At 43.2% G+C, this 71883-nt stretch overlaps 1 protein-coding gene and 1 pseudogene across 2 annotated transcripts; one reads left to right on the top strand and one right to left on the bottom strand.

The window, feature by feature from the left end:
* Nucleotides 1-11182: 11182 nt before the first annotated feature.
* EOMES (eomesodermin) lies at nucleotides 11183-16432 on the bottom strand. Of its 2 annotated transcripts, none has more exons than XM_055321539.1 (6): nucleotides 15543-16432; nucleotides 14420-14574; nucleotides 13634-13755; nucleotides 13025-13183; nucleotides 12871-12932; nucleotides 11183-11921 (listed from the first exon to the last, which is right to left on the bottom strand). In XM_055321539.1, exons 1-6 carry the CDS (start codon nucleotides 16430-16432, stop codon nucleotides 11183-11185), a joined length of 2127 nt encoding a protein of 708 aa, XP_055177514.1. The 2 variants fall into 2 exon arrangements, with proteins under 2 accessions (XP_055177514.1, XP_055177515.1); XM_055321540.1 differs by having other exon boundaries at nucleotides 11183-11864.
* Nucleotides 16433-21756: 5324 nt separating this feature from the next.
* On the top strand, nucleotides 21757-63499 carry LOC129507321 (malate dehydrogenase, mitochondrial-like; annotated as a pseudogene).
* The last annotated feature ends 8384 nt before the right edge of the window (nucleotides 63500-71883 follow it).

Here is a 71883-nt window from a genome sequence, read left to right as displayed (position 1 = left end):
GATTTAAATCTACCACATTGTTATTTGTTTTCTGTTTGCCCATTTCTATTCTTTGTTTCCCTTTTCTTCTTTTTGTTCCTTCTTTGGGTTAATGAAATATTTTTTATGATTCCATTTTATTTCCTTTTTGGCTTATTCGTTGTCATTCTTTTTGTGTTATTTTAATGGTTACTTTAGGATTTTTAGCAAACATCTTTAACTTATCACAGTTTACCTTCAAGTCATACTATATCACTTGTACAGAATAAAAACTCATGATAATAAACTTCCATTTCTCTCCTCCTAGCCATTGTGCTATAATCATATATTTTACTTCTATGTATGTTATAAATACAGCAATATCTTATTTTCATTTTGAACAGTTGGCTTTTTGTTTTAAGATTTTATTTATTTATTCATGAGAGACATAGGCAGAGGGAGAAGCAGGCTCCATGCAGGGAGCCCAATGTGGGACTTGATCCTAGGTCTCCAGGAACATGCCCTGGGCTGAAGGCAGGCACGAAACCGCTGACCCACCCAGGCTGCCCTAAACAGTTGATTTTCTTTTAAAGAGACTTTGAAAATAAGAAAACAGTCTTTTATATTTAGCGAGGTAGTTACCATTCCCAAGGCTCTTAATTCCTTTATGTAGATCCCAGATTTCCATTTGATATCATTTCCTTCTACCTGAAGCATTTCTTTTAACATTTCTTAAAGTGTAGGTCTGCTGGTGATGAATTCTCTCAGCTGCCAAGTGTCTGAAAAAGTTTTCATGTCATCTTTGTTTTTTTTTTGTTTTCATCTTTGTTTTTGAAAGATATTTTCATTGCATATAGAATTCTAAATTGATGGCTTTATTCTTTCTGTACTCTAAAGATGTTTCACTGTCATCTACTATACTTATTTTCTGCTATCATTCTAATCTTTGTTCCTTTGTACATAATGTGTCCCCCTCCATCCGCCCCCCCCCCCCGTCTGCTTTTGCATTTTCCTTATCACCAGTTTTAAGCAATTTGATTAACATGAGCCTTTTTGTTGTTTTGTTGTTTTGTTCATGCTTCTTGTGATTGGCTTTATTGAGCTATTTGGATTGGTGAATTTATAATTTTCATTGCATTTGAAAGTTTTTGACCATTATTTCTTTAAATATTTTTTCCATGCCATTCTCTTTTGTGAACTCCAGTTGCATGTAAATGAGGTTATTTGAAATTTTCCACAGCTCACTGAAGCTCTATTCCTTTTTTTTTTTTTTTGGTATTTTTAAAAATTTCAGTTTTATTGGGGTATAACTGACATATAAAATTGTAAGATATTAAAGTATACATTGTGGTGATTTGATGTGCATGTATGTTGTGAAAGAACTCCCTCACTGAGTTAGTTAACATACCCTTCATCTCACATATTTATTTACATGTGTGAGAACATTTAAATTCTACTCTCTTAGCAAATTTAAATCACACAATATAGTGTTATCAATTATAGTCACCATGTTTTACATTTGATGCTCAGTTCTGAGCATCAATTATTATTTATCTTACAACTGAAAGTTAGTATCCTTTCATAAACTTCTTTCTATTTCCCCTACTTGTCAGCCTCTGGCAACCACTTTCTTACTCTCTGATTCTGAGATTGACTGTTCTTTTCTTTTCTTTTCCTTTCTCTTTTCTTTTCTTTCTTTCTTCCTTCTTTCCTTCCTTCCTTCCTTCCTTCCTTCCTTCCTTCCTTCCTTCCCTCCCTCTCTCTCTCCCTCCCTCCATCCCTCCCTTCTTCCCTTTCTTTCTTTCTTTTTGGATTCCACATTTAAGTGATATCATACAGTATTTATCTTTCTCTGTTTGACTTATTTCATTTAACATATCTTCCAGGTCTATCCATGTCACAAATGGCAGGATTTCCTTCTTTCTCACAGCAGAATAATATTCCATTGTGTGTGTGTGCATGTGTGTGATATCTTCTTTATTCATTTTTCTGTTAATGGACACTTAGGTTGTTTCCATATCTTGTCTATTGCGAATAATGCTGCAATGAACATGAAGGCATAGATATCACTTTGATATCTTATTTTCAGATTACTCCCCAAAATAGGATTGCTAAATCATACGGTAGTTCTACTTTTTAAAAGACTTTATTTATTTTGAGGGAGAGAGAGAGCATATGCATGAGTATAAATAGAGGGAGGGACAGAGAGAGAGAGAGAGAGAGTCTGAAGCAGACGACTCCACACCATTAGAGTTTTCAAATAAGATGTCAATCCTGAAATATAATGGAGTTTTCATGTAAGAATCCAGATTTCCAGCTATTATTGAAACATCTTCTGGAACCATCTCAAATCAACTGTAGTGTATTTAGAAGTCTAACTCTTAGCAATCAAGGCATTGGGGATGAGTTGCTGGGGTAAGCCCTGGGCTGCACATCTTCATTGCCCCCAGTTTCACTCTGTTCTCCATTCCTCCCTGTATCCAGGAGGTTGACTTCTATGACAGCATCAAAAGATTTCCTGGTTCTCTGGCTTCTCAGTGGGTTTGGCCTATCAGGGACACTGGCAAGGGAGGGGGGGGCAGGGGCGGGGAGAAGGCAGGATGAGAGTCTGGTTTCCTCTTTGCTAGCTTACTACAGATTGGCCAAGTCCTTCTTAGAAAGGCTGCAGCTTTTAATGGCCTTATCCACACTCTTCTCTCTCTCTGGGTTCTAATGGCCCTGCCTAAGTACAAGGAGGCTTGGAAATATAGAGAAACTAATGGAATACTTAGTGGATATTAGTGCCCTGAAATAGAGACTCTGCAGGAACATTTATTCCTCAGTGCCAAACTAAATTCTTTTTGCTGAAAGGGAAAGAGTAGTGGGAAGGAGTTATTAAGGCACCCATCTCTGGATTAAGATTTAATTGTATTCCTAGAGATTCTCTTCTCTTTATGTTCTGTCTTTCAGAAAAGTGTTTCATCAATATGAGTAGGATCATCTCCCCACCCCCCTCAGTCTAGTCTATTTACAAAATCTGTTTTGACAGCTCTGAGTAGAAAAGTCCCTAAAGGAAATATTAGATATAACCATATCATTCTATTCTAATCATATTTTATATTCTATAATATCAGCTTAAAGATATTCTGCTCTGGAGCACAAATATACATTCCCACATACAAGCATGCACAAGCATTTCTGTACACTACCTCAATTCATGTTTCTCTGTGCTTTTCTGCAGCCGCTATGTGGTCTTTAACTGCAGCCTTCTAAATACTTAGTGATGAGCACAGTCTAATTAGCTGATTCATTAGATCAATAATCACCTTTTCTTTTTTTTTTTACAGGAAAAAGGTGGAATCCTGCAAGAAGTAAAATGCTGAAGAATGTTTTTGGATTTTAGATTTATAAGATAAAGATAAAACTTGCCTGCTAATATTAAGAATATCAGAAAATACCAGCAATTATGTAGGATATAGGACATATATTCTGTGGATTCTATGCATTCACTACCCCAGAGCTGAGGATAGATCAAAGTTCAGGAAACAATAGACATCACTTCATGACAGGCTTAGCTGTTTTTTTTTTTTTTAAGATTTATTTATTTGAAAGAAGAGAGAGAGAGACAGCATGGGTGGGAAGGGGAGATGGAGAAGGAGAGAGAAAATCTCAAGCATACTCTGCAGTGAAAATGGAGCCTGACTCAGGGCTTGATCCGAGAACCCTGAGAAGGGTCATGGATGACATCATCACCTCCCTAGAACAATCATCAAGTTATTTGATAGTCCTTTTTATCACTATGATCCACATATGATGCTTTACCTTATCAATTCCTGAAATATACCTGTAAGTGGATTAGGAAATTGATAATTTTCCCTGGGAGTACAAAAGCAAATGGAAACATATTTTATCACTTTGTTATATGCTGGTTTTATGTGATTTCTTAGCAATTTGTGTGTAGCAAACTGTTGCAATAAATGTGTATCATCTGCTAAATCTCGCCAAGTCATGCACTTTGTCTATTTTCTCACTCAATTTTCTATGGCCTATGTTCCCCAGAAGGCCACAGCTGTTTCCTTGTGGTGATATATAACAGGCAGAGACCTTGGCTTTTTGGTTTACTCTGTCACATTCAAAGTGTCATTGAGAATCATTATCCTGAAGAGATACTTGCACCCGCACCCCCACATTCACTGCAATATCATTCATAATAGCTAAAGTATGGAAATAACCTAAGTGTACATTGATAGATGCATAATAAAAAACTGGCATATAATATATACTATATAATGGATTATTTAAAAAGGAGGAAAATCCTTCCTTCTGTGACGACATGGATCAACCTAGAGGATGTTCTCCTAAGTGAAATAAGTCAAACACAAACACTGAATGATATCACTTATATGTGGAATCAAAACAAGCCAAACTAATAGAAATAGAGAATAAGGGGCACCTGGGTGGCTCAGTAGTTTAAGAATCTGCCTTCGGCTGGGGTCATGATCCTGGGGAGGATCAAGCCCCACATCGGGCTTCCTGCTCAGTGGAGAGTCTGCTTCTCCCTCTGTCCCTCCCCCCATGCATTCTCTCTCTCAATCTCTCTTTCTCAAATAAATCAGTAAGATCTTTTAAAAAGAAAATAAATAGAGAATAAAATGATGCTTGCCAGGCGTTGGCAGCAGGGACAAAAGGAAAATCAAGAGATGTTGGTCAAAAGGTGGAAGACTATGAAGAGTCCAGTTATAAGATGAGTAAATTCTGAGGATCAAGCATAGGGCAGCATGGTGACCATAGTTGGCAATGCTGTATTACATACTTGAAAGTTGCTAAGAGAGTAGATCTTAAATGTTCTCACACACACAAACAAGTGGTTATTATGCGATGTGATGGAAGCGTTAACTAACCTTATTGTGGTAATCATTTCACAATATATACATGTATTAAATTATCAGATTGTACCCCTTAAACTTAAAAAATATCATATCTCAATTATATCCCAAAATATGGGGAAAATAAGTCTTAAAAAAGTGTCATCGAATTAAAGTTTCTTGTGTATATGTCATTGGTAATAACAGATGTACTGAAATTTATTTCCTTTGTGAAACCCTTAATGAAATAATGGATCTAGTGGACAATCATCAATGGACAACGGCATGCCTCAAGGAGAGACAAGCCACACATCATGAGCCTTTTGATGGAATATTACCTTTATGAAATATTGTCAAACAATAGAACTTGGGGTGGCCTGGGTGGCTCAATGGTTTAGGTCCGCCTTCCGCCCCGGGTGTGATCCTGGAGACTCAGGATCAAGTCTCACGTGGGGCTCCCTACATGGAGCCTGCTTCTCCCTCTGCCTGTGTGTCTCCCTCTGGCTCTCTCTGTGTGTCTCTCATGAAAAAAATAAATAAAATCTCTTTTTTTAAAGTTCTGTTAAAAAAAAATAGAACTTGAATCAGATCAAGTCTTCATGTGTAATTACCACTTTACTGGAAACCCAAGGGCCAAAGGATCATGTTTTCACAATGGGGATGCAATTAGCAAAATCCAGAACCTAGAAAATCAAAATGAATGACTTCTGCAATACATTTTAAGGAGAAATAAAAGAGGAGAGCAAGGGGAAGACGACTCAATTGAGAGAATGAAGTGACGCATCAATCAGATGTGTGGGACTTATTTGGATCCTGACTCAAACAAACCAACTACAAAAAACAAACGAACTGGAACAACAACAAAAACTGAGACAATAAGGGAAACATGCTTGGATATTTCATGATACTAAGAAAAGATTGTTAATTCTGCGAGTGTGATCAATTTATATATAATATATATATATATATAATATATGAATCTTTGTGTTTTAGGGCTAAGTATGGAAATAATCATGGATTAGATGTCAGGATTTTTGGGATTTGTGAATAAGGTGGGGATTATTGGAGCAAACAAGAGCAGCCATGAGTTGGAAGACAGATATCTGTATCTGGAAGAAGATAAATGAGGGCCCATTGCTCTTTACTTTGGTGTATGTTTGAAATTTTCTGTAATTTTTTTAATTAATGAAGAATCATTTGCCAATGCATTTGAGTTTACCATCACATATCATGTATAAAGCCGGTCATTAATAATACCTACTAATACTTGGAGCTACGCAAGTTTAGCAATCAGTCCATTTACCATCTCATTTCCTCCTCCTGGGTACTACTGAGAGAGATCCATGTTGTTCAAATCCCCACTTTGCAGAAATGGATGAAACTCAGGGAAGCCCAGGGCAATTGCTGCCAGGAAGCCACAGTCCAGAACTAGAGTCTTAGAAATTCCACGTTGTAGGCTCCTCCTCCCCCCACACCAAGGAGTTTTAAAGGGAAAGAGTGGGAGCGGGATAAAGAAAATAATTGTCTATTATTCTCCAGGACCTGACAGAACAGCGACTTCGGGAAGCCCGGCCGGGTGGGCAGGTACTCGCGGTGGCCACCAGATGGCGAAGGCTGCTCGCCGCGCGGGGGAGAACCGCGCTCGCCCCTCGGCGCGGAAACTGCGGCGCGACGCGAGGGCCAAGGGCAAGGCGCTCCGCCTGCGCGCGGAAAGCAGAGTCGCACCTCAAGTTAGAGAAGTTGCTGTGCGAGTCCTGCTGCCTCCACAAGCTTATAGAAGCAAGTTTAGGGCTTTTTAAGGAGACCTGGAGGTGGGGGATTAAAGTGGAGGGTGCACGCCCTGCTGCCGAAACCAAGCAGTGACTCGCGCGTGGGGGTTGGACGAGGATCCCTCGGGAGCCCGCGCCCTGGGGGGACCATCTCTAAGGCTCTGCTCCGTACGTGGCGCAGCTAAATCCTCCCCCTGGGGACCTCGATGCTCCTCTTCTGCGAAGCGCAAAGGGCTCCTAGGGCCGAGGGAGAAAAGAATAAGGGATAAAGAGACCTTTAGGAGAGAAGGTTTATTTTTCCTTTCAGCCATAATAAGGGAAAAGTCGGTGGCCCTCAAGGTCAGCGTCCTCATCATGTTAAAAAAAAAAAAAAAATGTCCGTAGTAACTTCAGGCGTCATTCCGGTCCGGGAAGGCGGGGACCCCGAGGGTGTGCGCTGAGCCCAGGCCTCCGCGGGTCGCAGGATAGGTGACCTCCGCCCCGGCGAGGAAAGGTGCAGGTGGACAGATTGCGCGGGGTCGAGACCACCCGGGCCGGAGCTCGAACACCCGAAAGCCTGCATTTGAAGGATGGGAGACGGAGGGGTGGGGATGTCACAGAACCGGACTCAATCGGGCTCATTGCAGTCTTGCAAATGGTCTTTAAAAAGCGCCTCCTGGTGACGCCGACATCCCCGCGAGGTGGAAAGCCAAACTTGTGCAGTGGGCGCGCAACGTAGTGGGGGACATCGCGGCGCGAACGCGAAAAAAAAAAAAAAAAAGGATGCAGCCAGCATCCAGGCGAGTGGGAAATGAGTGATTTTAATTTCTGTCCCCCACTGGAGGATCAATTTCGATTAAAATCAAGGGACCTGCGGGAATGGTTTTTACTCCGGTGCGTTTCCTTTACACCTGCAAAATTTTTTTTAAAAACTGCATCATCAGCACCTTCCAGAGAGAGAGAGAGAGAGAGAGAGAGAGAGAGAGAGAGACTTGTTTGGTTCAGAAAGAAGGAAGAGACTGCAGAGGAAAGGGAAGCCTGCGAGTCTGCCTTTACACCAGTTTAAAGCTAATCAAAGGTGTCTGGAGCAGAGGGAGGCTAGGACCAAAAGCTGATCCCTAGCTTGAAATTTTCCATCACGGAGTTGGGAGATGCTTTGCTGCAGACTCCGAGCGGGCTCCAAACCCCGGCCCCCGTTCCCAGTTCGGCGCACTAGTCAGCAGCTTCCCCCATCGCTTCCTTCTTTTCCTACTCTTCCTGCCTTTCCCAGTGGGCGGCTCAGCACCCCACTGCCCGGAAGCCCACCCCAGGCCCCAGCGATTCGCAGCGTCGGCACCCAGAGGGAGGAACCTGGGACCAAGGGTAGCGACCTTGGGGCGGGGTGGGGAGCGCAGGGAGGCTCCATCCCCGAGTTCTTCCCAAACCAGAAAAGACTTCCAGGGGCTACCCGGGAGCCTTTTTTTTTTTTTTTTTTTTAACTAACAACAACAAAAAAAGGCTATGTAAAGGACAGCGTGGACGATGGCAACACCATTTCCAACTCAGAGTCGGGTCCTTTTTGCACTTCGTTCTCCTCTGGGCTCTCTCATTGCAGTTTATTCGCTTTTGTTTGGAGCAGGAACCGAGGTCGAGCGAACCCCGGCGGAGCAGCGGACCCCAAGCCGGGGTCTCCTTCTTGCGCCCGGGAGCGCCGCCCCGCGCGGGTGCAAACGCGGGGACCCCGGCAGGGAATGTAAACAAGCGGGGCGCCGAGCCCTTGATCTTTATTTAAATAGAGGCTTGTTTATCGGTGTCATCCTAGGAGGATTAATTAGATACATCTCTTCACAATTTGGTGTCTGACACTCCATCTTAGGAATGCCTTATCACAAGGTGTTAATTGGGGCCACTCAGCCACTTACGTTTCTATTAAACACTGTGAGGGACTTTTCACAAGTACCAGGTTCTTTTTACTGTACGGTGCAAAAATATACAGGACTCGAAATAGACTGGGGCCAGCGTCAGCTTTATCCCCGCGGCGATGAGCATTTTCGGGCTTTCTAGAGGGCGGAGCACCGCTCCGAAATTCCGTCGCAGCTCCCAGGACCTTATTTTGGTCCCTTGGGGGCGAGCGGGGCGCTGTCCAGGTTGGGGGGCGCTGCAAGCCCTCCCGCCCGAGGCTGAATCTGTCAAACATAACAAATACACAAAACCAGATTCCGAGCTTTCGCTTCTAGCGTCGTGAAATTCCGGGCGGCTTTGGCAAAGCGTTCTGGACAGACACGGTCACAGACCCGGGGCAAGAGTCCGGGCCCCCGAGGTCGCGGGCGGCGGGGGAAGAATCGGGCGGGCGCAGGGAGGGTGCGGGGAATGGGAAGCTGGGGAGAGGCTCCTGGCGGCCTTAATTGGGCGCGGAAGAGGAGGAGGTCCCGGCTGATTGCTCGCCTCCCAGCAGCTAATCCTCTTAGCAGCTGCATTTCCGCGCCACGCAGTTTAGCAAAATGACCCTCCCGGCAGACCTTTACCCCGGGAGGGTCAGGAAGGGGCTGGAAGGGTTTGCAAGCTGGGCCAGAAGCCGTCTGCTGATAAGCCTGGCGGGACGTCTGGCTGGGGGACAAAGGGCCCTCCGCCCCACTCCTGGGTTTAACTTTTCGGCGGGCCCAGGGCTCAGCCGGGGGATGCGGTGGCCTTCGCCCTCCTGGGGATTGAGAGCCAAATAAACGGAGCTAGACTCCGGGCGAAGCGCTCCCCGGACGCTGTTTGCAGAGCGGAGCTGCACGGGACCACCGGAATCCTCACTTGTAAGTGTCGCGCCCGCCCCTGGCCCGCGGCGTCCCGGCGTCCCGGCCGGGTTTGCCCGCAGCGCCCGGCGGCCAGCAGCTGCCGAGGGAGCGGCCCGCGACGCCCGCGGGGCGCCCGGGGGCGCCCGGGGGCTCCGCTACCGAGAAGCCGCAGGTTGCAGCCGACACTGGAGTTGTGGGCGGCCCGCTTCCCGCCGCGCTTCAGGGACCGGTAACCCGTGGGCGCTCAAAGGGCCACGGGGTTTCCCGGGGAGCCCACGTGGGTCCGGGGATGGGTGGCCCCAGGAGAGCCTAGGAAAAAGCCCGGAGAACCAAGTGGTCACGGGCCGAGGCAGGGCCCGGAGTCCAAGGGCCGGGAGCTGAGCTTTTCCAGGCCAGGTTAAGCCCAGCAATGGGCAATCCTGCATGTCTGCAACCTCTCCTCTCCCCTCACCCCTGCCGGCAGGCCCAATACCCATTGTCCAGACTTCCCAGTGGGGTGAGGAAATAAACCCATTCATCTTCAAGAAAAAAAAAAAAAGAAGATAAACAAAAGCAACCCCACCCCCTTTGTGACTACAGTGTCCACTTACAGATTCTAGAGCCTGGGGGAGAAGGGGTGGGGGTGGGGGTAGGGGACTTAGTGTTCATGCTGGAGGGGGTGGAGGAGGAAGCAAAATGATTTTTAAAACAAAGATTAAAACTCTTAATACAGAAGACAGCTCTGCCCGTTCCCTTAATGAACCACATTTATTAAAAATGACTAAGACTGTACATAAAAATCCAAGGTATCTAAAAAGCCTATAGGAGCTGTGGCATCCGGTTTTAGTTTCTTCACATTATGGAGCTGGGTAGAGGGGATGGCAAAGAAAGAGGGTGAAGTAGGAGTTTTCATTAAACACGTTTCAAGTTAGTACAGAGTAGCTGAATACATTCTTAACTATCTAAGAAGTAAACAGAATATTCCCCAATATCCCAGATGATGAGAGAACCTATCCCCCTGGCCCTGCAACTGCTGTCGGGTGATTTGTGAATTCTTTACAAAGCCAAAGCACCAATTTTACATAATCTCAGACACATAAGGAGGCTATTTGTACAATATATCCCACATTATTCTACAGTGGATCTAAGCACACACAAAACTGTACACTTTAAAATTCTTCTTTTTTTTTTTCTTTTTTGGCGACTCCCTCGCCTGCCCTCTCCTGAGTCCTACTAGCCACCCCAGCATGTTAGCAGAGGACTAGCAAGTGAAGCAGTCCTGAACTAGGGGCAAACATGGCTTGCCGCAAAAGCCTAGGAGGAAGTCAGTCAGGTAAAGCCAGCACCTTCACATAAGGTTTTTCTCACCTCCCAGGCCTAGCATCTTTTGCCCCTAGCAGAAAGTAACAGCAAAAAGTCCCCCGTTGAAGCTTAAGGCCCAGCCCTCTCTTCCAGAAGCAAAACACCTTGCCACTCTGGGATTCTCCTTGCTTACAGAGTTACAAATAGAAACGAGAACCGAAGCTTTTGACCCATTGGCTAGCGCTCAGCACTCAAATCTTCACAGCCCGATTCTCGGAATGTTTAGTGCCTCCAATAAATAAATCCAGAACCTCAAATAACCTTCGAATTTTAAAAACGCTTTAAAGTCCTTCATTAATTTTATTTAAAAAATAAAAAAAAAATGGCGAGGCTCATTTCAGTTACCTGCAGCAATCAAAAAGCTTTGGTACCTTCTTTTAGAGGATTGCACAAAACGGGATGCATCAAGGTGGAATGCAAACGTCTTTTTGGCAAACCTAGGCAAAGAAGACAACAACAACAAAAAAAAAAACACCACCAAGTCCATCTGCAAAAAGTGAGCTCATTTTGACGAAGTTAAAATAACTCTCTAGGGAGTTGTGTAAAAAGCATAATACCCCCCCATGCCTTTTGAGGTGTCTTTACTGTACTCTTCAGCGTTAATGTCCTCACACTTTATGGAGGGTGAATTTTCATTACTAGAGGTGCTAGGAGACAGGCGTCGTCGCTTACAAGCACTGGTGTATACCCCCGAATCATTGGAATCGAGAGACTTGATGGAAGGGGGTGTCTCTATCCAAGAAGAGCTAATTTCTTCTTTGACTTTCTCCTTGGAGAGCTGATCTTCAGAGAACACAGGGGGGCTTGTTCTGGAGGTCCATGGGAGTCCAGCCGCCATTTTCCTCTGATAAGAACCCCGACCACCCCAGCCTGCCATGGCAGGGAAGGTTGGGTCAGGGTAATACCCCAGGGCGTGGGACGTCTGGAGGGGCAAGGATTTAATACCATAGGGGAGCAAGGTGCTGGAAGTATATTCAGACTCATAGGAACCGATGTCTAGTTTGTTGGTCCCAGGTTGTTGGACAGGCGTGACAAGCCACCGCTGGGGAGGGTTGGCCACCTCTTCGCTCTGTTGGGGTGAAAGGAGGCCGTTGGTCTGTGGCACGGTTCTCTCGCCATTATAATATCGGGCTTGAGGTAAAGTGTTGACAAAGGGCTCCGGGAAGAAGGATTGAACGCCGTACCGACCTCCAGGGACAATCTGATGGGATCTAGGAGAATCCGTGGGAGATGGAGTTAACCTGTCATTTTCTGAAGCGGTGTACATGCTACAATATAAAGAGAAACACTTAAAAAAAAAAAACCCTAATGTTGTCCCCAAATAACCACCTCCCAGAAATCAAAAAAGCTCACATAGTAGGCTGTACTGGGAGCACTGGTCTGCTGGAGTGGAGGGATGGAGGTAGGAGATGCACTGGTCTACTTCAGCTGGACCGTTGGCTCATACAAAACAAGTTTCCTCCCAAGCTCTAGGTATTTAAACTATAGAAAAATCTGCCTTTCCAGGTCCTAGAACTTGGAGAACAGTGCAATTCTCCTTTGTCAGTGTCACAGAAGGAATGCTGGCTATGGTGTTAGAAATCCCACATGTAAATGGTCTGGTGGGGCCTTACTGTTTAATGTTGTAAAAATGACATCCTCTTAGTTTTAGGTTTTTCTTATGTAAAATAATAATAATAATAATAATAATAATAAGAGAAAGAGTAATAATACCCAATCCTAAGAGGCTAAAAAAGTGGGATCAAATGAATGGCATATAAATGCAGATTATGAAAATTTCAAATCGCCACTCAAATGTTAAAAAAAAATTCCTCCTCATTTTAGAGCCCTTAACATTGCTTTAGAAAATGAACAAAAGGGACGCCTGGATGGCTCAGCAGTTGACCGGCTGCCTTTGGCTCAGGGAGTGATCCCAAAGTCCCACATCAGGCTCCCTGCCTGGAGCCTGCTTTTTCCTCTGCCTATGTCTCTGCCTCTCTCTCTCTCTGCATGTCTCTCATGAATAAATAAATAAAATCTTTATTTAAAAAATGAACAAAATCATTCCATGAAAATTCCAAAGCAAGATTAGCCATGGGGGGGGGATGCAAAAATAAAAATAGGTGAAAATCCCAAACAAATGTGAAATCTCTTCCTAGAACGTTCTCTGGGAAGTGTCTGGTTATATATGTCCTGTTCAAAGATGACTGTGCAAATATGAATAAAAGCTGCACTTACGAATCGTAGTTGTCTCTGAAGCCTTTTGCAAAGGGGTTATGATCAATCTTTAGTTGAGTTATCTAGACAGGGGAGAAAAATAGTCAGTCGTTGAGTGCTTTGTCACACTGGACCTAGCTGTAGAGATTCTTGGGACGTTTAGGAGGACACTCACATCGGTGTTTTGGTAGGCAGTCACCGCAATGAACTGCGTTTCGGAGAAGGTAAAGGTCTGAGTCTTTGAGGGCTCATTCAGATCCTCCACACCATCCTCTGTCACTTCAACAATGTGCAGTCGGGGTTGGTACTTGTGTAAAGACTGTAACACTATCATCTGGAAGTGGTACAGAGAAAGAGTTGCCAAATCCAAAGAGTCTCTTAGATGTAAATCTTAACAAACTACACGTCTTGGAATGGGACTCCTGCTTGCTCCCCCACCGACAGTTCTCTTGTTCTATAGCCACTTTTTAAGATCTTATCATTGCTGCTTTTGAAACTTAAACCCCTAGCTAGCTGGGTATGCGTGTTTGAAAAACACTCTTTTCTCTTAGTTTACTAAGTCTCCCGAAAGACTTTAGTATTTCTTCTCCTAACACTCCTAACAGTCAACTCACTGTTAACCGAAATCTAGTAAAAATGAGAAAGGTCAAAAGGGAAAAAAAAGGTCAGAACTAGGTAAGCAAACAGGTGACACCTGCAAATATTACAAATACAGTGAAGAGTATGGAAACTTGTTAGGAAAGACATCTATGGCCAAAAGACACCCCGTCCTCTGTCACTCTACCTGGGTGTTGTTGTTATTTGCGCCTTTGTTATTGGTGAGTTTTAATTTCCCAAAGGAAATCTCCTGTCTCATCCAGTGGGAACCAGTATTAGGAGACTCTGGGTGAACATACATTTTGTTGCCTAAGAGAAAATGAAACAAAACACAAAACCCAAGCAGATAGGGCTGATTACAAATGGACATAGGGGAGGGATGTCTGTTACTTCTGGGCAAAGATCTGAGAGACAGTCTTCTGGCACAAGGCTCCCCAGGACTCTGTTCTCCACTCTCCAACTAGACTCCACTGACAGCCCTCCCAGGGCCCCGGTGCTTCCTGCCTTCCCTTGACAAGGCAGTCTTCTTAATGCTACCTCCAAATAAAAAACGGGAGCCACCAGGAGATGTCCCTTGAAGGTCAATTTGGGCCCTTCTAAAGCTGGAAGGGCAACATCTCTGATGGAAAGTGGCTGGGTTCTCATGTGGACTCAACCTTGAGCAAGGCCTTCTCAAGTGAAGGTTAGAGTATCAGGAGCCCTTTCCACTAGAGCATTTCATAGGAATTGGTGGTGGGGGGGGGGGGACTAGGGTCATGGTTAAAAGTATCCAAGTTTATACTGGTAGGCAAGAAATGTGACTTGGCAGTTCTCTCCCACTCTCCCCGCCCGTTTCAAACAATCAATATCAAGCAAACTCAGACTAACACCTCTAGGCCCCAGACCAGGGTGGAACGTGTTGGATTTAAATGAATTTTTTGAGTCAGGGGTTCCCCGCCCGCTCCTCCCCTGCCTGGGCCTCCTCTCTCCTCACCCTGCATGTTACTGTCCGCCTTGCCGCAGGTCACCCACTTGCCCCCCTGGAATCGCCAGTGGTTGGGGTCCGCCAGCACCACCTCTACAAACACGTTGTAGTGGGCAGTGGGATTGAGTCCGTTTATGTTGAAGCTCAAGAAAGGAAACATGCGCCTGTGCAAGGGAACAGAACCAGGATCAGCGATTTGAGTCCCGATGCCTGAAAGCAGGCCAGGTCTGCCCGCATCTGGGGTGGGTAGGCGGGAGTAGGACATTGAACAGCCTACAGGAAGAACCGAATACCGGTACAGAAAGGGGCCCTAACTCTGCGAAATACGCCAGTTGTCAACTCTTGGAACGTGTCTGTTTTCTGAAACCGTTTGCCCCAAAGTCAGTATTTCCCACATTGAGGTGCTGCCACACCCTCTCCCCACTCAAGTCCTTAATTTTTCTACCAGGATGTTAAAAATCATTCATTTTTCTACGTTTAAGGGCCAGAGAGCAACATTCAGCTGTTCCTGCTAAAATTTTTAAATTGTACTCGCCAGGTTAAAAGCTCCCCTCGAGCGCCCCTCTCCCGGCACCCACCGCTAGCAGTCGGACGGGGGTCAGAACTTTCTCACGTCCCGAACCCCGCCAGGTCCGGCTCCAGGGCCTGCCGAACGCACTGCGGGACCAACTAAGCCTCTGATGCCGCCTCCCCCAGGCGCCCCACGGCGACTCTGGCGCCGAAAACTGCGGGAGCCCACCTACTGCGCTCAGGAAGCCAAGCTTTGCGCCTTTCCCCCGCCGCGGCTCCTCGCGGGTATGCGGGGACCGGCTCGGTCTGCCGAGCGGGCGGTTCTAGTAAACCCAGCCTTGTGGACAAGCCCCGATTTCCATTTCCGCCTCCTCGCCAGTCCAGACGAGGGTGACGGGAGGGGAAGGGAAGGGGGGGAGGGGGCAGCTGTAACGTTAGCGCCGCGCGCAAACCGGTGCGCGGACCCGGAGGGACACCCGACTGGAGGTGCGCGCGGGAAAGCGCCCTCCGAGCGTAGCGCTGGGCGAGCGGGCACAGCTCCCTCACCCCCGGCCTTCCCCAGGACCACGCAGTCAGTCACTCAATTGCCATTCACCTCGGGGCCCCTCCGCGCTGCTCTCACCTGCCCTGTTTCGTAATGATCATCTCGGTTTGGTGGCGGTGGAATTTGAGCCACAGAGGCCGGTTGCACAGGTAGACGTGGGCACGGAAGCCGGAGCCAGGAACCCCCAGCCCCCCCAGTCCTCCGCAGGACCCCGCGGCGGCCGCCCCAGGGTACGGCCCGTAGAGCGGGGCACCCTGGCTGTACTGATAGGCCCCCGGGCCGCCTGCCCCGCCGCCGCCGCCTCCCGCGCCGCTACTCGCGCCGGCTCCCGGGCCGAACTGCGCCCTCCCAGGTGGGCACACCGCCGCGGGGAAGCCGCCGGGGGGCAGCATGGAGCCGTAGGGGTAGCGCGCCCCGTTGGGAGCAGGGTACACAGATCCGTGGGGCGCCCCGGCCGCCGCCTGGTAGGGGAAGAGCGAGCAGGGCGCGGCCAGCTCGGAGCCCTGAGGCCCGGGGGACTGGAGGTAGTAGCGCTCCGAGCTCAGGCTGTCCATGGAGTACCGCGCGGTGGCGGCGGCGGCGGCGGCGGCGGCGGCGGCGGCGGCTGCGGCTGCGGCGGCCGAGGGCAGCTCCTCCTCCCCGCAGGGGGAGCCCTTGCGGCCGTCCGGGGGCCCGGGCTTGGCCACTGCCGCGGCGCTGGCGAAGGCGTCCCCGGCGTCGGCGTCACTGAGCATGGCCGCGGGGGCCCCCGCGCTGGCGGCCGTGGGCTCCCCGCTCCCCGTCTCGCACGCGAGGCTGCCAGGGAACTTCTTGGGCGCTTTGTCTAAGTCCAGCCTCTGAGGCGAGGGGGCCGCGCCAGGGAGGTGGCCTGCGCTCCCGCTGCCCCCGCCTCGCGCACTCTCCAGCGGGTAGAAGTGCGCGCCGGGCAGGTTCACCGAGCTCACCAAGAGCTGCTCCCCTAACTGCATGCTTTGCAAAGCGCAGACGGCAGCTGGCTGCTTCCTCTCCTCCCGCGGCCTTAATATAAAGGCAGGATGGGGGAGCCAGCGCCCTCTTCCGAGGGGAAGGTAACTTCCCCTTCCTCCGGTGCCGGGGCTACCCACCTGGCCGCACGCGGGCCGCTAAGGCGCGCGCTCGCGCGCCCCGAACACAGCGCCCTTTCCGCCGGGAAAGCGCCCTGGGTTTGAAGGCAGGAGGTGGAGATTGACCGAAAAAGCACTCTCCTTTTCCTTCCCCGTCCTTCTCGCCTCTCTGGACCCCCGTCCTCCTCCGCACTCACCCCCCAGGAATAAGAAGATTTAGATCTCTGTCCCTATCCACCCACCAGCGCTGCTATAGCCTTTCTGCCCTTCTCCACTGCCCAAGTGCGGGTCAAGTTGACCACTTGGAAACCTGCAGCCTGTCATTGGCTGCTTTATATACGTGCGGCCAGGGAGGGGCTTCGCGGCCCCACAACCCCGGGGGCTCTCCCATTGGCTGACGGAGGTGACACTAATTCAATTAGGCATTTACTAATTGGATCATGTCGATTGCGACTTTCTTTTCCTTTAGTCTTTTTTTTTTTTTTTGAGACTGTCCTACTGTGAGAATCAATCGTGGTGTCCGTATTTTGGTGTTTAGGGGAACAGGGTTTGGGGTCTCCTTAGCGGGGTCCGCTGCTGGCACAGAAGTCATCTCAGCACTCGGAGAGGAGGATGCCGGGGCGGGAGCAGGTTTTAGAGGCTGGCACGAGAAAGGCTCTGCAAGCCGAAAGCTTGCAGGAGGCACCGGTCCCAGAGGGTGGGGATCTGGGCACGCGAGGTTTCTCTCCACATCAGGAGTTGTACTTCAGGTACACTTTCCTCCCGATGGTGGAAGGCTCCCAGGCCTTCAGCACACAAGAAACCCATTTTGTTCGGTCCCACTCTTTTTACTTATCGGGAAGGGTTCGTGAAGAAGAACCTCGCCCTCGGCTTTTGGGGTTCCGGGGTCGGTGAGAGCACAACGTCATCCTTGAGGACCCAGCTTATGAATCAGAAGCCCGGGTGGGGTGGGATACTGGAGACACCCTCATCCTCACGCCCACACGCCTGCTTTCAGGAGGCAATCGCATTTGCTCCCCACAATTTAAAATCCACCGCAGCTCAGTTTCCCTGAACCTCGGATTCCCTCCACACACCATCTTCAGCTGGGCCTGGCACCAAGAGACAAAGGTTCCCCAGCAGCAGTGCGGTTGAGATTCCCTGCGCCTCTCCTCTGCGGCGCAACACAGAAGGTAGAATAATTAGTGAAATAATCAGTTTGATATTGAATCAAGCCCTTTTGCCCCAGCTGCCTGTTTCTCCCTTGCGCTTCCGCAGACAGTAGAGTCAAGAGTGGTGCCGTCTTATTTTATTGTTTTATTACCGAAAAGGGGGCAGGCACGTCTCATTGCGGGTAAGGAGAAGCATGAATATTCGCTGTTAATAAGCAATTACAGACGCGGCTTGTAAGCGCTCCGGGAGCGCATTTTCCGGCTGAGATGTTGGGACTCTGCTTCCCCAACCGAACGCGATCACACGGGAAACTCGTAGCCCACAACAGATGAGGCGGCCGCAGGATTTGCTGAGCGGGCACACGCCAGTGCAGAACGGCTCGAAGCCTTCCGACCTGGGCTCAGACCGCAGCAGCGCCAGCCGACATCGGCACGTCTGGGGTAGAAACCGAGACGGTCCGTAACACACTCGGACGCTCCAGGGAATTTACCAGTTTTTCGGGGGGGGGGGGTGAAAACCGGGGGTGTGAGGTTGTCGGGGTCAGGCCACAGTCAGTGGAGAGCGAGCACAGGAAGCGAGTGGGCCGGGCTGCGGCCCCGCAGGTCCTGGGCAGAGCGGCCCGGGAGCGCGTCCCTGGAAAGTGGCCCAGCGCTCCTAGCATTTCGTCCTGCCAGTAGAGTTCGGGTTTGACGTGGCTCTCCGCTCTGCTCACCCAGCCTTCCACTCCCACCTTGCGCCTTTTGTTTTACTTCGACCCATGGAAGTCTGGGAGAATTGAATTTTTCAAGTACTTTGTGCGTTTGAAGACTTCGTCATTGCCAAAGTGATGGGGAGTCCGTGGGGGGTCGCGAGAACCGGAGAGGAAGGGGCTGCGCGGTTCGGGCAGCTCGGAGACGTAGTCCGGGTTTGGGGAACCTGGTTACACGACTCGTACACGGGCTTCTCCACGTTAGGCTGGACCTGAACCGCACGCGGGACGTGTGAGGGAAAAGTAGGGGTGAGATCGAATCTCACAGTATTTGGAGACAGGGTGGCTGAGGGTAGTAGATACCAGTTTTGCGCTTTATCACAGAGAGAAAGCGGGCTTCCGTGTCCCTTCAGACCGCTTTCGAGGCGGCCAGGGAAGCGCTGCGCGTGGCAAAGTGCCATCGCAGGCAACAGGCATCGTTCCGACCCACTCTGGCGCAAATAACGCGGGCCAGCTGTCCCCCGCGCCACATCAGAAAGGGTTGATTTTATTCCAGCCCCAGAGCAAGCTCTGAAAGCGCGTGGGTTCATTCTGAGTGCTACCTAATTATTAAATATATACACTGTATGTGTGATCAAGATTAACGTGTACTCTTGGCGCGGGAAACTGCAGTTTATATCTCCTCATCTCCCCGATATATCTATTATTTTACCCAAACTTTAACACATTTGACAGATGGAGAAATAAAGAGGAATTCAAAGAGAATCAAAATCCAAGCTGCACAAAACTGCTCTGAAACCTGGGATTTGGGGAACATGGAAAACATATCCATGATTTATATTGCATTTGTAAGTTACAAATTACTTTTTGACATCATAAAAAAGCACTGTTTCAACTAAAGATGATTTTCCCCCCTGACAACATAAAGAAATCTCATTGTATTGTATGGTTTTTCCTGTATTGACTAATTGCATTATCATTATCGTCACATATGGAATATACTAATCTAAATGCCTGAAGAGTTATAGATGAGCAAATCTGTGATTTCCTACTTGGAATGGATTTTCTTTTGCTGGCTCAATTTTACTTATAATCAGAGAAAGAGACATAAAAAATATTTTCATGTATCCCAGCCAAACTTTAAAATCCATGCACTCTTTTCCAGAAATGGGAACAGAAAAGAAAGCTAAAGCAGTGGCTTCAGTGAGCATGTCAGGCAGCACCCTCCTAAGATTGGGTGGGCAAATAACAGCGCCTTCCAGCCTGTTTGCTGTTTGATTTCAATTACACCCCAAGCTTCATGAAATCCAAATGAGACATTTATTGAAAGGTGCCTGGTTTTATGTGGCTCAACTGACAGTGTATTGGAATACATTGAACAAAAACATCAACATTGGGGAGGAAACGTGGAGACCCCTTGGAACCCCAGACCCAAATGCCGGCTGGATTAACTCAAATCTTGCACCTTTCAGCCTGAGCTGGAGCAAGCAGCACCCTTTGAAGGCTACCGGAAAGCCCAGGCCAAGCCTGTGTGTGAGCCTATGGAAGATCTTTATGCTCTACTGGTTTAAGCTTCATGCCACCATCTCATCCTGAGAACACAAAGTTATTGCCAACCCGGGGCCAGGTGACCTCTTTACCCATCTCTCCCCACTTAAAGGTAACCACTATCGGTACATTCTTTTAAGAGCAACACTGAGAAGCATTTTGCTAGAACAGGAGTATTACACATCAAATACATATGCATATATATGTTACAGTACATAAGTTACAGGGGTGAGTTATAGATGAGTGCAGTGATATATGGTTTTCCTCCTGCCCTGCCCCCCCTCCACACACAACCAAGGGGGCCCATATAAATGTCCCAATAAATTCTATTATTTTCACCCCCACTAAAAATGTGTTATCAAAACACCGTCCGTGTTATTCAAACACTTTGTAAATTCTGAGCAGACTTGCTGCCGGTTCTCCTTTTAACCCTAGGAAAACATTCCAACATTACCCGGTCACCAGCGCTTCGCCTGGACTCTGGGAAAACGTCAATGGGTGTTTTGTGGTGAGTTGGTCCTTTAACTATTTATCTATGGCCTTTTCTTTGTTGATGTTACATTTTATTTCACCATCTCAGGTTAACTCTTTGGCCCTTTGTTCTCTGCTGGCCAGACCTGCCACCTCCACTGCGCTTTGCAAAGGGGGAGGGAGCTTTCATCACGGTGAAGTTGTTCGTGTTTCACTTTTTTTTTTTCTTTTAAAGAAAATGTCCTGTAAGATAAAACACTTTGGTAAGGACAAGTAGTTTTGATTCTGCTGACAACAGCAAAATACTCCCACCAACCCAGTTTCACTTTTATAAGAATTTATATTTCACCATAACGGTGAAATAGACTGATCACTTGCTTTAAAAAAAAAAAAAAACTCGCCAGTTCCACAAATGTGTGAGGCAAAGGATTACCTTAAACCTTAAACTCACTTTATTTTTTTCAAACAAACATGGAAAATTTAAAGTATTTTCTGAGTTATCAATCTATGTCCTTAGATTGCTAAGAGCAAATATAGTTCACTGGCAAAATCTGAGGAGGTGGGGGAATCGTGAAAAGAAAGTTAAGAAATATACCCAAAGTTGCTCATTATGAAAAATAACTGATGTTTTCTTAAATATTGAATCAAGAATCTTTTTTTATTGAAAGTATTAAGAAAGTATTTTTTAAACTGCAAATGAATTCCTGGATTTCAGTGCTGCCTTATCATTACTTATCATCACATTTATGGAAGTACATAGATTTACATAAATACAAGAAAACCATGTAGGAGCAAAGTAAATGAAGTAAAATATGCTCAGAAATAAATTATGGGGCTGTTTGGCTAATTATTGCTACATTAAAATACGAAAGGATTATACAGGGTTCCACCTGTTTTGCTTACTTTTGAACCCTGAAAGTCCTGACACTTAGTAGCGGTTCATCTGTTAACTGAAAGGAAAGGGTTACTAAACCAGAACAGATAAACTAGCCCAAGGACTGTCAGGTCTCAGGCTTTATAACCATAAAGACCAAAGTGAAAATGCTATTTTCTCCCATTAAAAGAAAAAAGATAACACAGATCTTCCTAAGTTAATGGACCTGACATCTTTATCTTTTTAAGACTTCTTAGGACTTAAAAAATCTTTTCTAGACCTTTTCTAACCAAAAGTTATTACATTATTGCATGGCTTTTCCTGTGTATTTCAATGTTGACACACTTCCACAGGAAAATAGAAAAGTTAGTGCTGGAATTGCAGTACAGCTGTTGATGGCAGCGAGCAACCTGTAGCCAAGGAGAAATATCATCCTGAACATAAATCACTCGCATGTCACTAACAGAGCCTATGGCGATGGATGTTTCAACAGAAGGCACCTCTATGGTACAGGTGCGGCAGGATGTCTTACACAACAGGTGGGCAGGATCCGATCCTGTTGACCAAAGCTTCAAAATGACCAGGCAGCTGGAATCTCCCATTCAGGCCCCCAGTGAGAAATGGGGAGAGGGGAAATCTTGGTTGGGGAGTTACTCAGCAGAAAGCTTTAAGCCGGTAAGATAACCGAGGAAGAGAGGGGGAGGGAGAAAGAAGGGCACCAATGAGATCATTCCATAAACTAAGAGAAAAGCAGAATGTTCTATGCAGAATTGTATGTACTTGTGGCTTTACCTTTTACTAGCTTTGTGAGTCTGGGTAAGCTGCCTAACCTGCCTCCAAGGTCCAACTTGTAACAACAGCATACAGAATGTAAAGCAATTAGAAGAGCAAAAGTCTTTCCTATTACTCCCATCATGCTTCTGTTGAGCTCTCTTCTTGCCCTCTTCTTACTAGATACTGGGGAGAAATGAGGATGCCTAAGTCACAGTCTTTTCTCTTCCAGGGATTCCCATGCTACTGGGGGAAGGCTAGGAACCAACAGGTCAAAAGCAACACGAACTAGAAGTAGGAAGCAGGATTGAGTCAGTTAGAACCTGAGGGGAGAGTCCCCAGTTGCTGATAGAGCTTCTTTCAATTTCCCCAGAACCTCCCGGGATGGAAGGGGTGGGGGAGGGGTGGAATCCCGGGCCCTCCCCTTGAGCGCGGCTGGAAAGGTGCACTTCAAAGCGAGGCGGCTGGGGCGCCCTAGCCCGGGTGCGCCTTCCGCCCCCTCCAGGCTCCCATTAGCATTCTGTTTTTCCCAGGCCTCCTGGCCCTCCCGCCTCCTGCCGGGATTTTGCCGTTCTGGCGGATTATTTGTCAAAGAAAAAAAAAAAATAGGGTATTTAGCTCAGGTTTTGTTGTCCACCTACTAGGTTAAACGCCCGACCGCGAAGGAGTTGAGTGAATGAATGGTCGGATGCCTCCCGCAGGGCTCTCGCTCCAAGAGAAGGCACCCTAAATGGGGAGGAGGGGGTCCTTAAAAGCACACCATCTGGATCCGCTCGCTGGGAGGTCCTGCGGGCCTCAGTGGAAGCATCTGCAAATTGAGAGGACGTGAGCAAAGCAAGATCAACCGTAGAGGGCTGCTGTCGAGGAGGGCCCCAAGTCCTGGTCAGCCTGGACCGCTTAACCACTTAGCAGGGTCCGGGAAGGTCCGTGGAACCCCCTCCTCCCAAAGATTGCAAGGAGTCCACAGGAAAGGAATTTCCAGGGGGAGCAAAGAGCAGCTGGAGTCATCACTTCATCTACTTGGGGCCGACTTGTCTCAAATAGAGTTGATCCTCCAATCCAGAGCCAAAGGAGGAAAATAAAAGCAGCAGCAGCTGACCATAGGCCAGACTCCCTGCTTTATCAGTGCGATCTTTTAAAATCGGCACCTTAAAATGTTTTTAACAACCCATTTTACAGAAGGGTAAAGTGTACTTGGAGAAATGAAGGCCCTTGCCCACAGGCACGCCGCTAAAAATGGTAGCCCGGGTTTTCGAATCCTGGCGGTCTGGCGGTCTGAGCTGCGGGGCTCTCAGTTGGAGGGGTTAAGGGTGCGTGAATGGGGAGGGGTGTGGGGCATTGTTTTCTTTGAGGGGTAAGGCTTCCAGGTAAGTGTTGGAATGGGAATCCCCTGTGAGGGAGGAAGAGAGTGGATGGCACTGGCTGGACCTTTAGAATGAGTCTCTTTTATGGAAGCTGGGCCCCATAACTCTACTTTAAATACCAATCCTGGGTTCAGGCTGGCCATTCTTGCTTGGGATAACCATAGCAGGGGTGGACTTCTCTCTACAAGCTAGGGCTGGGCCAAGTCCTTGGTGTACAATATTCCATGTAAACCCTCGCTACCTCTTCACAGAGGTAGGTGCCTTTATCATCCCCATTTTAAAGATAAGAAGGAAAACCGAGTTTGAAAGAGAGAGAGAAAGAGATCAAGTAAATTGCCTGAGGGCATATAATTTGGGAGTTCCTGCTCCGGCGGACCTGATTGCTGGGAGGGCAGTGCTCTTTGCCCAGAGCACTGAGACCTTTAATAGAAAACCGAGGTTTCTGGGCTCGAGCTTTGGCAAAGGGGCGAGCCACAGAGAGAGCGGTGGCGAGCACGGCCAGTTCTGGACCCCCTGCCTGTCGCGTTTCCTTTCCCTTTCCCCTTCCCAGTTACCCGGCGCGCAGCGCAGCGCCCAGGCCACGCGCTCCAGGGCTGGGATTGCGGGCGGTTGGGGGCCCTTCCTGTCTATCTGGCGGACGCTCAAGCCTTTCATTTGCGGATGGGCGGGGAAGCGAGGCGGCCTCCCAGGTCGGTCTCTTCCAGGCGCGCCCGGCCTCTGCGGCCGCCCTAACCTGGCAACACGCAGCCCAGGGACCGAGTCCCGCCCTCAGAGAAGCAGACGGAGTCTCTCGGAGCTGGGAGCGCGCAGCGAGTGCCCCTTCCTGACGCAAGATAGAGCCCACCCACGCCCCGGTGTGTGTGGCCCGAGCAAAAAAAAAAAAAAAAGTCAATTCCAGGCGGGGCTGAAACCGAGGCTTCTGCGCCCCAGGCGTGGGTTCTCGGCTTCTGCCCGGCTGCAAGCGCAGAACTCCTAATGCACTCGAGTAGCCGAGCGCCTCAGTTTCCCCTGTCGCTTTCCCCGCAATCACCCGGGCGCCTTGAGTGATTAGATATGGGAGTGTCCCACATATTTCTGGTCTCCGTCTTTGCCCTTTCACTCCGCGAGCCTTTCTGTCTGTATAATGGGTAAGCCTAGAAGGCAGAGACCAATTTGAACTTTCTTGACTTTACCAACCAGAGATAAATGTATTATGTATTACATAACATATTGTATGGTTTTATAATAAAATATAATACCTTCCACAATGGAATGCATTATATACAATACCATACAATATATAGCACTATATAAAATCTATCGATCGTCTATCTCTATATCTATCCATCCATACTTGCATAAGGCTTTTAAAAAAACTCAAAGGCCACCAGGTTGCATCGTCTGGCACACACCTTGGCCTGATGGCAAGCACGATTAATTTCTTGCATTCTCGGGGCTTATACGTTTTGCACCAGCAAGTGTGTGTATGCACCTGAGTTCCTCTTCATCTGTCCCCCACCCATCTGCACGCTTTTATAAGCTCTCTTCAACAACTTGATTGTTTTCCTTTGAAAATACGCCTTCAAGTTAGTTCCTGGGGAAGTCGGAGTTTTTGCAAGCTCAACACACCCCAGGGCACAAATGACCCGAAAAGCTTAAGTAAATTAAATTGGTGTTTGGGGGCTTTCCTTGCAGCTGCGCGCGCCGACGCCGAGCCGAGCCGCGAGCCCCTGCGAGGCCGAGCGCCTGCTGCTCGGAGGCCCCGGAAGCGCGCGCGGCGGGAGGAGCGCTGTGCACCGCGGCAGGCGCAGCGCCCCCTTGCACGGCGAGCGCGGAGCCCCGCCAGGGCCTCGCAGTGGGAGCCTTCTTGCCTTTGAGACCCCTCATTGTTCGTACTCTCAGACCCCAGAAGCAGGTAAACAAGCTCCCGGACCCTGCCCTGTGCTCCCGGGGCTCCTGGGCGGGGGAGCGATCTGCTAGACAGTCCCAAAGCTGATCAAAGAGGAGGACCTGGAGGGGACCGTCGGCCGCATTAACATCCCGCCTGGCTGGGCTGCGGGGGGCGGGGATGAAGTTGGGTAGACGCAGGCCAGAAATCGCGTGTGGCGAAAGGCCCAAGAAATGACCCAATTTGAATTACTCCCTAAGTCCCCTCAGGTGGCTCAGGCGGGCGTCGGCCTTCGGCTCAGGGCACGATCTCAGAGTCCTGGGATCGCCCCCCCCCCCCCCCCGTGTTGGGCTCCCTGCTCCACGAGCAGCCTGCTTCTCCCTCTCCCTCTGTCACTCCCCCTGCTTGTACTCTCTCACTGTCCCGGTCAAATAAATAAATAAATAAAAATCTTTTTTAAAAAAATCAATCAATCAATCAATCCCCTCAGGCTTAATGGCAACTCTTGAGTAAGCCAAAGCTCTCTATGCTTCTTAGAAGATGCACTGTGAGGCTCAGCTTCTAGGAGGGTGCTCTGGTGCGAGACTGTATGGACAGTTTTGACAAAGATAAGCATCCATGTCTTTAGAAGCTGGTGGGAGATACAAACATAAAGCAATTAAGAAAATATCAGAAAATCATCAAACAGGCTAATGCAGTGGTTGCCAATCTTGGCAGAATCACCTGGGGAGCTCTTAAAAATCCCAATGCCCCCGTAATATCACAGGAACAATTAAATCAGGATATCTGAGAGTGAGATGCAGGCATCAGTAATACTGGAAAGGGTCTAAATGATTTCAATATGAAGCAAAGTTGGAGAACCACTGGGCTGATGGGCTCCGGGGTTGATGGAGGTCTTTCTGAAGAAGTAACATTTGATCTCAGAAGGGAAAGGGGAAAAGACTGTGAGGGAAAACCCTTTGCTGGGGTCCTGTGCTGGCTGGTACTCTGGGATTGGCAGTGGAGAAGGGAGAAAAGGCATTTTAAGAGCAGAAAGAAGCAAGTGATAGCTGAGCATCTGGTCACAGTGCTCTGCATCCCTGGGAAGTCTTTCAATTGCCCAGTTCCTAGGGAAGCTTTAAAGATCACTGGAAAATACCTAGTTTAAAATGATTGATTTTATTTTATTTCTTTTTTACTTTTTAAAAAATGATTGATTTTAAAACACAGAAGTCAAATAAAGCATGGAAATATTTTAAAAATAGAATAATGCCAAAATGCTTCTTCATGAAGTATTTCATAAGGACATCATGAATTCTAAGATGCTACCATTAACATATATCATTATCTTGTCACTAAGAGAGACAAGGCCAGCTCCTAAAATTTTAATTTTGTGCTTATTTAAAAAACTGCTTTTTTAGACCAAGTGTTATTTTCATATTTCATTCCTATATACATAAAAGAATAATAAAAGCTGGAAGCCCAGGTCAGGCTCTCAGCTGACCAATAGTGATTGTAAGACATCATTGGTTATAGAATGCTTCTGGATTTCCAGAAATTAAAAGGTGTGTCCTAGAATGTATGCCAACCAGCATCATCTAATGAGCTCACTGCTCAATGCTTTACACCTTTTAGTTCATTCAATCCTCACAACTATATGAGGTCAGAACTATTTTTTATTAACATTTTACAAATAAGAAAAGAGAAACATTGAAGGGTAAGTTACTTTAAATCAAACCACTACTAAATTGCAGAGATAGGATGTAAACCCACTGGGGTCTTAACCAGCACACTAAGCTGAGAAAATTGTCTCCATTGAGTCAACTGAAACTCAGAAGGGGAATAGAGGTGAGGGGAAAGAAAGGACTCCAGAGCTTAATTAAGTGGTAGAGTGAGGTCTCTATTTCAGTTGGACCTCAGTTTTATAAATGTTTAGGGATAGAAGAGGATCATGTGGCAAAACAACATTATACAGCCAAGAGCATTCATGTCATCCATTAAAAAAACTTATAAGGAAATGATAATCTGCATTTTTCAGGCCATAGTTTAAAAATAAACTTCCAAAATTCAAGTGTAGTACATACTGAAAAGTACACATATCCCAAATATATAGCTCAATAAATTTCTCCAAATCAAATGCCCTTGTATAACCAGCAACCATGTTAAGAAATCCAGTTTTGCTTGAACTCCGAAAGGCCCCATGCCCTCTTCTGATCAGTGCCTGCTAAAAGGTGGCCACCATTTTGACTTCTATCACCATCATTTAGATTCCTCGTTTTTTGAATTCTGTATTAGTGGAATCTTTTTTTTTTCTCCACCTGTGAGACTCCCCGCCACCCCTTGCTATATTAATGGAATCTAATAGTGCTTCTTTCATTCAACTTGTTTGGGATATTTGCTCAATGTGATGCATATGATTACATTTGTACGTTCTTCTTGCTGTGTAATATTCTATGGTGTGCATATATAATTTGTTCATTCTGCTGGAGACATTTGGGTTGTTTCCAGTGTGGCTTATTACAGAGAGTATTAGTATGAACACTCTTGGACATGTCCTTTGGTGAATATCTGTAGTGCATTTCTATCAGGCCTCTGGGATTGCTGCATGATAGAGGTCAGATCATATATTTTTATTTTTATTTAAGTATTTTTAAAATTTTTGCTTAAATTCAATTTAGTTGGCAGCATATTATTAGTTTTAAGAGTAGAATTTAGTGATTCATCAGTTGCATATAACATCCAGGGTTCATTACATCAAATACCCTCCTTAATGCCCATCACCCAATTACCTCATCCCCTCCACCCACCAGACCATATATTTTTATATTTTTATTAGATTTTACTTATTTATTCATGATAGACACACACACACACACACACACAGAGAGAGAGAGAGAGAGAGAGGCAGAGGCACAGGCAGAGGGAGAGACAGGCTCCATGTCGGGAGCCTGACGCGGGACAAGATCCAGGGACTCCAGGATCGCCCCCTGGGCCAAAGGCAGGTGCCAAACCGCTGAGCCACCCAGGGATCCCCTGGACCATATATTTTTAAACAAGGTTTGTAACATTTTAAAGTCTTGTACTGGGAAGCCTGGGTGGCTCAGTGGTTGAGTGCCTGCCTTTGGCTCAGCATGTGATCCTGGAGTCTTGGGATCAAGTCCAACATTGGGCTACCTGCATGGAGCCTGCTTCTCCCTCTGCCTGTGCCTCCGCCTCTCTCTCTGTGTCTCTCATGAATAAATACAATGTTAAAAAAATAAAATAAAATCTTGTACTATTTAAGCATGGCAACTTTTACTTATAGGACTGAATTGTAACAGTGCTAGGGAGTATTAAGGGAAAGAATATCATATTAAAGAAAGAAGGAAAAGATAAAGAAGAGGCAGGAAGATCAATGCTAATGATACTTTAGCAGACATTTAGTGTTTTGTGTTCTGGTATCCAAGCCCTAAATGTTTATGAATGCTTACACTTTTTCTACAGATCATTGAACATCCGTACATAAGGTTGTTGACAAAGCAGGCAGGGATTGGGAAGTACTAAGAATGCCAGAGGAAACCCCTCGATTTCCCTTCAGCTTATATATTTATGACTCTCTAGCAATTGCCTCAGTTGAAAATTTCTAGCATAAATGTGGAGGCACTGATACTAGTAAATTCTCAAGTCTCAGTAAATTCTCAAGGTTTTCCACTGATACTTTGTTTTTTATAATCAATGAAAAACTTTTTTCCCTCTTTAGGATATATGATGTTTGTTTAGGAAAAAAAAGGAATAGTGAGAAAAAAAAAAAAAAACAACCCTGAGCACTTGTAACCAAAGCTCTAGGTAATAACCCCTCTTTTCTCTTTGTGGCTACATATAGGGTTACCAATGGGTATCTTACCTCGTGTCCATCTTATTTGACTTGTTTTTCCAAAAAAAAAAAAAAATCCTATTTTATTCAGACATCTATTCCACTCTAGGAAAGGTGATCCTAAACCCAACATGGGGGAGAGCCTTCTGTAGTGTAAGCCAATGAGTATGCATTGTTTCAATGGAAATTGCTACTGGTCCAGACTGAGGGGGATAACTTGGAGTCCGTGGTTAGGCCAAAGGTTTATTTTTTCCTTTCACAGTCCTACTTATGTAGGAAAAGGAAGCAAGTAGCCTGATGGCCTCGGCCACCATCATAGGATAATGAGCGGTATCTCTTTAAGGGACCCAGTGCTCAAGCAACAGATAAGAGAAGCAAAGACTCTGGATCCTTGAAGACTTCTCTGAGTTGCTGATGGTTGGACCTGCCCTACCTTCTGAGATAATAATTAGGTTAATGTGTAAGTTAATTTGAATCAATATCCTAACTTTAACAATTGTGTATCTTTTATCTTTCCAGATATGGGTGGACATAATATTACACAAATATAATACAAATGTAATATGCAAATATACAAACATTGTTCAACTTTTCCTGTTATAAGCAAAGCCACAATAAACAACCTTGCATGGAAATCTTTACATACGCTACACTATTTCATTGTGTAATGTATGTAGTGTTCTACACTATTTCATCGGAATGAATCCCTTGAAATGGTGTTATTAAGACCAAATATATTTGTATAAAATTTTAGTATACATTACCAACTTACATTCCCAATAAAAATGTTTAAGAACATCTATTTCGGGGATCCCTGGGTGGCGCAGCGGTTTGGCGCCTGCCTTTGGCCCAGGGCGCGATCCTGGAGATCCAGGATCGAATCCCACATCGGGCTCCCGGTGCATGGAGCCTGCTTCTCCCTCTGCCTATGTCTCTGCGCCTCTCTCTCTCTCTCTCTGTGACTATCATAAATGAATAAAAATTTAAAAAAAAATTAAAAAAAAAAAAAAAAAGAACATCTATTTCGGGATCCCTGGGTGGCGCAGCGGTTTAGCGCCTGCCTTTGGCCCAGGGCACGATCCTGGAGACCCGGGATCGAATCCCACGTCGGGTTCCCGGTGCATGGAGCCTGCTTCTCCCTCTGCCTGTGTCTCTGCCTCTCTCTTTCATTCTGTGTGACTATCATAAATAAATAAAAATTAAAAAAAAAGAACATCTATTTCTCCTCATTCTCACCAACACCAGCTATTACTTACTCTTCTAGTCTTTGTCATTCTGGTAAGGAGAAGATTACTTTACATTTCTAAAATGACTAATGAATTTGTGCATCATGTTTAAGTTTAGTAGAGCTCTTTAGATATCACATATATCATACTTTGTAGAGTGTTGTATCATACTTTGTAGAGTGTTACATACCTTATTTTAGCATTTATCTTTTTACTTTCTCTTTCTCTCTCTCAGAATATGATGACATATTTTGCACAGAAAATTTGAATATCTTTCTTAATACATGTTAGACTTTATGTGAAACTGTAGAAAAACCAGACCATATTTTTTAAGATTTTGTCCAATGTTTTCATATCATTTTTTATACATTTGAAATTAATTTTAAAGAATAGAATGGTGGAAATTCATCTTTACATTCTAACAAGTAGCTAATGAGTTGTTTAAAAACCATTTACTGATTAGCCCTAATCTAAAGTGCTTCGAAAAATACATACTACATTTCCATCTAAACTTGGGTATACATGGATGGAACTGGAGGGTATCAGGCTGAGTGAAGTAAGTCAGTCGGAGGACAATCATATGGTTTCACTCATACGAGGAATATAAGAAATAGTAAAAGGGATTATAAGGGAAAGGAGGGAAAATGAGTGGGAAAAATTTGATAGGGAAACAAAACAGGAGAGACCTCTAACTCTGGGAAATGAATAAAGGGTAGTGTAAGGGGAGGTGGGTGGGGGGACAGGGTAATTGGATGACAGGCACTGAGGAGGGCACTTGATGGGATGAGCACTGGGTGTTATATGTTGGCAAATCAAACTTCAATTAAAAAAAAAGAAAAAAAAGAAACTTGGGTATACTTTTGGATTCTATGAACAGCATTGAACATTTGGCTTTTTGTTTTAGTGACATATTATTTTTCTTAGCTTTATAATTTTCCCCCAATTTCGCACCAAAATATACACCGCTTTTTTTTAAGATTATATTTACTTATTTGAGAGAGAGAGAGAGAGAGAGAGAGAGAGAGAGAGAAAGAGAATAGGGGAAGGGGCAATGGGAGAGGGAGAGAAAGAATCTCAAGCAGACTGTGCTGAGCCTGCATTCAGCCCCAGGAGGGGTGTGGAACCCAAGGAGGTGCTCACTCTCAGGACCCTGAGATCATGACCTGAGCAGAAATCAAGAGTCAGCTTAACCCACTGAGCCACCCAGGTGCCTCTACACTACTTTCTTTTTAAAGCAATTTATTGGCTATTCTCTTATTAGCCAAGAAAGCCATTCTTTTAGATGAAACTTAGAATTGGAGTTTTGATCAGGATTGCATTACACTTAGTTACACTGGATTACATTGAATCTAAAAATTTATTTATAAAAAAAAGATGTCTTTACTAAATAGACTTTCTTTCCAAAATTAATGTATCTAACATTTACTCAAGTGTTCTCTCAATATAACCTGTACATTTTGTGCATGCGGGCTTATATCTTTCTTTTTTTTAAGATTTATTTATTTATTCATGAGAGATATATAGAGAGAGAGGCAGAGACACAGGCAGAGGGAGAAGCAGGCTCCATGCAGGGAGCCCGACGTGGGACTCGATCTCAGGGCTCCAGGATCACGCCCTGGGCCGAAGGCAGGCGCTAAACCGCTGAGCCACCCAGGGATCCCCCGGCTTATATCTTTCTTGATAAATTAATCTGTATGTATTTTTGTTGAGTATATTGTTACTCCTACTATAAAGGAGATCTTTTATTACATTTTCATTTTTTTTAAAGATTGTATATATTTACTTATTTGAGAGAAAGCGAAGAGAGAGAGAGAGAGAGTATGAGTGCGGAGAGGGCAGGAGAAGCAGAGGGAGAGGGAGAAGCAGTCTCCCTGATGCACAGAGAGCCTGACAGGGAGCTCCCTGGTCCCTGGGATCAGGACCTGAGCTGAAGGCAGATGCTTAACCAACTGAGCCACCCAGGTACCCCTACATTTTCTAATTGGATTTTATTTGCTATAGTGAAGCTATTAATTTAAAAGAATCATCTTGTTATTAACTACTTTCTGAATTCCCTTATGACTGAGTAGCTTTACATTTGATTATCTTTTGTTTTTTCCCATCATCCACCTAGACATAGTCATAATCCCTCCTCTTTTCTAATAGTTTAATTCTTGAATACTTCTTGAATACTGAACTATCTTTTACAACAAATGTTAAATATTAGTGTCACTAAGCTCTTTTATCTAACTTTAGTGGAATGTTTCTCTTATTAAATCATCTAGTCTGATGCTAAATTTTGAATATATATGACAAATGTAGGAATTTAGAATATATTTGAATATGTTTTTGTAAATACATAGTTTGTGTCTGTATTTTGTAGATTTATGCAAATTAAAGAATTTGCCATCTACTCTTAATTTATCTAACATAATGTCACATGTTAAAAAATTAAATAAATAGCACATTTATGGGGCACTGGGTGGCTCAGTCAGTTGGACATCTGCTTTCAGCTGGTGTCATGGTCCCAGGGTCCCAGTCCTGGACTTGAGCCCTGCATCAGGCTCCCTGCTCTCCCCCTACTTGTGCTCTCTTGCTATCTCTGTCTCTCTCAAATAAATAAATAAAATCTTAAAAATAAATAAATACATGAATAGCATGTTTATTCAAATGAGTTATTTTTAAGGTAAAATTTATTAAGGTATGCTTTATATACAATAAAGATTCACTTTTTTTTAAAGGTTTTATTTATTTTTTCATGAGAGGCACACAGAGAGAGGTAGAGAGGTAGGCAGAGGGAGAAGGAGGCTCCCTGTTGGGAGCACAACACGGCACTCAATCCCAGGATGGCCGGGATCATGACCTGAGCCAAAGGCAGATGCTCAACCATTAAGCCAACCAGGTACCCCTAAAGATTCACTCTTTTTAGAAGTGTGTAGTTTGATAAGTTGTGACAAATGTATACAATTGTGTAACTAATACCATAGTCAAGATAAAGAAAGTTTCCATCACCCTGAAAAATTCACAAGTGCTCCTTTGTCATCAGTCCCTTTTCACAACCCCCTCATCTCTGACAACTCTGGTTTCCACAGATATTAGTTTAGTTTTTCCTATTTAATCTATCATTATGGTGAATTTTACTAAGAGATTCTCTAATATGTAATACCCCTGTGATCCTGGAGTAAACTGACTCTCGTCATATTTTATACCCATATCCATAGCACATTGCTAGACTCCTCATGCTAATCTATTATTTGGGAATTTTCATAAATACTTAAAAAAGAAATTGGTCTGTGTTGTCTGTCAGGTTTCAATCACAATAATATGCTAACTTTGCAAAAATAAGCTAGAACTTTTTTTTATTATCTATGGAACAGCTTAAATACCTGTATCAGTTTAATAAGAATGTATCCCTGAAATGAATACAACCTGGAAATGCCCTTTAAAACTTTTTTTCTATTTTCTCTTATTCTCATCCATCTATTTAGTTCGTAAATTTTCAAACGTTTTGCAGTTATACCACATAGTATAGCTATATAATATAGCGATCTGTTTTACACAGTAATATAGTCATGCTTGATGTTTGGTCTCAATTCTGCCATTTTATTTTATGATTTTACTTCTTGCCACCTTTTTTGTTTTCTTCTTTTTGTGTGTGATGCGGTCTATATCTTTTGTCTTCTTCTCTCCCTCTCCATACTTCACCAGTATTTCAGAAAAAAACCTACCGTTAGTGACTATTTTTATGGCTTTAAACAATATATTTAAGTTTTTAAAAATTTTAATTATTTCTTTATATTATTATTATTATTATTATTATTATTATTATTATTTGAGAGAGAGAAGAGAGCATGTGCACATGGGCAGGAGGGAGGAGAGGGAGTGGAGGGCAGAGAGAATCTCTAGCAGGCTTCATGCCCAGCATGGAACCTCATGTGGGGCTAGATCTCAGGACCCCAAGATCATGACGCGAGCCGAATCCAAAAGTCTGGCCTTTAACCGACTGTGCCACCCACGTGCCCTTATACTTATGGTTTTTTATGCCTCAGAAACACAACTGCTTTTATAGACTATTGGGAATAAGGACAACCAGGTGGAATGGACGTATCATGGCAGAGTGCATATCTGTCTATTTCATTCGCTGCTTGGATTCTCAATGCCTAGTGTAGGGTCTCAGCCATAGAGCATTTTTCATACATTGAAATTGTGTGAATGAATTAGTACAGTCACTGCCTCACGCCTTTGAATTTCTGAATGTAGACTTTGAGATTTAGTTTCCAGTCCATTGTATCTACATTATACCTATCTTCTTGTTAGTTTGGCATGTTGTTTTCCCTTCAAAAAATAAGAACATTTAGGTGTGCCTGGATGGTTCAGTTCCTTAAGAGTCCAGGTCTTGATTTGGGTTCAGGTCATGATCTCAGGTTCTGGAATCGAGCCCCAGGGCAGGGTCCCTGCTCAGAGAAAAGCACAGACACAGGCAGAGGGAAAAGCAGGCTCCCCCAGGGAACCCAATGTGGGGATTCAATCCTAGAACCCCAGGATCAGACCCTGAGGTGAAGGCAGATGCTCAACCACTGAGCCACCCAGGGGTCCCCTTTTCGTCTTCTTTTTAAAAGATTCATCTATTTGTTTGAGGGCAAAGAGAGGTAGAAGGAGAGAAAGCATCTTCAAGCTGACTCCCCACTGACCCTGAGATCATGACCTGAGCCAAAATCAAGAGTTGGATGCTCAACTGACTGAGCTATCCCAGTGCCCCTCTTCTAGATTATTCTTATCACAGTTTATAATAGTAGGTTATTTGCTCCTTTGTTTTAGCATGGCTGGCTTATTCTTTGTGTAGTATGGCTTTTGTTCATTTTGTTTGTTTTGTGGAAGAAAGTGTTCTGTAAGCCTAGGCCACCTTTTGCAGAAGTCTATTTTATATTTATTGTATTATTAAGTTGTTTGTTTACAAATGTGATTTTTCACATTCACAGTTTTCTAGCATTTTTTCCTTTACAATACTGTAAACATTAAACAGATTTACACTTGGCTTTTCTAATGTTTGGGGGTTTTAGTTCAGTTTGCTTCACCCAGACAAGTATTGTTTGTGGGGGGTGTTCTTAGACTTGTCCTGAAACCAAACTCGATGCCTATTAAGACCCTGGCAGATAAAGTGAATGAGGGAAGCAGTGTTACTGCCACTTTCTTGTCTCTTAATATGTTATTGTATTTTATATCAAGATCAATTATATTGCTTGAATTTTTAAAGAACTCTTGTTGAAATCCCAATTTTTATTTTATGTTTTAAATGTTTTATTTATTTGAGATAGAGAGCACAAGCAGGGGGGAAGAGGGAGAGGGAGAAGCAGGCTCCCCAGTGAGCAGGGAGTCCAACTTGAGGCTTGATCTCAGGACCCCAGCCCAGGATCATTACCTGAGCTGAAGGCAGACACCCAACTGACTGAGCCACCCAGGCGCCCACCAATCTTTTATTTCAATGATCATTTTCCATATTTTTTTGTATTTCTGGTTAAAGTTCTTACTGTGCATTATTTCATAATGGGTCATCCATTTTTTTTGACACATATACATTTTATTTGCATATTCCACATGCAGAACTATGCTTTGCTTTCTGAGTCTATTGTATATTTTCCACTTTCAATAGAGACAGAAGTTAAGTGCTATTTGATTTTTTTCTTAACTCCACCATAAGAAAACACAGCTCAGGCAAGATGGTGATAATACCTGGTGTTTACTGGATATGTCACTGGATTGCAGTGTATATGTGTGTGTGGGGGGCACTATTTTAAGTATTTCGTGTATAGAATCATTTAATTCTCATCACAAAGTTGGGTAACAGCTATTATCCCACTTTACAAATAAGGAACCAAGATACGGAAAGATCAGGCAACTTCCCTAAGGTGAACACTGGTCAAAAATGATGGAATCTAGATTCAAACCCAGGCAATCTGGTCCGGAGTCCATGCCCTTAGCCACCATGCTTGACTGCTGTCTGCAATCCAGCCATCACAAGTGCAGCTGACATTAGAGATTGCAGACAGAATTGGAGGTGGGGTGTCTGTGGCACATTGGACCCCCCCATCTAAAGAGACAATCATGATTCAGCCCTAGCCCACTGCCACCTGGTGAGAATAAGAGACTACTTTTGTTAATTCTTCTCATTTTTAAAGAAAGATCAGAATTTAGATATTTGTGCAAATTTCTGGATTTTAAAATGTTGAAAACAATTTACATATCTTAAAATCCAGAAAAATGTTGTCTAGGTCCAAGAAAGCATTATCTGTGGCCTGAATATGGACTATAGGATATCTAATTGAACACCTGGTATAGACCATCTCTTCTGGACCCAAATCTACTTCCTAGATGGCTCACTATGAACAAAAAGCAATAAGAGAGATACGGTAGAAAAATGTTGTTTATATACTTTTTCCTTTTTTTCCTTCTCTTCTCCCCCTCCTTTGTCCTGGTCTTCCTCCTCCTCCTTCTTTTTTTTTAATGTTTTTATTTTTATTTATTCATGAGAGAGAGAGAGGCAGAGACACAGGCAGAGGGAGAAACAGGCAGAGGGAGAAGCAGGCTCCGTGCAGGGAGCCTGACATGGGACTCGATCCCGGGTCTCCAGGATCATGCCCTGGGCTGAAGGTGGCGCTAAACCGCTGAGCCATCCGGGCTGCCCTTCCTCCTTCTTTAGTAGGATTATAAACCGTTGCTACCAAAAAACTATAGTTGGATTAAATGAGCTTCCAGAATAGAGAGAAAGACTTTAGCAGAGTACCAAATAAGTCAAAGGATCTTAACAACTGACTCCAGGTATGTGATTTATCTTGGAAAACATAATGCTTTTCCTAGGATTACAGCATTTTTTCAGTGCCAGCTACCCTCATTTAACACAAATTTATAAAGGACTGAATAGGTGCCAGGCTCTGTCCTAGTCTTGAGGATGCCAGGATTAATAAGGTTAGATTTATGTCTTTTAGGATTGTTAAATCTATTAATTCTTTAACATTGTCATTATTATTTTTTTAAGATTTTGTTTATTAATTTGAGAGAGTAAGAGAACAGAGGGAGAGGGAGAAGCAGCTCCCTACAGAGCAGAGAGCCAGATGTGGGGCTCGATCCCAGGATCCTGAGATCATGACCTGAGCCACTTAACCAGCTGAGTCACCCCAGCATTCCTTGTTACTATTATTATAATGTGATCTTACAAAAGTTACTGGTAATACAAAACGAACCAAAGAATGGCAACAACAGAAAGAAGACAATTTAATTTGAAAGAAAAAATTATATTTTTAAGATGTTATCTAGAAAAAGTGAATGTTTGAAATAAACCAAAGAATGACTACTTATAGATTGCTTGTTACTTATATATTTTTTGCATGCCTCATTCTTTAAAGATCTAGTATCACTACTGCTGACTACAATGCTTAAACTTTTGATTCCAGAGAAAAGGAATGGATGTAATGTCAATCTCTTTATCTGTGCCTGTAAAGACAGAAAGCAACATTGTTGCCAGTATATTATCTTTGTCTAAGAAGGCCAATGGTATACTTTCAATTAACTTCCTGTATTTAGGAGTTCAGAGTATACACATTGATACAAAATGAACTGCAACAACTGGATGTGGAGAAGAGGACTGTTAAGTATCCCAGATTTATGAAAATTGTGCGAATGTCCTCAGATTTCCCTTTTCAGAACATGGGGGGAAAATTCTCAGATGTGTGACAGAGTGTGACAGTTTAGGGAGTGAAGCCATTTCTCCATTAAAACTAGCCGTTGCACCTCTATTTCTTCCCTCTCTGAAGAGATCTGATGGCGCAGGGCATAGGGACCTACAGGGTAAAGACTTGGTTTTCATTCTTAGATTCATAAATATATGATGGGCAAAATGCAGCAATTAGATGATTGAAACTTAAGGTGATAGTTACTTTTAAAGTTATGGGACAGGACATTTCAAGAATTTGAAGAAATTTTATAAAAAATATCTTCAAGGGGTACCTGGGTGGCTCATTTGGTTAAGCATCTGCCTTCAGCTCAGATCATGATCTTGGGGTCCTGGGATGGAGCTCTGGCTTTGTGCTCCCTGCTCAGTGGGGAGCCTGCTTCTCCCTCTTCCTCTGCCTCTTCTTAGGTTTGTGCATGCTCTCTCTGTCTCTCTCAAATAAATAAATAAAATCTTTAAAACATTTTTCAAAAAAGAAGTCTCAAATTTCCTTTTAGCTTCCCAAATGGTTGAAATTAGAAAACACAAAGATGATGTTTTTTAACCATTACCAAAAAAAAAAATTGTAAATCAGCAGTATAGATTTGAATGTTTAAAACTCAAACCGCTTTGGAATTTACAGAAGCTAAGCAGTCACTCTTTTCTAACAATATTGGGACTAAGGGAGGAATTAAGAATAGAATTAAGGTATCTTTAAAAGAGTAAGGAAAGCATATGAGTAGCATATGCACACTAATAGGATGCAGCCCAGACTACAGCTTCTTCAGGTCCTTTACATTTCCATATGAATTTTAGATTTAGCTTGACAAATATCTATAAAGCTGCAGGGTTGTTTTTTTTTTAAGATTTTATTTATTCATGAGAGAGAGAAAGGCAGAGACACAGGCAGAGGGAGAAGCAGGTTTCCCTTGGGGAGCCTGATGCAGGACTCAATCCTAGGACCCCGGGACCATGACTGGAGCCAAAGGCAGATGCCCAACCACTGAGCCAACCAAGTGTCCCTATAAAGCTGCAGCTTTATTTTTTTAATGTTTTATTTATTTACTTGACAGAGATAGAGAGCATAAGCAGGGGGAGAAGTAGGGAGAGAGGGAGAAGCAGGATCCCCTCTGAGCAGGGAACCAGATGTGGTGCTTGATCCTGGGTCCCTGAGATCATGACCTGAGCCAAAGGCAGACACCTGACCAACTGAACCACCCAGGTGCCCAAAGCCGCGGCTTTAAATGAGTTTATAAAACAAAATGAAAAAGAGGAGGTAAATGAACTAAACACTTAAATTACTTAAATCACTATTTTAGAAAAAGAAAAACGATGTATTCATGCATATTTTCATTTATCTTTGTTAATTTCTTCCTTTTATTGTTCCTTTTGCTATGAAAAAAAAAAAGCCTGCTGGGATTCTCATTGGGACTACATCAAGTCTAATTCATATCTTAACAATATGGAAGAAAAAGGCAGAGTCTTCCCCAGAAGCTCCTGGATTCTTCTCTAGTCTCAGACCTGAAGTAGCTTTCCTATCCTGGTCATCACTGAACCAGTGTCTGTGCCTAGAGAGATCAGGCCACTCCTGGCCTTGGGGATGGCACACACACAACCTCACAAACATAGAGAGTGGTAAGGAACAGGAAAGGGGAAAATGAATACTTGGGGGTAACAAACACTAAGTCACTGCAGAAGACATTAATCTAGGGATGGAGGTGCTGGGGACGAGCACCAGGGGACTCCTGTCTGTTCATCCTCCTGCTCAGCATCCAGCCGGACACTTACTGTGTAACCTTCACTATACAAAGTGCTGGGTTTATGGGAATGAAGAAGACACACAAGATCTTTCCTTTCAAGGAATTTGTAAAAGAGGATACAGAAGACAAACCAGAAAACAAGTAGGTAAGGCAATTGCAGATCCTGATAAGAGTGAGGGAGAAAGTAGAGCCAGTTGGAATGAAAAGCTGATGGGAGAACCGCTCTGGACAGAGAGCCCAGGGAAGCCCACCCTCAGGAGTTCCTATCAGCCCCAAAGATGGGCAGCAGCCTGAATCAGGAGGAAGTGCATTTTCAGCATGGGGGCAGCACACACAGCACCCGCCATGTGAGGACCAATTTATGATTTTCTTGAACTGAAAGGAGACGGTTCTGGAGACAGTGGCAGACAGTGACATGAGAGGAGATGAGAAAGGTGCTCAGGGACCAGATCGTACAGGACTCGTGGTCCCCAAATAAGCATTTTACATTTTAGTCTAAATGCTATATAATAGCTATATGAGCAGCAGAGGATTATAAGCAGGATTTATATTTTTAAAGTATCCCTCCAGCTGTCAGAAAAGGAGTTCAGAGTTTGTGAACTGGTCTAAGCAAGTGATGCTAGTGGCTTGAGCTCTGGGTGTTGCAATAAACATGGAGATCACTGGCTTTAAGAGATGCTTTGGATTAGACACTGCTGGGCTTGTTGATTAGATGGATGACATATATTTGGGTTTGGGGTGGGACAGTGACCACAGATAAAACTTGAACTGGATTCTATGCAAATTCTGATGAAATCTGCAGAGATTTTGGGATATGAGTACATACAGTGAGACAGCTACCTCAAATGAGTATAGAGAGCAATTCTTCATTAAATGGTATTGACAGCCCAGCTCAGCAATTGTGGAGGGACAGGAAACTTCATTTTATTTTATCTTTTAAACATGTTTTTTTTTTTTGTTGTTGTTGTTGTTATTTAAGTTTTATTTATTTAAGTAATCTCTACACCCAATGTGGGGCTCGAACTCATGACCCCGATATCAAGAGTCACACATTCTCCTGACTGAGCCAGCCAGGAATCACAAGGAAATTTCATTTTTAAACCTATACCTTGAATAACATGTCAAAATTAATTCCTGGTGACTTTAGAGTGAAAGATTTTAAAAATAAATACCCTCATATATCACATTTTTGGAGCATACTTAATTTTCTAATCTTAGAAAAGATGTTTTTATAATTACTGAGGAAAAGAGAGACAAATTTGACTACAAGAAATAGAAAAGGTGCATAATTTAAAAAAATCAAACCAAAATGAAATGTAACAGTGGAGTAAGGAATACTCATTGTAAATATTGTATGTCAAATAAGGGAATAGTATGATAAGTGATAATGAACAAAATTTTTCATGAAAGAAGACTGCAGGGATCCCTGGGTGGCACAGCGGTTTGGCGCCTGCCTTTGGCTCAGGGCGCAGTCCTGGAGACCCGGGATCGAATCCCATGTCGGGTTCCCGGTGCGTGGAGCCTGCTTCTCCCTCTGCTTCTCCTCTGCCTATGTCTCTGCTCTCTCTCTCTGTGACTATCATAAATAAAGAAAAATTAAAAAAAAGAAAGAAGACTGCATCTTTAAAACAAAGATGTACAGTACTAGCAATTCAAACAAGTCAAAACAACTAAAGCAAACCCATGAGTCCCTCTTGCCTAAGGAATATTTTTAAAACAATAAAACCTAATACTGCTGAAAGTATCAACTGTGGTGCTGTAAATGGATTTACTCCTTTGGGAACCAAATTTACCCAAGGAATCAAGGACCACAAAAATGTTAGTATCTTTTACCACAACTTGAGGTTTGCCTCAGTGACTCTTCTGGACTGTTCTCTTCCATACCTCCTCTCCAGTCAATGCAATGGAAATATCTGCGGATTTGAAATTCTCTGTGTTTCTGACTTCATCATTTTAAAAGTGAATATCTATGGGGCGTTTCAGTGGTGCAGTCGGTCAAGCGTCCAACTCTTGGTTTCAGCTCTGGTTGCCATCTCCGGGTCTTGAGATCAAGCCCCATGTGGGTCTCTGCGCTCAGGGCAGAGTCAGTTTAGGATTCTCTCTCTCTCTCCCTCTGTTCCTCTGCCCTCCACTGCACACACTCATGTTTGAGTGCTTTCCCTCTTTCTCAAATAAATAAATCTAAATGAAAAAAATATGAATATTTGTGTAAAATGCATATAAAATCAGGAGAGGATATATAACTTTGAGAGAAGTTGTGTTATTTCAGTCTGATAGGTTAAAAAATGGTATGTTACCTTGATTTGCATTTTAAAAATTAAGGACTGAAGTTGAGGATTTTTTCCATGTTCATTACCATTTGCATTTCTTTTTAAAAATTAACTATTTGGGGTGCCTGGGTGGCTCAGTGGGTTAAGCTTCTGCCTTCAGTTCAGGCCAGGATCCCAGGGTGCTGGGATAGAGCCCTCTGTTGGACTCCCTGCTCAGCAAGGAGTCTGTTTCTCCCTCTGCCAGTTTGTGTGCTTGCTCTCTCTCTCAAATAAATAAGTTAAATATTAAAAAAAAATCAGCTATTCATTTAAATTGGATATTTTAGATGAACAAAACCTTGTTAGTTACTACCAACTTAATTATTAAACATTAATCTTTTGTAATACTTATTTTAATACATCAGTTTTGCTTAAAATAAGCCTTCTTAACTGCTACTACAGATAATTTCTTAAATTGATGGCTGGGACAAGTCAATTATTTGCAGGAGACATCTTCAGCATTCAGGAGTCGCTAAATTCTGATTGGTTGAATTTGGATATGATTCCACAGGTCCTCACATCTGCTAGTGACACACACAAGGCAGACTGGAGGATTGTGGTTTTTTTCTTTATATAGAATGTAATAACCTTTATTTGTTCTCACTATATAGCTGATGATCTCCAACTTAGTGGCTTTTGCAGATGACATGCTCTAATGTTGCACCAATGTATGGCTGAAAACACACATACTTATATTGTGGAATTCTCCAAATTGTCACAGGTGTGAGAAAGTGGAAATTGATTGTTTTCCAGTGTTTCATGTTTGATGTTCCCTAGTTGGCCTGAGGGGTTGTGGTCTTGGGGTCTAACAGCACTTGGTTCATCTATTAACAAGGTGCCTTGAGGCACCTGGGTGGCTCAGTGGTCGAGCGTTTGCCTTCGGCTCAGGCCTTGATCTTGGGGACCTGGGATCAAGTCGAACATCAGGCTCCCTGCATGGAGCCTGCTTCTCCCTCTGCCTATGTCTCTGCCTTTCTCTCTGTGTTTCTCAAGAATAAATAAATCTAAACATTTTTTAAAAACAAGCCAAAAAACCAAGATGCCTTTGACCAAGATGACAACCTGATGTCTAGCTGCAAGAGCCAAGGCTAGTTTCTTCTCTATCAAAGAACAAGCTAAGGAAGGAAAGTATAGCAAATAAAGGTCAAGGTGGGAATGAAGCAAGACCACTGGAGTCTATTCCTGTGACCACTTGAGTTACCTTGTGTTTTTCTTCCTGATGTTGGCCAAATATCCAGAGTGAATCATCTTAGGTCTGGTTAAAGCAAGAGTTGGAACAGACACTGTGCCACTTGGTTTGACATGAGTATATATATCTTTTAAGGATTTGTCTATGGTACTAGGAATCCTGTTTTCTTGAGAGGAGTTCTCTCAGGAGAGTGGCACAGGATGTGTGCAAGAGAGAGGGGTGGTGGCAAAAGGCAGTCAGGAAACCTAAGTATGAGACCAGAATGCAATGAAAAGAGGAACTATCCATGCACCACCATTTACTGGCTGGGTGACTCAGCAATTTCTCCGTGCTTCAGTTTCCTAGAGATAATAATTCCTACCTTATAGGTTTGTTGTGAAGATTCAGGGAGTTCATTCAGGAAAGGTGTTGTTAAAAGTATCTGGCACTAGTAAGTAGTCAGTAAGTATTAGCATCATCAGGACCGTCACTATGAAGAGGGTCATCCCTCCTGGTCCATCTATAACAAGTCTCTTTCCCATCAGCTGAAGTGTCTGAAGGTGGATGTTAAAGATTGTTGTGCTAGAGGGAGAATGAGACTTTCCCAAGGATAGGGTGTGAGAAGAGAAAAGAGAAGGGAAAGACATTTTAAATCCTATCCAAAAGGAAGAGCCACCTGTAGGGGTAATGAGGCCACTGAGAGACTGTGGAGTGGACTGATGGAACACTTCAAATAGCAGAGGGGAGAGTGGCCAAAGAGAGGAAATGCTTCACCTGTGTCATAGAAAGTGCATGTTCCCTCTGGTGGTCTCCGAACAAAACATGAAAATTCCCGTGAAGGAGAATCAACTTTCATCAATTGGCAGCCACACATGTCATCATATGACAATGACAGGATCAGACCAGTGAAAGGTTTCTGCTTCTTTTCATCATCTTCCCGCTGCTCTGATTCCCAGAATGAGTCAGCAATCCTGATGGGAAGAGGGGAGGATGAGGCAGGAGGTGGGATGAAGAGCATGAGAACAGGTTCAAGCTGCTTCCCCCAGCTTCCTGTCTTCAGAAGCCCCCAGAGTTAAGAAAGGAGAATGTTTTACCTTAAAATCATGTTCAAAATTCATGATTAGTATATGAGATTACAGAGGTTTAGCTACTAAGACAAGTTTTCTAACTTAAAATGATTGTAATCCTGCCTGCCTGCCTTCCTCCCCCGCCCCCCCCCCCCCACTTTCTTCTTTACTGTTATTAGAAAAATCACAGGACTGAGTTTTCATCCTGAATTTTATCCTGGGGCAGAGGGCATTTCCACATTGAATGCATTTTAACAGGAGAGTAGGAGGCCTAAAATAAAGACGAGGTCCAGTTACATGCTGTAAGTTCTCTTTGTTTAATATAATGCTTTTTTTTTTTTTTTAAAGATTTACTTATTTATTTTGGAGAGAGAGTTGTGCGAGCATCCGCATGCCCAAGTGGGGAGAGGGGCAGAGGGGGAAACAATCCCAAAAAGGCTGAGCATTGAGCTCCAAGCAGGGCTCCCTCCCAGGACCCTGAAATCTTGACGGGAGCTGAAAACAAGAGTCAGCCACTTAACTGACTGAACTACCCAAGTGCCCCAAGTATGACATTTTTTAATGTCACTATGAAGGAAGGATAATAAACCATCTGAAGACAGCTTCTCTTAACCGGATTATGCGCATAAAACAAATTGTCCACATTTGCACCATGTTCTTTTATTCTGGTGTCACTGCTAGTTTTGAAGGATTTTATTTGACAGATGGTACCTAATGCAGCTTTTTCCCCCTCGCCTATTGTGAAGAGGAAACCATTGCCAAGATTTCACAATATGAAAATTGCTCCTGTTTCCTAAAGGGCAAAAATGAATCACTTTCTTTCTGGATTCTGAACAAGTTGGGATGGCTCAGAAAGGCATTGCCGTGGTTTACTTGCCAGAGTGCTGACATTCAGTGCTGTATATTTTTCTGGGAGAAGGTTTCATATTGTCTCCCTAGAATAGCCAGCCAGTTCCTAATGTTAAAGTGCTAATGTTGGAAGCAAGGCATTTACGTGGCATAGATTTCCATGTGTGGAGTTACAAAAATTTTGTGTTTTTTAAACTAAAGCAGTTTGCAATGTGTACCAATTATGACTTTTTTACTCCTAATCTTGGCATTGTTAAGGAGTTCTTAGTTAATCTCCTGGTAGTTGAAAACAGTAATAATTTGTCTTAAAATGAGAGATTGAAACATCAACTCCGCTCATTCTTATTATGTCTAAATTGCCCTTGTTTTTAAAGATCTGTACAAATTACCCCTTCTTTCAGAAGGCTTTCCTAAAATTTTCGCTTTTAGCAACACATCACTCTTCTGGTATTGACTTTTATTTTCTCTCTCATCTATTTTGTTTTCTTTGCCTAATTTATTTTGCACTGCCTTCTCAACACATTTATATGCTTCATAATTTTGACTCAGATATTTATAATATATCTAAGATACAGCTATCTACGCAATTTATGATAAATATTCCCATAACCTCATACCATACTATACCAAGGCATTTGGTAGGACCTCAGTGAGTCTGATTATGAGCATAACTGCTTTCTAGGAAATTAGTGTTAATGAGGAAACAGTTATTAATTAAATAATTAGACTAAAGAAATGGTTCATAAGATAGTTAGGAGCTGCTATTTTTGCCCTCTGCTTCTGTTAAAGGATCCCTCCCCTGCCTCTATTTTGCCCCTTTCCATTAATCTGCCATGTGATGTCAGAGAACTTTTTTAAGCTGCACACGCCATGCCTCTGATCAGTGGCTTCCCATGATGTGATCTTCAGGATAAGAGTCAAGGTGTGTGGTCGGCTCCCAGGGTTCTTGTGATCTGACTGCTTATCACTCTCCCAGGCTCCTTCCACTCTTTCCAGCACATGCTTCAGCCCCACCCCAGAGTCCTCCTACAGTGACTGTACAGGAATTTGCCTGGCCTTGTTGGCTTTCCACCTCCCCCTCCTACCCCCCTCATTCAACCCCATGCTAGGTTGAATTGTGTCCCCCACCCTTACTCATGTGTTTAAATCCTAAGCCCAGTACCTACAGAATGTGGCTTTATTTGGAAATAGATTCACTGCAGATGCAATTAAATTAAGATGAAATCATACCTGAGTATGAGAGGCCCTTATTCCAGTGTGATTGATGTCCTTGGAAAAAGGGAACATTTGAACACACACACACACAACCAGAAGGAGCATTGTGTGAGGATTGCAGTGATACTGTTACAAGCCCAGGAATCACCAGAAGCCAGGAGGCAAGCCTGGGACAGAGTCTCCCCCAATGCCTTCAGAGGGACACCTCAATTTCACACTGCAGCTTCTAGAATTATGAGACAATAAAATTCTATTGTTCTAAGCCACCCTGTCAGTGGTTCTTTGTTATGGCAGCCCTAGAGGCTAGGACATCTTCTTTACACTTGGTAAACTCCTACCCGCTGTATTTGGTTCAACTGTCTCCTCTTTTGGAAGCTTCTTCTGACATTCCCACCCTCTCCCACTGCTGAATTAGGAGTCTCTTCTGGCTCTTTCTTCAAATCTTTAAAATTTGATCATTGATTTCTTTGCTTGTGTATCACCATGATCCGTGTCTTATTCATCACTTTATAACAGCTCCTTGCTTTCTTATCTCAATACATGATATTGAACAAATGAATTTTTACCTTTTTGATGACTTTGTCAGCAGCCCTGTGGAGAAATATTTATTTCAGAGGAATGTGGTGACATTCATTTTCTAGAGAGACATCTAGAGGTATAAAACACTGGAGTGAAAATAAATGATCAAGGTTACCTAGCATCTCTATGTCACAGCCAAGAGCAATCTTCCACATTTGGGATTTAATATCAAAACATTTTAGAGATTTCCAGAACCTCCCTTTTCAGATAGAGAAGCTGAGATCTGTTTTGTTAGCTAGAAATGTCTCCTCATTTGCATGGGAAAAAAAATCCAGGAAAGAATGAAGTTCATTTGTTTGGGTGCATATGAAACAATTAATAAGGTTAGGGAGTTCTGAGAAATTTAAATGAAGAGTCAGAATGTAGACTTACAAAAAAAAAAAAGAATGTAGACTTATCTTGTAACGTAAACTCTTTTTATCTCATCTCAAGATGAGTGGGTGGATCTTCCACCAAGGAAAAGTGTCAAATTTCATTTAAAATGCATCTAAGTATACTTTCCCCCCAGCTCTCACTGGTCCAAATTTAGTCAACAAATCTTTGTATACAGCAGAAGAAAACGGTTTCATTTTAAAACGGTTGTTAGAATTTAAGAATCCTAAAGTGATCCAATTCATGGCTCTCCTGACAATAATATTGATATAGTCTGAGTCACAATTCTAGTGCTACCTCCTAATACAAATGAGTAAAGATTCCATGGCTAGCCCTGGGTACCTAAGCACTTTCTGCTGCTGGTCTTTTAGCTTCAGGAAATTCACCGTGGACCTAGTTGAAAAACAAAATGGAAAGGAGTGAAAGGATCACATTTGTGTCATAAGCAAATCCTTTCTAAATCATCAGGAGACCGCAGAGATGGCCACAAAGAGATTTTGTCAAGGGTTTTATACAACTAAAATCAATGCATCCACTTTATCTGTTTTGAGCATACTGGGGACGCAACCAGAGATGTCACTTAGAGTTAGAGCTGCTCAGAAACCTTTAAGGTGTCAATTGACCATATTTTTAGGTGCAGAAATGTTACATGGACACACCACAGATTCGCCAGTGATTTACTTTTAAAATCTGCAACAAATGGACCCAGGAATCTACAAGGGAATAAAAATATCATGAGAGCAAAGCTGAGTTGAAGCAGGGTAACTCAAAATCAATATTTTGCTTTTAAACTCTTAAGGGGAGACCCAGGAGGGCTGCACTCATTTTGTCCTCCTTACTTATTATCCTCAGAGGATGAGGTAAAAAGTGACAAGCCTGCTCCTTACTTCAGTCAGGACATTCTCTGCTAACAAGCCACTTGTTAGAATCCTTAGCTTCAATTTCCTGGTGAATGGCTTTTTAATAGCTAGGCTATCAGATGCTGGTTCAAAAAAAAAAAATCAGACTTACTTTCCATATTATATAAGAGGGATTGCATTTGGGGAAGCAGGCAAAGGATGGTCAATGTCAAACTTGATGGAGGAAAAGGGATCCTCTTGTTAGCTGTACCCACGAAGTAAAGGGAGTCGGAACACCACACATTGCGGCTGAGCTGTTCCTGCTATGAGTTAGAATTCCTTGCTATTAACTCAAACTATTTTCTGTCCTTGTCCAGGGACAAGCAGAACTGCATTTCTATTACTTTGCTGGTACCTGCAGTAAGTGCAAACAGTAAATTGAGGAGTAGGTGGGAATTTTATTTAAGGAACAGCCTGGGAATAGTTTTTATTCTGAGAGGATGACATTATTTAAGTTTTCTCCTTGAAGAGCCTACTTTTTATTTTTTATTATTTTTTATTTTTAGATTTATTTACTCATGACACACAGAGAGGCAGAGACATAGGCAGAGGGAGAGGCAGGCTCCATGCAGAAAGCTTGATGTGGAACTTGATCCCAGGACTCCAGATCACAACTTGACCCCGAAGGCAGATGCTCAACCACTGAGCCATCCAGGTGACCTGAGCCTACCTTTCAAAAACAAAACCGAAACTAAGTTTGATGATTTCAAGGGTTGAAACTATTTAGAAATCAAAGACAAAGGTCCTGGTTCAGTGTGAAATGTCCCCTCAACACCTGACTTCTTGGCTTGTTGTGCTTGCTCAATAGGCATGGCTGGCTTGAGCATTTCCTTCATAGAAAAGACAGGAAGAGATGACCTCAGTGGCTTAAATTTTACTGTTGTCAAGTAAGAGTGGGAGAAGTATTAGGCAAAATGTGTGAAGGAGAGATAATGCTCAATGCACTCATATATAAAAATATTTCCTGGTATAGTATTTAGGGTCCAAACAGGAAAACAGGCACTGCAACAGTTATGTTGGTTGAGAGAATTTCTTTTTCTTAAGCTTTTGGGTTTTTTTTCCCGTAAGCTCTACACCCAAGGTGGGGCTTGAATTCACGATTCAGATCACGAGTTGCTTGTTTCTCGGACTGAGCAGGCCAGGTGCCCCGAGGGAATTTAATATGTGGAATCAGCTATACAGATTGATAATACTGAAAAACCACACAGCAGTGGTTGAGGTAACTCAGAGACAGTAATTCCAGGAGGCAATTATGAGCAGAAAAATGACCTAACCACAAAGGGTTAAACCAAGATAGTTTTTTTTTTTTTAAAGAAAACAGTATTGAATTATTTTGCTCTCCCCAAGTGCAAAAAACTTTTTTCTTCCTTTTCTTTTTTGCTTTTTCAATTTTTAAGTGAACTTAAACCTATTAGCACATTATTGGGAATATAAATGTAAATGTATTTACTGGGTTGGATGTGAGGAGGAAAATGATTTGGAGACAGCAGATCTAAAGAGAAACAAACAAATAAGTATATCGCACTGTGAACTCCTTGCAGTCTTTAATTCACCACTGGGTCTGCAGCCTGCTATACAGTGTCTGGCCCGAGAAACACAGTAGATGCTCAGTACAATTTGTTCTGATCCCTCTCAAGTTGTAAGTGCTAAGGGCATGAAGGTTACAAGGTATTATGGAAGTCAGTAAGAGGGGCATTTAAAACTGATCTGTGTGGTTAGGGAAGAATCACAGGGAGTAGAAAGAGAAGGAGGTAACTAGGTGACAACAGTGCAGCAGAAGGTAAAACCACCTGCAGGGTTCCTGACAAGTGTACTAGAAGGAAACCAGGTGGTTGAGGTGGGGCAGCAATGGGGGAACGAAAGGATGAGGTGGGCTATGGTCAGTGTTGCATTCAGGATTTCAACCACTTTCTGAGTTAACCCACAATTTATTTTTTTACTGGAGAATAGTTTATTTCACTGAGAAGCTAAGTAATATTTACTGCACCATTCTCGTAAGATATGCATATAAATAGAAGTATTTCAAAGTAAGGAAGTGTTGAGTGAAATATGAGAGAACTAGAACAATTAAGTGGGAACTTGGATATGTGCAGACTTCTTACCAGCTCTGCGATCAAATTGTATATATAAGGGCATACTCAGGATAGATGAATAGGTAGTTAGATGGATAGATAGATTCTGTAGGAATTTAAAGCAACTATTTGTTTATTTTAAATTATTTAAGTGAATTCTTCTTTGTAATAAGGTAAATAGCACAGACAAAACTAAGGTTCTTTACCCCACACTGAAATCCTGCATCAGGGCAGCCCAGGTGGCTCAGTGGTTTAGCGCCCACTTCGGCCCAGGGCGTGATCCTGGAGACCCAGGATCAAGTCCCATATGGGGCTCCCTGCATGGAGCCTGCTTCTCCCTCTGCCTGTGTCTCTGCCTCTCTCTCTCTCTGTGTCTGTCATGAATAAATAAATAAAATCTTAAAAAAAAAAAAAAAGAAATCCCACATCAAAATCCCCTATCTTGATATAAATACTTTGGAAGTTATGTTATGACTCTAATTTCTTTCTCTAGGTTTTTTTTTCTTCTCTGTGCATTTATATACATATATATGACCTGTAGAAAAATACAGAGTTATAGTGTTTTTGTTTTTAAAGTAATTTGTGGGTGAGCCTAGGTGGCTCAGTTGGTTAAACGTCTGCCTTTGGCTCAGGTCATGATCCCAGGGTGCTGGGATCAAGCCCCACATGGGGCTCTCTGCTCAGTGGGGAGCCTGCTTCTCTCTCTCCCTCTGCCCCTCCCTTTGCTTTTGCTCTCTCACTTTCTCTCTCAAATCAATCAATCTTTAAAAAAATGTTGGGATCCCTGGGTGGCGCAGCGGTTTGGCGCCTGCCTTTGGCCCAGGGCGCGATCTGGAGACTCCGGATCGAATCCCACATCCGGCTCCCGGTGCATGGAGCCTGCTTCTCCCTCTGCCTCTCTCTCTCTCTCTCTCTCTCTCTCTCTCTCTCTCTCTCTCTGTGTGTGACTATCATAAAATAAATAAAAATTAAAAAAATAAAAAAATAAAAAAATGTTAAGTTGCATCGTACTGTCTATATTTTTCTCCTAGTTACCTTTTTTCCATTTCACATTGATTCTTAAACAGTGTTTTATGCTAGTAATCTCAATCTAATTTAATCTTTTTAGCTGTGAAGTATTTTCCCATATGGAAATAATTCCAATATTTCCAAATAGTTTGCAGTTACAAACATTCTATCATTTATTCTATTCTTTGGATAGAAATTTAAGTTGTTACCAGTTTTTTAGTCATCACTGACAATGTCAATATAGACAAATTTCTGCTTTCATGGAATTTACCCTAGTTGGGAAAGAGACAATAAACAAAATGAAACAAAATACAAAGGATATTAGAAAATAATAAAGTGTCAGGAAAACATTAAGATGGCTACAAAATGTCAGATGGGAAGGTAGCTGTTTTAGGTGAGGAAAGGCTTTATTGTGAAAATGATTCCTTTATGACCTGAAGGAAGTGGGAAGGGACATAAGGATATATAAGAGAAATACAACATGTCTTTGCTACTGGTTGGGAATCCTCAGAATTTTTGAAAGCTTATTAGCAACGCTAGAATTATTTGTAACATATAAGAGCCAACTGAAGTATTTTTTAAAAGATTTTATTTATTTATTCATGAGAGACATAGAGAAAGAGGCAGGGACATAGGCAGAGGGAGAAGCAGGCTCCATGCAGGGAGCCAAATGTGGGACTTGATCCTGGGATCCAGGATCAGGTCCTGAGCCCCAGGAGCCCTGGATCATGACCTGAGCCAAAGGCAGATGCTCAACCACTGAGCCACCTGGGTGCCCCTTAAGTATTTTTTTAAAATACTACTCCACTATAGTAAACATGGCCTCAGCATTTGCCAAATTGTATTTTTATGACTTTGTAAGTTTTCCATTTTCTGCCTTGGTTAACCACTTTTTATTAGCTTATTTATCTATTTATGTAATACATTTTCTCAGTTTTGCTAAGTATAGTGAGCCTTTGGATTCCCATTTGAAACTATCAAGTGCTTTTATTCCATAGCTTTTTATATCCAGATGAGGTTGACCAGACTAAATGAAATATCTCTACTGATAGTGTATATATTCTATCCATTCCTCTGAGAAATTGGGTCTTGGTGTATGGGGTCACAGACTCCATTGAGAATCTGATGAAAGCTATGGATTATCACTCTGAAAAACACATGTATTTTTGTCCTCTTCCCACGAGATTTTGGATCTGATAATAGTGGGTTCAGAGATATCCAGAAATCCAAGCATAGATCAGAGTACAGGGGATCCCTGGATGGCTCAGCGGTTTAGCACCTGCCTTTGGCCCAGGGCATGATCCTGGAGCCCGGGATCGAGTCTTGCATTGGGCTCCCTATGTGGAGTCTGCTTCTCCCTCTGCCTGTGTCTCTGCCTCTCTCTCTCTCATGAATAAATAAATAAAATCTTAAAAAAAAAAAAAAGATTAGAGTACCGAATAAAACAAAACAGAACAGAACAAAACAAGAAAGGAATCTTTCTGAAACTCTAAAATCTGTCCCCAGTATAAAAATGACCTCTGGAGAACCTGCTAGCTGAGTCACATACATTGGAGCCTCTGAAGGACTGCCTGGTTTTACCTGTGCTTCAGCAATAAAGCTGGAGCCCATAAAAAGGAGTGAGATTTTAAAAAACTCCACCTCTGAAGTTCATTATTGTGTTTACTCTAGGATCATTTAATTTATTGTGTTTTGGGACGCCGGGGTGGCTCAGCAGTTGAGCTCTTGCCTTCCGCCTAGGGCATGATCCTGGAGTCATGGGATCAAGTCCTGCATCAGGCTCCTTGCATGGAGCCTGCTTCTCCCTTTGCCTATGTCTCTGCCTCTCTCTCTCTCTGTCTTTCATGAATAAATAAATAAATAAAATCTTTAAAAAAAATGATTTATTGTGTTTCTTTGTTGAGGTCCACAGGAGAAAGTTCTTTGTCTTTTTAAAATTTTATTTATTTATTTATGAGAGACACAGAGAGGCAGAGACAGGCAGAGGGAGAAGCAGGCTCCATGCACGGAACCTGATGCGGGACTTGATCCCAGGATCCCAGGATCACACTCTAGGCCGAAAGTAAGTGCTCAACCACTGAGCCACCCAGGCATCCCAGAAAGTTCTTTGTCTAGATGTAGATTTGGGAAAAACTTTTATACGTTCCTGACCAATGGATTTATTTTAATTTGCTGTGTCTCCTGGAAATCCTATCATCTTGGTGGCTGCTAGAAAGCTGAGATCCTGTGGAGGGGCTTCTTTTAGAATGGGAGAGGTTACAAGAGAAGGCCTTCTTTTCCAAGCGCTGTTTGATAAACAGTGTGATAAATGCCTTGGGGAAAATGTTCTCAGGTATTCCTCATAACAGAATGATGAAGTAAATGCTCTTTTCAATCTCCATTTTCTTGAGGAGGAAACTGAGACTTGGTAAGTGGACTTGTTCAAGGTCACAGAAGAATAGTAGGGCAGAAGCATAGACTTAGTTGTCTGACAGCAAAATGCTCTTAGCCACTCTCTAATGCTCCCTTGCACGGCCAGTATTTAGGATACTTAAACTTTCCTCTTTCTCTGCCTTGCCATCCTGCTTTTATCCCTGGTTTCATTTTTTTTTCATGTGTTTTAATTTTATTTTATCTTAATGTGTTGTATACTTCTTTGCAAGTTGCCTTACATTGTTTTTGGAAAAGGGAGAATATCAAGGAATAAATACAGATATTTCCGGGTAGTAATTGTGCACTGAGTAAACTTAGATAAACACTTAGAGCCTCCCTATCTCCTAATTTATTTCCCCCTGCCCCAGAGTGCTATGCATACTTCGATGCTTTCAAAATCTTATCTAATCAAGACACCGAATATTTTATTTTGTTAGAAAAATCCCATATGCCAGTCCTTTCTTTTTCCAAACAGGTCATTTTTGCCATTATTTCTTCCCCTTTGAGATAGTGTATTTATGATTTCCTCCTTTCAAGTTAGCGTTAAAGTCCTTACTTCCCTCCACCATCCTGTATGCATTAGCAGGGTTGGTTTTTTTTTTTTTTCCTCTGAGACATTGAACCCTTCTTTATGGAAAGATGGTTCTGTAGGAGGGTAATACATTGGGATTTGAAATGTCGGCTGTTCAGCATTTCTTGAGAGTCACTGATGTATTATGTTTACATCAAATTGCTTAATTTCTCAGGGCTTTGGCTTTGACATCTAGGAAGTGATGGCAGGACATTCACTCTATTTTTCTCACAGGGAAGGAGTAGTTAAAGATCAATGGAGCTTTCTGAATGAGCAGGAAGAGGTGCTGGGCACCCAGCAGGGTGGAGCTCAGTGCTGTCTCTGGAAGATCAAAGAGCTGGGCTGTCTCCTGAAGTCTCTTCTTCCTTCTGTTATTGCAGGGACCTGGATGGAGGCCATGGGTGGGCTGAGAAGGAACAGTGGAGGAAGTAAGGGAGGGCACCAGGGAAGTGTGTATATGTTTTCAAAGAACAAGGACTTCTGGTGAAGGAAGGACATATGAAGATGATTCCCCTCTTGGCCATAAGTCAGAAAGGATCTGATTGTGCTTAGCCCTCTTAGAATGGTAATAATGCCTTTTGAATGCTTTTTTCCTCCAGGTTTCCCAAGATTGCAGAACTGAATTTCTGCCCTTCTCCTTATTATCCTTTTCTTTTCTCCTTGTACGGTGGCACACAGCCCTCCGCATGGGGTGATGCTCATCATTCTTTCCTGTGGAGCCTTCACCCTCCACACAAAACCCACTCAGCAGACTATAGCTCTTGCTTGCTGTCTGTTCTTTGCATCATAAACCTACTCAAAGGATATCATTGAACTTTTACCTCTCTCACTGTCTCTTAGAACATTTTCCCTTTTTCATTGTTTGTGACCCTGCCAGATATTTTTCTCCACTCAGGGAATGTTGATCAGTCCCCACTGCTGTTCCTGCAGAAGCCCTTCTCTTGACCTGTTTTGAACAGAAAAGCATGACTTAGCAAAAGTTCACCTCGGGAGATGAGCATAAAATGCAGCTGGTGGAAAAGTCAATTCTGTGATGAGGGCAACTGCCTATCTCTTATTTCTTGTCCAGTCTATGAAGCTCTGGAACAGCCCACTGTTCAGGGTGCCTTACCTCTTTCTGCTCCAGCCAACCTAGGACTTCTACTTCAGCCATGTAGTCTTCTCTTGGTGACTGCTTCAGCCGGTAGCACGCCAGGCGTTTGATCCATGTTGCTTTGGTTTCTTTTGAATGACTTCAGGTCTGTTGCCTTAAGGAACCGTGACTTATGGAGCTTTTTGGATTAGCATCTTGCTCATGGCAGTCCCCACCGCCCTTAAAGTGACTTGCCAGTTTATCTTTTCCACATGATGGAAGAAGTGTTCCAGCTTCTCTTTCACATGGTGAGCATGCACCCAGGCCCGAATCCCTCCTCCAGCTGCTTAGAACTACAGTAATGACTGTGTTTTCTTTCTCCTTAAATCCAGTATGGGAGACGTTTGCAGGATTCACTGAATAAACAATAAAAGAATCAATTGACAGGCTAGCCAGGGAGATGGGGCAAGATTCTCTTTGGAGATAAGGTGGTACCAGGGTCATCAGAATGATTGAATTTGGCAGAACTACTATACAAAAAAATAAATAAGTAAACCAAAAGATGTTTTCTTTCTCCAATCCCATGAGGAGGTACTGGACTGCAAGGGCTCAGATTCTCACTTCTTGGCTTCCTCCAATTGGGGTCAAGAAAGTGAGTACTTTGTGCACTTAGGTGTGTTTGGGTTTATTGGCAGTTACATTGCATCACTTCTATAGCTCAGGGCTGGGTGAGTCCAGATCTACAGGTAGAAAAGAGCAGCTAGAGACAGAGTATTGTTAAGGAGGCTCTAAACTGGCTGCAACCTGGGGGAGGACAGGGAGTCATGGACACCAGTGGCTGCATACACAGTTGTGACCTTCAGGAACTTGAAAGCAGACCTGGTGGGCACCGAACATTCCCTCAAGCAGGCAAGAGCCGAACTGGAACCACCGCAATATCAGAAAATGACTCTTTGTGGAAGGGTCTCTGTTTCATTGTTTGACCAACTTTGGGTGGGTGGGAAAAGACCCTTTGCTTTTCTCATGGTGACATCAATTCTGCTTCCACATCTTCAAAGCTTCTCATTATCCCTCCTTTCTTTTTCTGATTATCATTCTTTTTTTGCTTCCCATATTCAATGCTTATTTTTTATTTTTATTTATTATTAAAAATATTTATTTATTTTACAAAGAGAGAGAGAGAGAGTGTGTGTGTGTGTGTGTGTGTGTGCATGTGAATGGGGAGAGGAGCAGAAGGAAAGGGAGAGAGAATCCTGAGCAGATTCTGCACTCAGCAGGAGCTTGACATAGAGCTCCATTTCAAGTCCCTGAAACCATGACCAGAGCCGAAAATCAAGAGTTGGCCACTCAACCGACTGAGCCACCCAGGCACCCTTCATTCTAATATATTCTATATTATTTTCAAAGTATGAGGTGGAGACAGAGGAGGAAGCATGGTCCAGATAGGTAACTCAGTGTAAAGACCTAATCCTATTTTTGAGCCAGCTTGGAGTAGCTTTTTTATGTTTGTCTTTCATCGTGTGCATTTGGACAGAGATCTCTGGAGTCCTGGCACTTGCAGCATGACCTTAAAAGCTTTGAATCAACATCCCCTGGCCCACAGACTCCTTGCCCCATGGGGAGATGTATGGCAGAGAAGCACCAGACAGTGTCGTGTAGAACAATGCATCTCAAACTATATTTGGGGAAGGTCTGTTTCTTTAATATTTATAATGATTTTAGAAATAATATGTAATATTGTGGACCAATAATTTTGTAAAATTCAGTCAAGTGCATAGATGTTGTGGCAATGTCAAGTCATAAAAGTTTCTGAATACTTAGGCTTACTCTCTATATTTCCCTTGCTGCATATGTGTAACTCATAGTTTCTGGACTGACACCAGGCTGTGGACCACCTATTGAGAAGCCCTGCTCAAAAATCCTCTTCCCTGACTTTAAGAGTAAGGATTGTCATCTGTGGTTTTAGTAATAAATTCCTTTTTTCACTCAAGCTCATACAGTTTCTATTATTTGCAACCAAAGGAATATAATAACTTATGTAGAAAGTAGCCAGCTTTTTTCTCTTATTTATTTATTTATTTATTTATTTATTTATTTATTTATTTATTTATAGATTTATAGATTTATTTATTTGAGAAAGAGAAAGCATGTTGGGGAAAGGGGTAGAGGTAGAGAGCATCCTAAGCAGACTCCACACTCACCATGGAGCCTGATATGGGGCTCGATCCCACCACCCTGAGATCATGACCTGAGCCAAAACCAAGAGTCCAACACTTAACTGAGTAAGCCACCCAGGTGCCCCTCAATGCTCTATTTTAAAGGACTCATGGAGATAACTCACTGGCCCCACCCTTTTATACATGATGCATTTCTTAAACTGTAGACTCTCATCAAGTGATATGTTTACACACTGTAATGCATGCTTTTGTTTCCAGAAAGTTAAGATATATTATATCCTTAATTGTATCTGACATCTGACATTTTAGGTAGTCTCCAGCAAGATAGTTCTAGATACTATGTATATTCTTTAAGTGTATTCTGGGGTGGTTTGTTTTGTTTTGTTTTGTTTTGTTTTAGTGTAATCTCTAAACTCAACATGGAGCTTGAACTCATGACCCCAAGATCAAGGATCAAGAGTCGTCAGCCAGGTGCCCTGTTTTTGCTTTTTGTTTTTTGTTTTTAAATTGTACTGTGTCAATAAGTTAAATCCTTGAGCATCTCATCGAAGGTAGAGATTTTCTGTTTTTGAGACACAACATATTTTTTACCTTTGTATCAACTGTGTTAATTTATGACCCATATGCTATATACAAGTAGTGCATGTACTTATGTACTTCCATTTTTCTGTGTGGAATCTTTCATCTTCAATGTTATTCATCAAACAACATATTAGAGTCCATATCTGGTTACGTAGATATATAAATACTTATAAAAAGAAATAGATAAATCTGTCTATCTACCTATTGAATTAATAGTATGAACGTATCATGTTCAAAAAAGTGAGGTTATTCAAAAGCTGAATATTATGGAATTTCATAATAGTATCTAATAAGAAAAGTAAAAACGAAAATTCAGAAATATTTCATGTAAAATAACTTGAGAATTGTGCTCTAGCATAACTAAATATATGGTGATGTGTATATATGTAAATGAATCAAAGCTTTTTATTCAATTATTTGTCTGCTATCTGCAGAAAATATTCATCCTAGAAGCACATTCCACTTTTGCTCCTCTCCTTCCCTCCTCCAATTCCATCTTCTTTTCTCCCCTCCTCTTTTTACAACCCCTTGCCCCTGTTTCTTTATTTCTTCTGTAATGATTTACCAATTATCTACTTATGGCTGTACACAGTGCTAAGTGTGAATATGGAAAAGTATAGCAAATGGTCCTTACCATTTGCAAAGTCACTGGGAGATCAGATACGTACAGCTCTGCAGAGTTAAGCAGCTTCACACGAGTTAAGGAACCAGCTCAAGTATTGTGGTAGAGATAGCAGACGTAGAGATAGCAGAGGGTAGTGTATATAATGGTGTATATAATGAGAAGTGCTCCGATTAGGGACTATGAGTTTGCAGGATGCAAAGAAAATGTTTTCTGAGGACTTGAGGAGCCAGGGAAAGGGTCTCTGAGAAAGCACATTTGGAAGTGAGCCTACAAGGGAAACTAAGACTTGAATTAGCAAGGAAGTCTGGGCAGGAAATTTATGAGACTTAAAAAGGCACCAGGCAAAGGTATTCTTGGGGTAGAATGTAGGATGATTTGTCTAGACCAGAGAAAAACTAGAGACAAGATGTGATTGATCTGGCAGAGAATCAAGAATTGGTTCCTACTATGGACCCGTTAATGAACAATCTATTGATCTTGTTCCAACAGGATTCTTAGACTATGGCTCCTTGTTTGGGGTTCTCCAAGGTCAAATATCAGTGCCTTGCTGTATTCCTTGGAGTTCATCTCTGCTCTCTACACTTATGAGGCTGTTTACTGCAAATATGTACTTTTGCCTTTGAGCTTTAATCTCCCCCCACCCTAGCCATGTGAGCATGGTTGCTGGTGCAAAGGATAGGCTGGAAGTTTCAGAGTTAAGTCTCTCAATTGATGTCCGATGAGAACTTGGTGGGTACCTATTCCAGATCCTTTGCCCTCCAGTTGGGATAAAACCAGGGTTTGCTTTTGTGTCCCAGGATTCCCTATCGGGAATGAAATCTAGCGTCCCACAGTGGACGTTGTAGTATTGGCCATGCACCATTTATTGACTGCATTCCTTTCCATCTCACTTTCCTACTGTCTTACTGGGGTTTCTCAATGTCCGTTCCCAGATGGGCTACTTGCACTTGAATCTTGTGTCTCAGAGTCAGATTCTGGGGAATCCAAATCAACATACCAAGTAACCTCCTTTTCTGCATATTGGTTTCATTAATTGAAAACTGATTCTCTTCTATATGCAGAACACCTCCCCAATTGCAAGTCCTTTCGGTAGATAAAAGATGATATGACTTTTGGATCAAATGGAAACACTGATATATTATTTTTTAATGGTAAGTGTTATAATAAAGAATGCCCCAATAGAAGTTTATTTCTCATTCATGGAACACTCCACTGATGTTTTTTTCCAAGCAGTCAATCAGGGACCCAGTGTGGCAAAATCTTTGTAACTGACAATTCCGTGTAACTTCTAGGGTTTTTCTAGGGGCCATCTCCATCCTAGTTAGTGAGAAGGAGGAAAGAGCATGTGGGAGAGTGCTCACAGAAGGGTGTGTGTTTCTGCTCAAGCCTGGAATTGGCACACATTCTACTTCTATTCCACATTCTGCTTCAACCAAATTCAGTCACAAGGTCAAATCCAAGTGTAAGGGAGGCAGAAAAAATGTGGTCTAGCTGTGTGCCAAAAGAAGAGGACATGGATATTGTTGTACAACCATCTTTGTCAAAATGGACATATTAATTGAATGGATGAGTAAAACAAAAAATAAATATTCCATGTGGGCAGGGAATGGTGTCTGTCTGGCCCATCATTGTATGCTTAGTGCTTGCAGCATTCTTAACACATTCAAGGCGATAAATACTGGGGTGAATTATGCATGTCTACCAGTTCCTCCCTGGGAGTGTGTAAGGAGTCTCTATGTATCTCTTATTTCTGTGGTTCCCTTGAGCTCACCTTGGGGTCTGAATTCAGATGACAATGTATTGGGAGCCAGTGAAGTTTCTGTACTGAGGGAGTATCTAGACTATGCTGTCCAAAGGAAGAGAGACTTTTTTTTTTCTTTTTCCAGGCTTTATTGTTTCAAGTAGGTTTCTCATTTGGAATGGAAGGTCATTTTTAAAAATGTAAAAAATGAAAAAAATGTTTATCTCCTAACAAATGCTATGTGTGCCTCAACTTTTAGGGATATGGAACATCAAAAAAGCTCCTCCACATGACAGCTGAGATGTTATCATAAAATCACATTAGGGGGGATCTGGCTGGCTCAATTGGGAGAACATGTGACTGCTTGATCTCGTGGTTGTGAATTCGAGCCCCATGTAGGGTATAGAGATCACTAAAAAATGAACAAACAATAAAAAATACACACAATATTTAGAAACAGAATTTTGATACCTGAAATATAACAAACTTACAAAGCTTTTCCAGTATTTATAAGCTGTTTCTGTGGATTTTTTAGAAATCTTCTGACTAATATTTTAAAACCTTTTATTAATGTAAAAATATATATCAAAAGTCTAGGGTTAATGAATTTTCACAAACTGAACACATTTGTGCAGCCAGTGCCAAGATCAAGAAGCAGAATTTGCTATCATCCTGAAAGCTACCCCAGACTTCCTTCTAAGCCCTACTTCCTCTAAAGAGGTAAGTTATAACTTCTTTTAGGTAGCCTAGAATTGCGTGGTTTTTGTACTCAGATGAGTTAAATAATATCCTATATACTCTTCTCTGTTTGGCTTCATGCACTCAAAGTATCTTTGTGAAATTCACTCATGTTTATGTCGTCAGTCTTCACTGCTGTATTATTCAATTATACCATTATTCAAATATACCACCATTTATTATCCACTCTATTGGGGTTTTAAAATTATTTTAAATAATTTTTTTATTTATTGAGAGAGAGAGAAGAGAGTGAGCATGCACTAGTGGAGGGAAGGAGCAGAGGGAGAAGGAGAGGGAGAAGCAGACTCCTCAATTAGCAGGGAACCCAATGGAGGGCTTGATCCCAGGATCCTGAGACGATGACCTGAGCCAAAGGCAGACACTCAACCGACTGAGCCACCCAGGCTCCCCCTATTATCCATTCTATTGTTAATGAGCTTTTGAGAGGTCTCCATTTTTGGCTACTGCTGGCACTGGTGAATTTTTTTTTTTTTTTAAAGCAGTGCTTTGTAATGAAGTTACCGGACTCTATATACAGAGCTCTGTTATTGTCAATTATTCCTTTTTCAGTGACTGGATTTATTTTCTGTAAGTCAAATAAATGATGGGTGTAGGTGGGAGTTAAGAAAGGGAACTAAAGGGGAGGCCCTGTGCAGTGCGGAGGTCGCTGGTGTCACCTGCCAGCCAGGGCTCCTGCGCGGGCTGTTGGCTCCCCGCCCCGCGCACCCCGCCCCGCGCACCCCGCCCCGCGCACCCCGCCGCAGCTTCAGCACCTTGGCCAGAGCGAGGCTCAGGTCGCCGCCGTGCGTGGGGCTTCGGGAGGAACTGGGCAGCCCTTGTGCTTCTCCCCCAGACCAGCCCTTAGTGAGCCGCCTGGCCCTCTACGTATTGCTCAAACGCCCGGAGGGGCTGCAGGTCCGGCCACATCCCGACCAGAGCCACCGTGAGAGGCCCCCTGGGACCTGAGCAGCTGCCGGGTTGCCTCGATGCTGCGACGTGGCGGGAGTTCCCGCAGGAGTCCCGAGAAAACCAGGCAGGACACGGGATGACCTGGTCAACACCAGTGCCTCAACTGGGGCCCCCCTGGCCGCTGCCTGCGCCCAGCACGGCCCCGAGGCCATGATCTGCGTCATTTCAAATCCGGTCAACTCCACCATCCCAAATGCAACGGACGTTTTCAAGAAACACGGAGCTTACGACCCCAATAGAATCTGGGGTGACGACCTTGGGCATCGTCAGGGCCTCCTCTTTCTTTCTTTCTTTCTTTCTTTCTTTCTTTCTTTCTTTCTTTCTTTCTTTTTCTTCTTCTTCTTCTTCTTCTTCTTCTTCTTCTTCTTCTTCTTCTTCTTCTTCTTCTTTCTTCTTCTTCTTTCTTCTTTTTAAAGAAAACGGCAGCCTGCTTTTATTGATGCACACACATCGACGGACCTGCGATTGGAAGGGGCAGTGACGGTAACACGACACTCGTGGTTAACGCAAGGGAAACGTGAGGGCAGGAGATGGCTTTGCAGGGACGGGACGCCTTCATAAGTCAGGAAACGGAACGCCAGCTGGCTGCCCTCTCATTTCAGGTTCTTCACAAACTCCTCTCCCTTCTTGATGGAGGCCTTCAGCCCGGGCATGGCTTCTGCTATCATCTTCTCTCCAAAAGGGGGCACCTTGCCAATGCCTAGATTCTTCTCGATGCCCTTTTCCCCCAGCAGCAACGGTATGGAGAAATAGGCACAGTCGGCTTCCTGGGATTTAACAAAGGAACATTCGACAACTCCTTCCTTCCCTCGGGCCACCACTTTCACTGCAGAACTGAAGGGTGTGGATCCCGCGCGAGTCAACCCTGTCATCGGGGGCCTTGCCGGGAAGACCATCACCGCCCGATCTCCCAGTGCACCCCCAAGGCGGACCTTCCCCAGGACCCGCTGGCAGCCGTCTCCGGGCGGGTCCAGGAGGCCGGCCTGAGGTGGTGAAGGCCAGAGCCGGGCAGGCTCTGCACCCCTGTCCACGTGTGCGCTGCAGCCCGGCTTGGCTCCTCCCTTGTGGATGCAATGAACAGGAAGGAAGCAGTTGTCGAATGTTCCTTGTTAAACCCCAGGAAGCAGGCTGTGCCTGTTTCTCCACATCGTTACTGCAGGGGGAAAAGGGCATCGAGAAGAATCTAGGCATTGGCAAGGTGTCCCCTTTTGGAGAGATGATAGCAGAAGCCATCCCCGGGCTGAAGGCCTCCATCAAGAAGGGAGAGGAGTTTGTGAAGAACCTGAAATGAGAGGGCAGCCAGCTGGCGTTCCGTTTCCTGACTTATGAAGGCGTCCCGTCCCTGCAAAGCCATCTCCGGCCCTCATGTTTCCCTTGCGTTAACCATGAGTGTCGTGTTACCGTCGCCGCCCCTTCCAATCACATGTGTGCATCGATGCGTGCATCAATAAAAGCAGGCTGCCGTTTTCTTTTTCAAAGAAAAAAAGAAAGAAAGAAAGAAAGAAAGAAAGAAAGAAAGAAAGAAAGAACTAAAAAATAACCCTGTTATCTATTACTGTATGATAAAGAACTCCAAAATTTAGTGGCTTAAAAATAAGTTTTATGATTTCTCATAATTCTTTGGGTTGATTGAGGTTAACTGAGCAGTTCTTCTGCTCTGAGAGGTGCAACTGGAATCCTCATGTGGCCCCAAATCATCCCGGGAATATCCAAGATGTTCACCCACATGTCTGGAAACTTGTCTGTTTCTAGAATGGCTAGAATGGCTGAGGGCTGCCTGCACTACCCTTCCTCCTTCTCTCTCTATATCAATACTTCCCGTTTATTATGAATCTAGCTCAAGCTTCTTCACGTGGTGGTTGGACCCCAAGAAAGGGAAAATGGAAGCTACATGACCTCTTGGGGCTAAGTCTCTAGAACTCACAGAACATCACTTGTATTCTATTAGTCAAGGCAAATCGCAGGGCCAAACTGAGATTGAAGAGGAGGGCTACTGGACTCCCCCAATTGATGGGAGAAGCAGTGTGCTTTTATGGATGAAAAGAATAGTTGGTAGCCATCTTTGCAGACAGTCTACATCAGTAACTTATCTTGTTTCCAGCCAGAACTTGGGGGAGGGAGGAAGACTGTGCTAAGTCTTTATGGTTATGTGGAGAAATGAGTAGACATTGGTATGGGAAAGGAATAAAGTTGATGGCATAGAGGAGGAGGGGGTGCTGCATAGCATTGGAAGGGCAATGAAGAGTCAGGATAAATATATCATCTGCTGCCCTTCATTGCTGTGGGTAGATTCATTCATCTAGCAAATATTTAATGCAGGGGACATGAGACAGTATAACAGACTGAGAGATAATTTCTGGGAACTACAATATCCTTCAGGACTGCCTGTTCAGATGGCAGTAAACATTTAGAAATTAGATTGCTCAAAGGACAGAGAGAGGGACAGAGGTAGGCACTCAAGGGAAATTGGGACGCCTGGCAATCATGGAGGGAGGGTTGTTACAGAAGTAGAGGGAGAACGGCCCAAGATGATTCCTGAGGTACTCGGTGGCCTGCAAATGCATGGCAGGTACTCACAAACTTTTGTACAGGCTTAATTTAAGAAGCTTTGTAGAAGAGAAAGTTTCAGGATTGTTGAGAAAGTAGAACAGTCTATGAAAATGTTCAATCAATGTGTTGGCTGTAGGTGATGGTTCTAGAGGATTGCCAGGGTTTTGACCATTTGATTCACCACTGGAAAAGGAAAGATTCAGATTGGGAAAGCCTGGGTCACCATGGATTTTTGCAATTGGTTGAAGGGGAGACACATTTCGGAATTTATAGGCCCCAAAATTTGAGTCAACTCCAGGTGATATCCCTGATGTTTTTAGTGACCCAAAGAGGATGTCAAAGTTCAGGGGGCTGAAGGGAGCTCTGGTCAGTAGGGCAGCAACATTATCAGTGCACTACTCATATCACTGTATCCACACCACTTCAGCACCTGATTGTCTTTGTCTCTTGTCTTTGGAGCCAGTTCTGTCACTAGAAGAGACAGGATTTGGTGTGTAAATAGCCCAATTTCCTTGTTCCTCAAAGAGACAACCTTGAGGTGTGTGTTCCACTTTGGCTCTAAGTGAGATTAGGCTCCAGCAGCCTACAGTTTGTAGCTGGCTTGATAACATATGCTTTAATGACCACCTTGCTTTCAACTGTTTTAAAATATAGTGTATTAACAGACCAGATCAGGTAATGATTGCCATTGGAAAGGTAGTTTGTTACTCATAGCTCCCAAGAGGAGGGGGAACTCCCTGCCACAGGGGTCTAGTGGGATAAGGGGAAAAGAGTGAGGTTGGTCAGGAGGCAGAAGGAGAGGGGAAACTAGGAAAGAACCCTTATTGTGGTTCCTCGAGAAGGAACAGAAGGGGCAGGATAAGTGGGTTTAGCATTGGCTAGTTGGAATAAATTTCAGCAGGCTCTAAGGCATAGGGGTTGTTCCTAGTTGTCTGATACCTGGTCCTGGGTGACTAGGGCAGGTGATTAATGGCCTGGAGTATGAAAGCCCAATAACGGAGGTGGTTAGGATGTGGGCTCTGGATTGACTGGCTAATATTTGAAACTCTCTCATGAGCAATTTTTTAACTATTTCTAGGAAATGGTCAACTCTGGGAGGGGTGAGGGGTAGTCCCCTCCGACCTCCCATTCTCCCCAAGTCTCTAGATGTCAAAGCGTCAGAATACAGAATATAAAAGACATGATGAATATAGACTCTTACTCCTCCTCTCCCATATCCAAGTTCTTATCTTTTCCCAGATAAACAACCTGAATTTGAATCCTTCTCTAAGGCTCTGCTTCTTGGGTAATCAAAACTAATTCAGGTAGTTATGGTGACTTGCAAAAATCTGGATTTGGGTAGCTCAAATTAGACAGAGGCAGTGAAAATAGAAAGAAAGGGGTTCTCTAGCATACATACAATATTTTCACTCTCAGAATTGTGGTAGTTGAATCAGAAAGTATATAGGTATCTTTTTTTTTCCAAAATAACTTCAATCCTCATTAAAATTTAATCCTAATCCTTATTACTGGCTGCTTGATTGGTATGCTGGAGCAAACTCCCAGCACCCCATTAGAACTGATTTCTAGGGATGCCTGGGTGGCTCAGCAGTTGAGCATCTGCCTTCGGCTCAGGACATGATCCTGGAGTTCTGGGATCAAGTCCCACATTAGGCTCCCTGCATGGCGTCTGCTTCCTCCTCTGCCTATGTCTCTGCCTCTCTCTTTCTGTGTGTCTCTCATGAATAAATAAATAAATAAAATCTTTTTTAAAAACTGATTTCTAAATATACAGAAAATTTGAAAGCTGGTTGTCGTTGTTGTTTTGAAAGCTGGTTGCTAAAGTGTTAGTAGCTTGAAATTGGTGATGATGGGGATATGTACCTAACAGAAAGTAGCAAGTGCTGCAAGTCAGGGGTTGTCTTCCACAGGAGTTGCTTTACTAGCACACCACTGCTATAGTGGGAGGTTTAGGAATAAAAGAACAAAATGTCATGGAGTTTTAGTATTGGGAAAGTAATCAGGAATCACCTAATATAATTTCCTAAATCCGATATAGGAAATGAAATCCAGAGAGGGCTAGGGAGAAAGTTACCCAGAATGAGAGTTGGTGGCAACACATCAACCAACACAACTCCCTCAGTAAATAAGATTCCTCACAAATCTCATACCTGGGCTGGGTTTTAAAACCATTATGACTATTACTAGTACTGGCATATTCTTCCATTTTCATATTTTATTGACAAAGTAGTGTGTGTGTTGAGGAGGGGAGATGGAGCAGGAGAGAGAGAGAGAGAGAGAGAGAGAGAGAGAGAGATGGAGGAGAGCCTTCCACAGTATTCCCCACTGGAGTTCAATTTGATAGAAACCATTTTGTTACAGGCTGTAGAAAATAAATAAAAATTCCCTGAGCATTTGTTGACACTGTAAATATGGAAAGTCTGTTATTTAACAGTAGTTAAATAGATGCCAAGGGGGAACATTGTGACAAAATCTCAACCAAATATTGATATGAACATATTTCTGTTTGCGTGAAAATATGTTCCCTCCGTATGGAGAAAGGAAACTGTAAGGAGAGAAATAAAACAACACATTGACGAAATGTTGAGTGGAGAAGCTGTTTATCTGCCAGAGCAAACCACTCCTCTTCATTCTGTGAATTTTCCTAGAGAGGTTGTCATGAAATTTACTTACACAAGTGGGAAGCCAAAATTGTTCCATTCAGGGAAAAATGACAGATTTTAAGGACTGCTGTTTGGTAAGGTTGAAAATACACACAATATGGTTAGGTTCTGAGCAGGTATTTTGACTGAATTGTCAGGGCTTTTTAAATCCCAGAGAAAAAGTTAAGTGATTTCACTTTGAGAAAATGGTGCATATCCATGTATTTACCTACAGAAATCTATGTTTGATATCATGATCCTTGTTCCTGAGAGTCCAACATGTTTCTAATTCAGTGATTCCAGCTGATAATTGATTCCACAGGTTTAGACCCTCCAAGTCAGATTCCAGGTTAAGAAAAATCAGAATATTACCCTCTCATAGCCTTCTTTTCTTTCCAAATATGAGACATATTGAGACCATTATTATGATTGAGACTAATGAGAAAGAAGAGATCAAACCAGAAAGATGAAAAATAAAACAACCCCTAAATGCATCATACTAGTCTAACTTTGAGAAATACAAGAGACAACTCCCGATTGAGGGGCATTCTACAAATACCTGCCCACTACTTCCCAAATGTCAGGAAGAAGTCTGAGAAATGGCCACAACCAAGAGGAACATAAAGAGACAAAACAAACAAACAAGCAAACAAGGAGAATAAAACGACCTAATGTGTGTGTGGTCACAGGTGTGGGCTCCTGGAGCAGGGAAAGGACAGCAGGGAGAAACTGAGGCAATTTCAGTAAGATATGAATTCCAGTTAATAATAATATATCAGTGTTGATTCATGAATTGTAATAATGTACCCTGCTAATAAAGGATGTTCAGAATAAGGAAAACAAAATGTGAGATATACGAGAACAGCCTGTGAAATCTTTGTAAGAATTTTGTAAATCTGAACCTGTTCTAAAAACGTTTAATTCATTAAAAAAATAAATCAGAAACTTACTTGGCAGGGGGTGGGGGAGACAGAAGAACTGTTAGGTTTGGCTTTTATTTTTATTCATCGTTTGTGTACAGTCTTATCTCACTGCTGTCAGGAGAAGCAGCCACGTGCTTGAAGCAGGAAAAGGGAGAGAAAGAGGATGAAAACATCAAGAACATTTGAGGACCTGCCACAGATAGTACATAGTATCAAATCGGACCTGGCTTTAAATTACCCGGTACTCCAATCAGTGGGCACCTCGCGTCCAAGAACCCTCTCATTCTTATTCTACGTGGGAACAGTTATGTCTGTGGGAGGGAACTGGGAAAGAAGAGCACGAGCTTATAAAGTCCACCTCCTTTTAATGGGGCCCTATTGAGGAAAAGAGGCTAACGGATAGTGTCTATTGCTGTTTATGCCTACATTTATTTCCTGCATTTGTCTCTTTTTGTGATGGTCTCCAAGGATGGCCACCCTTAATTCCTTTCCTCCCCATAGGTACATGCTGCTTTTCACATCAAGAGGTGGAATCTAACTCCCCTCCTCTTGGATCTGGGTTGGGCTGAGTGACTTGCTTCTTTGAGAAGTGGGGAGGAGCTGACATTTTGGAACCTCTGAGGCTGGGCCATAACAGGCTTCATGGCTTCTTCCTGGGCTTCTCAGGATGCTTGCTCATGGGACACTCTCTTTCAGGACTCTCCTTGGAAACTAACCACCATTCTGTGAGGAGAATAGTTGCATGAGAGGCCCCCTATGGGTACTGTGGTCTCCACAGCCCCAGCTGAACATCCAGCATTGACTGCCAGCTGTTTGAGTGAGCCATTTCCCATGTCCAGCCTAGTTAAAGCATCATATGGTTCCAGTGCCAGCCACTGTCTGACTCGAACTGTAGGAGAGATCTCAAACCAGAATAGTCCAAATGGGTTCAATCAACCCATAAAGTTGCATGAAAAAATAAAAGATCATTGTTTTAAGCCACTAAGTTTTGGGGTGGCTTCTTATTTTTAAGATTTTATTTATTTATTCATGAGAAACACACAGAGAGAGGCAGAAACATAGGCAGAGAGACTAATGCAGGACTCGATCCCAAGACCTCAGGATCACGACTTGTGCCACAAGCAGATGTTCAACCACTGAGCCACTCAGGCGTCCCTTGTTCTAAGCGTTTCATACAGATTGACTAATGTAATTCCAAAGACAACCCAATGAGTTTGGTACTGTGATCATCTCTATTTCTTTTTTCTTTTTTTTAAAGAAACTGAGGCACAGAAAATTTAAGAAATTCATCGAGTGTTGGCTAGTAAGCATTAAATCCAGTTTCAGACCTGAGTCATCTGATTCTAAAAGCCATGTTTTGGGGGCATGCATCCTAGGTGCCCTGGATGGCTCAGTTGGTTAAGCGTCTGCCTTCGGCTCAGATCATGATCCCAGGGTCTTGGAACCGAGCACCAAGCTGGGCTCCTTGCTTGATGGGGAGGCTGCTTTTCCCTCCCGCTGCTTGTGCTCTCTCTCACTCCATCTTTCTCTTTCTCTTTCATGAATAAATAAAATCTTTTTAAAAAAAAGAAATAAAAGCCATGTTGTCACCTGCCACTCAACATCTGCAAATTTTAATAAGGTGCATTTACTTTAATTAATCAATTAATACTTATAATTAATTCCACATGTATAGACAGCTAGGCATTAGTCTTTGGCTTACCATTAACTGTGAAAGGTAGCCACCTTTGCAAACTCTTTAGTAACAAGGCCTGCATTCTTATGTGCATGAGTAGGAAAAATGAGACACATATATATTCTCTTCATAATTTTCAGCTTGTATAGAGAAAAGTGATGGAAAGAGTGAAATTGAGGACAAACAAACAGCAACACAAACATGGCATAGGGTCTGACAGATTTGGGTCTGAATCCTGGCTCTGGCTCTGGAGCTGATTGCAAAACTCTGCTTAGTTTCCTCATCTGTGAGAGGCGGGCACTGATGCATTCATTTTACCACAGAGAAGTAAATGCATTTTTGTACATTCAGTACCTGAGCAGAGTGGGAGAAGCAGGTTAGCACTGTTATGAAAATCTTGGGGTTTGGAGTCAGACAGACTGGGGTTTGAAACCCATGTGCCAGGCCTACTCAGTATATAACTTCAGAAAACAAATGTGAGAATCACATGAGCTCATGTTTGCAGCACATCTGTTACATGCTGAGAAAGCAAAGAGAAGTTGTTGTGCTGATGCTAATGTTACTTCCACTACACCTCCTTTCTCTCGTTTCATTCCACAGACTCTCATCCTTTGGGGAGGAATGGGCATGTTTGTATTAATAAAGGTTTCCCCCCTCATTTTATTTTTATTATGGAATGATTTAAATACAGTCAATTCACTATTTTTAGTGTACATTTCTGTGAGTTTTGATCGATGCAGGCAGTTGTATAAACACAATGACAAGACATGTAACATTTCTGTTACCCCCAAAATGCTTATCACTCTTTTATGTCAATTCCTACCCCAACCCTAGGCTTTGGCAGCCACTGGCTTGTTTTCTGTCTCTATTATTTTGCCATTTCCAGAGTGTTACATAAATGAAATCATATAGCAGGTAGTATTTTGAGTCTGGCTTCTTTCACTTAATGTAATGCATTTGAGATTCATCCCCAATAGGGTTTTAATTACTTTCAAAAATATACATTTTCCCTCTCTGCTGCATCATTCTGTTGGTGATAGATGAATTAATTAAGAGTGAGATTTCAGGAGTCCCTCTTACACTCGGAGATTATTCTATTCTTTGGTTCACTCCAGTGCCAGCAAAAACCCAAAGCAAACTAAACCTAAAGAAAACAACAGAATATTGGAATATCAGTTTCATCCAACTTAGAATAGTATTCTGTGACAAGTAAAACTTTAACACCCCTCTTTTATTTTTTGCACAATTCAAAAGGAAGAAAAGAAAAAGAAGACTCACTATTTTGACATATTGTTTCTGATTTACTCATTCATTTTACAGGAATGCTTTTTTTAGTGACTTGGTCACAGAAATCTGCAGCATCTCGTTTTGAATTCAGTGTCTTTGGATACCATTTTGAGACACTTATATTCTCTGCACTTCGCCATAATGCGATTTCCACTTTCATGCTGACTCCATACATACTAGTTGGCAATGGATTGAAATGGAACCTGCTGAGGAGAATCCGTTGACAGTAGGAACTCAGGAAGATCAACGGGCTTAGGGAAAATGGATCATGGTCTTTTTCATGCTTCTTCTTATTTTAACTCTTAGAGATTCCAAATCTTGACTTCCTAGCACTTACTGTTACATCTTAAACAAGGAGGTAGGGAAAAAAGAGACATATGGAACTGTGTTTTCGTTCCCTAGAATTGAGGTGGGAAATAGGAAGGGAAGGCCAGAGATGATTAAAATGGAATAAATATAGCAGAGTTTGGGTGGGGGGGAAATTATAGCTAGTAAGCTTTTTTTTTTTTTTTTTTTTTACTGATTTACTGCAATGATTTCCTCCAAATGACAATTCCAAACTTCAAATGTATTATTATTTTTAAGTCTCTAGTTGGCA

Source organism: Nyctereutes procyonoides, unplaced genomic scaffold (genome assembly GCF_905146905.1).
Source record: "Nyctereutes procyonoides isolate TBG_1078 unplaced genomic scaffold, NYPRO_anot_genome, whole genome shotgun sequence".
Taxonomy (NCBI): Eukaryota; Metazoa; Chordata; class Mammalia; order Carnivora; family Canidae; genus Nyctereutes; species Nyctereutes procyonoides.
The sequence above is the reverse complement of the archived record's forward strand: the minus strand, read 5'-3'. Positions and strand labels throughout refer to the sequence as shown.

Coding starts and splice junctions, on each gene's coding strand:
- EOMES (XM_055321539.1), bottom strand. CDS start 16,432: ATGCAGTTAGGGGAGCAGCTCTTGGTGAGCTCGGTGAACCTGCCCGGC. Junction 12,933..13,024: donor CTGCCTACCAAAACACCGAT/GTGAGTGTCCTC, acceptor TCCCCTGTCTAG/ATAACTCAACTAAAGATTGA. Junction 11,922..12,870: donor TTCAGAGACAACTACGATTC/GTAAGTGCAGCT, acceptor TTTATATTGTAG/CATGTACACCGCTTCAGAAA.